At 36.9% G+C, this 72,089-nt stretch overlaps 2 protein-coding genes across 4 annotated transcripts; one reads left to right on the plus strand and one right to left on the minus strand.

Annotated features, from left to right (window-relative positions):
• Window positions 1-34,062: 34,062 nt before the first annotated feature.
• On the minus strand, window positions 34,063-49,355 carry MS3_00006033 (uncharacterized protein). 3 transcript variants are annotated; one of them, XM_051214131.1, is made up of 10 exons: window positions 49,145-49,355; window positions 49,026-49,106; window positions 48,836-48,985; window positions 47,151-47,405; window positions 45,530-45,646; window positions 43,236-43,470; window positions 42,120-42,359; window positions 40,847-41,042; window positions 36,938-37,192; window positions 34,063-34,806 (listed from the first exon to the last, which is right to left on the minus strand). In XM_051214131.1, exons 1-10 carry the CDS (start codon window positions 49,287-49,289, stop codon window positions 34,588-34,590), a joined length of 1,893 nt encoding a protein of 630 aa, XP_051067261.1. In that variant the 5' UTR covers window positions 49,290-49,355; the 3' UTR covers window positions 34,063-34,587. The 3 variants fall into 3 exon arrangements, with proteins under 3 accessions (XP_051067261.1, XP_051067260.1, XP_051067262.1); XM_051214130.1 differs by having other exon boundaries at window positions 40,460-41,042; XM_051214132.1 differs by having other exon boundaries at window positions 34,152-34,806; window positions 40,460-41,042; window positions 48,836-49,106.
• A 1,830-nt stretch (window positions 49,356-51,185) lies between these two features.
• On the plus strand, window positions 51,186-53,090 carry MS3_00006034 (uncharacterized protein). Its single transcript, XM_051214133.1, has one exon. The coding sequence runs from the start codon at window positions 51,518-51,520 to the stop codon at window positions 52,730-52,732; it is 1,215 nt and encodes a 404-aa protein (XP_051067263.1). The 5' UTR covers window positions 51,186-51,517; the 3' UTR covers window positions 52,733-53,090.
• Window positions 53,091-72,089: the final 18,999 nt, after the last annotated feature.

Consider the following 72,089-nt stretch of genomic DNA (forward strand, 5'->3'; position numbering starts at 1 on the left):
TTACGAGTACATATGGCGCATTACATTAGGGCGAATTCATTCATATGGACTGTCTTGCAATCCATCTGTTTTCATAAACGAATTGTTTACACACTCACACACAAATCCAAGGGTGATTTCGCTAGGTATATTATAGATAATCACGTTATTTTGAGAGACAAATGACTTAGCAACTTCGCCAGCGATAAAATCGATAACAGATTTTAATTTCATAATGACTTCAAGTTCCGCAGGAACCCCATCCTTCAATAGTGAGCTCACAAGTGACTCCACATTAAAACGCATAATTGCTTAAAGATATTGTCTCACTCTTAATATAATCAGTGCTTTTTCATCTGAATATGGAATTTCATGTCAAACTAGAAATTGAGTCATGTAGTAGCGGGTGTGGAATTCATCTACTCCCGGCATTATCTGATTCAATGTAGGCCACAGACAATAAGAAAGTTGTTATTATCTGAAGGATTCGGGAACTTTCGGTCCAATTTTTTAAACAGTCGACCAGTTTGCTATAGAAGTTAATCATAATGATATCTAAATACTTTACATTGAATAACTTGCAATTGTACTAAATGTTTCAAAATGCTTGTGGGCGAAATGAAAGAAGATTTCGCTTAACGAGCTTCCATGTCTAGTAGCAATGGATCACCAATACCTCCGGGCAGGAACCAAGGATAAAGTATTTCATAAATCATAGTAAGATATTAGTTTTATTCCTTAGGAATACGTTTTGTTGTCAATTCAACGACTCTTGTAAAAGTCAAAATATCTGAGTCACGAAAATTAGAATTGCATGACAAACATTTCTCGGTCGGTCATTCAAGGGAAGGCAATGTCAGCAGCTGAATCTGTTGAAAATAAGAAAGGATTTCACTAATCATTGACATTTGTTAGTTACTTTCATTAAAATAATCCTGGAAATATGTATAATTATGCATAGAAGTCGCCATTGGATGTCATGATCCTCGGGCAAGCCGATAGTTAATTCTCATATGATATGAGTTTGGATCACACGAGGAGGTTTTGATTCTTCAGAAGCGCAAATAAACTGAATTGACCTTCACCAAACACCAAGAAACCCACATTCACGGATTTCTCCCGACAGACTACAAACAGCAAACACTACATACCCTAATCAAAATATCTACCCAATAACGTCAACTAAATATGCAAATTCGGATGCATCGACAGAGACAAAAGATCATCATCAAGCGACATTCCTTATGATATTCAAGATTTATATCAGGCTCACCATAAAAAAGAGTAAACCATATTGTTTAATTAATTAGTTAGAATATTGTGGTAAACATTAATATAGTACAATCATTAACATTTCTACATACAACAACTGAGGTCATCAGACTGATGTTTCTCAAAATCACACTCTCACATAGTGTACACTATTATTATCATCATCATCATCATTTGTGTTAACCTTGAGAAATATGTTTCATATGTGAAAACGCATATTAGATTAGAAGAACACAAATAGTAGGTGTGATGACTCTATGTGATATTCAAACACGTATTTCTGACTGAATCGTCAAGTAACTGTCGTTTATGTGAACAGATTTGAGAGGACGAAAGTAGTGCACGTTGTGTTCATGTCAAAGTGATACGGTTCATCGAGAATAACATCTTCTTGTTGGACATTATTATCTTCTAGATCACTTCAACCATACTTTCTAGCTGTGAAACTCACTATAGTCTTGAGTTAAATAGAGGTGTAAAAGCTGAGTGTCCAGTTGACCATAATAGATATGACAAAATGATAACAATTAATGCAACGAACAACCAGTGATAATGATTATGGAACTGAAATCACTTACCACTATCTCACTTAGTATCACCAATTAATTAGCACTGAAACGAATGGCGACGTTTAAATGACACAAGTTTTCTTCCTGACGATATGGGTAGATGAAGCTGTACACTAGGTTTTATGTGTGATTTATTGGACGGCTAGTAGCCTCTGGTTAATCAGAGAAGTTTTACAAAAATAACAAATATATTCGAACTCATTCAACAAGATGAACTGATATGATATTGAGTCGAAATAATGAATAACATTCTATTATATGAGGTAATAATTAATAGATGGAATGGTGGAATTTCAACTCATACTTCAGACGGGTTTGTCGGATTATGTTCAGCTCATCATGAGTTGTTTCTTCAGTGCATAGTCTCCTGTCTCCTGAGGATAGAGGACGGACCGAATTATTCCCCATACTCAGAGCATCAAAATCTGAGTTTCTTTATTTTGCCCGTTTCACTTAATTTCCATATTTTTGTAAAAACCCTGTTTTTCGCCACAGAGTAATAGTACTTCCTTTCAGCTTTCAGTGGAAATTGAGCAAAGCTATCATATTTGAACTCGGCTATCAACAGATCAGAACGGAAAATTCATGTACTCCATGCCAGTTGTCATTACCAAGTTGTTTTGTGTATAAAATAAATTGACCAGAATGTCAACGATAAAATTGAAGACAATTAAGAGGCAGAAATCCGGAATATATTTCGTGAACACACTGTTCAAACGCGTACGTATATCAAAACTTCAACGTCAATTGCATGTTGACACTTCTTGCAGCGAAGTTGTAAGGCCACACCTGCTAAGGAACGGCAGTTCAACCCATTCCAATCCTGCTGAATGTCAGTGATGAGATTTACCAAACGCTGTCGGTTTGAAACGAACTGGATCGAAATCAGTCTTTGTGTCATCACTCCAATATTTGTGACAATTATTTACAAAATTACTATGCACTACTGCTGAATCAGTGCGAAGTTGTGTGTACAGGTGGGGTTTATTTGAAATATAATCCACTAGAGGTTATAAACTTCAGACTCATTGCATGTACATTGTTAGTTTAAGGTGGGTAATCAATTCATGGAATGTAGAATGTAAATTGTTATTGCACGGATTCCAACATCAAGTTTATCCTTTAAAACAAAACACTATTCCAAATAAATGCACATTAGTCTAGATGACATTGGATATACTCAATTATGTAACAAGTCGTTTTCGTGATTATAAAGCAAACAACTAAAGTGACATTGACACGAGTTCATTATCCACGTCAGATAATATTTAGTGTTTTAAATTGTTGGCGCGAAATGCTTCCTCATTATCGGTGAACTATGATGGCACAGAATAAAATTTGTTTATCTGGAGATGTCAAGTGATTATATTTTGGAGGTTTAGTCGGTTAAAACTAAACTCAATTTTCTATAATAGAAACTTGACAAAATTAAGCAAGTTTGTTTTTAAAGGTATTCTGTAAGTACAAGATTACTTGAAACTGCTCAGGAATATACTAGCCAGAAGTCTGTGCTTAAAACGAGTTTTCAGGATGTCACGAAAATATTTGTGCACACATACGGAGTGAGGAATTGTAGATGTGCACTGCTGAAGAGTCCCATACTAGGACTAAACTGCTATCAAATGCCTCGAGAATTCCAATGATGATTTAACATTCATCGATCCGTGGACTCCATCAAAGTCTGACAAATCTCCACAACCCAATGCTGATAATTCTAGGGCGTTTAGATCACTTTTTTATTTTACTGTTCTCTTGTGACATTATGGTTTCCCAATGAAACTTACAAGGTAAAAACTATTTAGATGAACGGATGAAGACTAAAATATAGTATGACGACATGTTTTACGTTGCAAAATATGTCATACATAGAACGTTAGCTTTCTTCATTCAACCTAATGTTATTCAATGAATAATTCTATATTTGAATTAGAATAATTCAAATTGCAAATGTCAACCAACAATCATATATTTCAGTAGCTATTCTAATGACGTATGTTTATGCTCAATGCCGGCTAGTGTAGCTCTTTCATATAAACTGTAAGATCCAAACAAATGTTTGGACTGAAGAATAGCTGTCTAGGTGGGTTAGATACGCGCCCTTACCCGATTAAATTCAAAAACAAAGTAATTGGGTAAAATGACGGTTCTAATATTCATCATAAAGTTAAATGCACATCGTTACCTAAACAAATATGACTACCCAGCTATCCAACCATTAATTGTTCAATTAATCAGATCTAGATTACAATAAATATGGAAGTTGATAAGGGATGCGAGAAAATTACCAATCACAACAAATCAGTGTTATTCTATCCTGTCTGGCTAGATCACGCACAGATTCATTCAAACGACAATATTTGGTTGCTTTATAACACAGAATGTTTCCAGTTCTGGAAGAATGCCTCAATTCACAATCAAAGAAAGGCACAATTCCAGTCAATACAAGCAACACAATCAAAATGATGAACAAACCAATATGGCTGCTGCCAAGACTAAGTATCAAGTCAAACAACATAAATGCAGTTCAGGAAGAAACACGGAAACTTAGTGAAGGTGTAAGAAAAATAGAAACTTTAATGAAATACAAATATTACCAAGTCAAGTGTAATCAAATCGACTAACAATATGTACAACTAAAGGAATCAATAGGAACAAACTGCAAGTGTACACATGGAGGGATTTTCACACACACAAAATTTTCAAAATGGATCTAACGTAAAGCATTCCAAATGAAGTGGCATCCACAGAATTTAACAGAAATATGTTTAAAGTAGCTCAAAGTGTATGAAATAAATGATCCTTGTGTCATTCTCTTCAGTTTCCGCAGTTATATCATCCAGCTAATTCATCCGAAATCCGATCAGATGTAAGGCGATACCCATCGTGGAAATAAAAACATGTGAACTGTAATAGCTGTACGCATTGAATGAAATTGTAAGGTTAATGATCAGAAATAAATATGGATTAGGTAAATTGAAGGACAGTAAATTAAAAACAAGTCAGAATACTATGAATGACGTACAAATTAGTGAATGAGATGGAGTAAATGCTAGATAAATGTCTTAATACGTTTCATCTTTTTCAACATATCTGAATGAATATAAGCTATGAAAATACAAAGAACATGGTTGTGGGCATAACCTTGTGTTATAACTTCTGGTCTGTGTGTCCTGTTAATGTATACGTAATGATATCGTCAATCAGAAGCAGTGAATTACGAACGAACCAGTGTCGCATAAAACACGTGCGAGCAGCCTAGAGTTCTGATTGGTCCTGCTCTCCGCCTAGCCCAGCCATTAAAGTCCAAGACGCTAATCTCTGCTTCTGAAATATGAATCATGTATTTCAAACACAGTAGGTTTATATACACCAATCAAACAGACCACAACGTATCATAAAATAGGAAACAACATTTGTACAATATCTGACCAAAAGTGGCTGTGAATGTGGGGGGGCAGTGAGTAATAGACAGAGTATAATTGAAGAATGATAAAACGTATAATAATGGTTCATAGGTCAAAATGAAGCTTATAATAAGAAGAATATGAATATGAATAGTTTAGTTATTTAATGATTATACGATATAAATATATGCTCATAGTATTGGTCCATGAATGTATCCCGAAGTTACCATTCATTATGCACATCGAGACTTAACACTTTTTAAAAGTAAATCATATTATAATGGTCTGTAGATCGAAAGAAAACTTATAATAAGGTGGATGTGAATATGCGTAATCGAATTGCAGAACACTTATACAATAAGAATACATATAATTATAGTCCATTCCAGTTTCCAGAATCCGCCTAAAATTTACTGCCGAGTATCTAAGTCTTCATTTATCTCGATCGAGTAATGGACATTTTATGATTTTATGCCTCTTCATGGTCTTCAACGTGCTAATTGATGATACTAGGTGAGATAGTGGTGAGTGATTTCAGTTCCATAATCATTATCACTGGTTATTCGTTGCATTAATTGTTATCATTTTGTCATATCTATTATGGTCGACTGGACACTCAGCTTTTACACCTCTATTTAACTCAAGACTATAGTGAGTTTCACAGCTAGAAAGTATGGTTGAAGTGATCTAGAAGATAATAATGTCCAACAAGAAGATGTTATTCTCGATGAACCGTATCACTTTGACATGAACACAACGTGCACTACTTTCGTCCTCTCAAATCTGTTCACATAAACGACAGTTACTTGACGATTCAGTCAGAAATACGTGTTTGAATATCACATAGAGTCATCACACCTACTATTTGTGTTCTTCTAATCTAATATGCGTTTTCACATATGAAACATATTTCTCAAGGTTAACACAAATGATGATGATGATGATAATAATAGTGTACACTATGTGAGAGTGTGATTTTGAGAAACATCAGTCTGATGACCTCAGTTGTTGTATGTAGAAATGTTAATGATTGTACTATATTAATGTTTACCACAATATTCTAACTAATTAATTAAACAATATGGTTTACTCTTTTTTATGGTGAGCCTGATATAAATCTTGAATATCATAAGGAATGTCGCTTGATGATGATCCTTTATCTCTGAACAAAATTTCAGCCTTGAGATTACTAGCTTTTCTAGCGAAACCTTCTTCCGTACTTATCACTGAAACATGGTGCTCTCAAGCGGTATATAATTCATAAATAAATGTCCAGAACTTTCGACTTTATCGCTGCGACATAGAAACCATGCGAGGAGGTGGTTGTATTATATATGCTTTGATACGCTAACAACTAATAAATTTGAAGATAGTTTCCTGAATAGTTTACCAGAATCAGTCTGGATATCGGTCAACACCCTGAATCATAGTCTACTACTTGGATGTATATACAGAACTCCTGATAGTCCGAATAGTGGGAATGATCTTATTATCAATGCATTCATACATCCAACCTCTCTTAACTTTAATGCTAAGGTTATCACTGGGGATTTCAATTATCCTGGAATCAACTGGAGTACCGGTAGTTGTCAGTCATGTAATGATGAGTTCTCGGGAACCTTTAACATGCACTGCTGGTCACAATGGGTTCGTGCCCCAAGTAGAGGCGATAGTATACTCGATCTAGTACTTAGTAGAGATGTTATCCCACTATCTGTAAAAGTATATGATGAATTATAAAGCAGTGACCAATAGATAGTAGTTTGTGCTCTCCCTATCTATCTCTCTTATAACCCACCCATTCAAAAAACCTGTCAATATAGAGACTATAAGCATGCTGACTGGGACCTCTTGCATTCATTGATTAAACTTTCAGACTGGGACAACTTTTTTTCATGTAATAGTCTCATGGATGCTATCGACGAATTCCATCTGATCATTAACTCTTGTTTAGATTCCAGTATACCTCTTAAAACGTACAAGTTTAGTTAACCTTACGAATTATATATACCAGCTAAATATCGTAATAAACTAAAACGCCTACAGAATCGTTATTTTAAGTCAAACGACTTCACAGCAGTTGCACAGATAACAATAATTTTTAATCAAATTAAAGAGGAACATAGGTTGAAAGCCATTAATGAGGAGCTGTTAGCACTTAATACTAACTCGAAAAAACGAAACTTAACTCTCCTTTTCAATAAACGCACTAAAGCAACTAGAAATGTTGATATACCGTGCATCCAGCATAATAGCACTTTTATATACGACTCTAAAACCATGGCCGAACTTTTCAGTAGTATATTCGCGAATGGTGTAGAAAACATAAGTGGCTAGCAACTCAATAAAATCTATCTCCTTCACATGCATGAAAATTAATAATGATATAAATACACTTAAGCTTTCGAAAGATCATGGAGTAGACGGGATTTAATCATTTCTCTACAAATATGGTGGTCCAGATATTCCATTTCTTCTTTTAAAGCTGTTTACTCTCTTTATGGAGCTTAATACATCTAAATGTGGATGGATATGCTTCGGCGATACAGCACTCAACCTAGACATTACCATAAGTGGAGAAGTGTTATCTAGGTTACATACAGTGGTAGACTTAGGACTTAGATATTCCCAAGACCTGTCGTTTACAGAACATATATTAAAACAGACCTCCAAGTCTCAACGTCTAATAGGTAACGTAACTCGAAATCTTTGCAACACTGAGTCACGTATTCTAATTTACAAAGTTTTTGCTCGACCTCTTCTCGAATATTGCACCTTTATTCTTAGCAGTGAGCGCATAAATTATAAATTAAGGCTGGAATCAGTACAGAGACGATTTGCACTTCGTATTCTTGGAGCTGATTGTACCTTAACTTATAGTTCCAGATGTAATAAACTTGGGCTAGACACTTTATGGAGGAGGAGACTCAAACCAAATCTTATACTTAAAACTTTCTTTTATCACATGTTTGTTCTACACATCTAACGTTATTATTTATATCAAATTGATCATGCCTGTAAACTGGCGTGAATTCTGTAATTATTATTTTTCAGAATAAAAAATTATTATTTTTATTATTATCACGGTTATGATCATATTGATAAAAACTTGGCACCATACTACAAATCATTCCGACCTTCATTAACTGACCTTTCAAATTTACAAATCACACCATCTTGAAGTGTTTCTATAGAAACAGATGAGAGTGTTCAACATTTCTCACATATTACATTCTTCAATTCATTCATGCCTGCCTCATTTTGGTTTTTATAAAATCGGACAAACATTATAGACATTTAACTGTAGAGGCTGATGATCGATTCAGTTGTTCGCTCAAATATTCTTCACTGAAATGGTGAATAGAAGTGGAGATACCGAATTGTTCAAAGACAGAAGGTGATTTTCGGAAACTGTTGAATATCATAATCAAGTTGCCTATTTGAATGAAGTTTAATATTAACCAACATCATTGAGTGACATTCAGTTAATTAAACATTGGCAAGTATTAGGTTTTGAATAGATGTTTCGTATTGGTGTGGAACTCTTAACGACTGAACATCTAAGACTTCAACAAGAGTCGATTTTATGATCATTAATCTTATTCTCAGTGATTAATATTGTTGAATTCATTCGATCGGTGTTATTATGAAGTTGTGTTTTATTGCTACCGGTGATCATTGGCAGGATGATGATTGCTCACTACTGACTAGTTGCATACTTGGATGAAATGACAGTCCTATACTTGTAGGTTTTCAGTGGCTGTTGAACTGCCAAGATTTCTTCATATTTACGTTCTTTTCACGATTGATGAACTATAGTGTGTCTTATGTTTATCTTATTATGGCCTTGACGAACCCATTTAAATTTTCCTTCCTACTTGAAGTTGAGGCCGAGATTCCCAAGGAAGCCATTTAAAAGAATATAGTTGATCAAGTCAAAAACAATGGAAATACTGAACTCAGAAATTCTTTTAATAATCTTTTATTGAAACGAAAACCAGAGACAGTAATGTGGAACATGGGTTTTCCCAACCACCTCAGTTGATTGCCATTGACTATTGCAAAACATAAAATCGATTCTCTCGTTTTTCGTCTTACATGAATCTGAATGAAGAACACACATACTTAAGAACCATCTCGTTCGTCCAGATGTAGTGACAGTACTCTGAAACCGGAATATCAAACAAAACGAAAATCTGATTTTCTAAAGAAGATTTTGTTCATGAAGATTCAATGTAAATGGTAAACATTTCCAAAGATCCTTAGAAAATAGATGTTTCGATGATGAAGCGAAACTTTTCAGAATCTTTTCTATGTTATCTATGAAAATAAACCAATGAATCACAATTCGTTTGTTCAAACGCTAATCTCCTTGATGATGTATTATACATAGTTGTCTTTGTGTTTTACCAAATGGAAGTGTACATTCTGGTTTATGTCCTAAATAAATGAAAACTACACACACTGAGTGTTGTGATAGTTTGCTATTCAATCATTTAAAAGTCTGATTGAATCAACAATATATTGAATAGTAGTTCAATTCCTGAAACATCGTATCATTTATGAAACTAATGTGATACAGATTCATATTATTCCACCGAAATCACAATATGCTGTGCGTATTTGTTCACTTGAACAGTCCTGAAGAGAACTTATTCTGGTAGTAACTGCCTGCAGACTTCAGTATTGTAGAGATTCACGAATTGATGTGGAAGATTTCTTAGAAGGCTTGTAGCGGCATATGTGATCAGGGTTCTTTCAAAAAAGACGGTTAAATCTACCACAAAGTAGCAAATACTTTATTATAAAGTGAAGATGAACATGAATTGCAGCTTCAGTCATTTCTGGTAGACATCTACTATAATCACTAAGACAAATATACCCTAGTTTCATGGTGGAAAAATGTTGTTATTCAACTATAAATTCGATGATTAACCTCCTTTAAGACTGACACCTTTATGTCGCTGAATGATCCATGTCAATTGACTTGTATTCTCCGTATTGGTAGTTACCTAAGTAAGTATAAATATCTCTTGATATAATCTGAACTTGTTAATTTATTTTTAGGTCTTAAATTGAAGTTGTTATTGTCATTACTGATTTTTTTACTACTTATACAAATATCGTTAGCTTCAAGCAGTGCATCAAAACACCATCTTATCTCAATGGTCATGAAGATAATATTAGAGTGATTTTGAGGAAATCCACACCTGACTTGGTCAATAAAGAAACCGCATATCAAAACTCAATTTCAAAGGGGACATAACAGGTGAAATATTAACAGGTCGAATCGAAAGATCTATTGAAAGGACATTTTCCCCCGTCAGGTTGCATATAATCTCAGTCAAACCAGCACTTATTCAACAAACCAAGGATAGATTACCGATGATTTGCTCCTTAATGTGTGCATACAAATTCAAATGCTCCAGTTGACCTAGTTACATAGGCCGTACTACGAACGCTTTATCCTTGTGTGCTTGTGAACGTGTACTAAGATGGTTGGGAAAACAATTCACTAAGTCGGTTAACAGCCACGTTCTTTCTCACTTAATACATAGTGAACATCATATTCATTTCCATAGAGCTTTCTATTTATTGTGTCAAGCTCCAAATTATCTATCTCAAGAAGTTAGACTACGGTCACTCTACATAGCTTAAGTCATCCGGATGAACTCCTGAAAACCGAATCGAAGTATCCAGAAGAGATATTTCCAGCATCGATGTTTACGTTGGTCAACGACTGGATCATCATCATGCGAATTCAAATGCTCCAGTTGACCTAGTTACATAGTCCTTACTCCGAACGCTTTATCCTTGTGTGCTCTTGAACGTCTTTTTCGTCTTAAAGAAATCCATGGTTCATCTACCGCTATACCGCGTTTAGACCGAAGTTTGAAACGATCTCTTATCTAATCCAAACTATTCGCCAGTCGCATTTAAATGACATAACATCCATACATACGTTATTGGCTAGTTACTTCGTTTTCAAACTCATCACGTTTCAATGTAGACTCACTTGTAAACTGAATTTCGGCACAAATAATCATGGTCTTATTACACAATACACTTTCTGTAATATTCGCCAACTGATTATGCCCTTCTTTAGTTCAAAACTCAAAATATAATATTCAGGCGTACTATCCATGGCAGAGAAGATAAAACTGGAGGTTAATATCTGACGTACGTTCAAGATTATTTCACAGATAGTAGTGTGAAATAGTGTTCTTAGCAGCCCAATTGAATACGTCTAATAATAAACTAACATTTTAAACGTTGTTTCACCCAATGGCTGCATATAAGTTGTCAAAGACACTCCTGCTACTGAGAGTTAACTCATTGTTTATGGATTAGAACACGCTTCTCTTGATTTCAATGTGTGGGTCGTCAGGTGATGTTTAAATTACTCAGGTGCAAAATAGAATACTTATGAGGTTTGACCATCTGGTGATGAATTTTTAACAAAGCTGGAAACGCACCGCTAGTCATATCAAGTTCACACTCTTAAAAAGACATAATGGCATATTCCATCTAGCCTCCTGTAGAGTTATCATTTCACACAACTAATTTTAAAGTAACAGCCGTAGAAAGGATATCAGGTCTAATCTTATAAAAGTTCCTCATAGCGTTCCTTCACATTACATGAATTGCAAAAGTATAGACCTGATAAGACACTCAAATTGCAACACGGAGTTTTAGAGCAACAGTCTCGTGATTGCTGACGGCATATTTTACCAAATCACTTGTTTGCATACTGGAAATCATTTGCTCAACTGAAGACAAATAAAACCATCACGTCTGACGAATTATTTAAAAGAGTTAAATATCATAATAACTAATGACACCTACATAAACACTAATAGAAAATAAATAAGCACACATAAGCTACACAACGAATCCAAGGTTTATTCAAATCAGATGATCTCATAGGTCTTAGGCATTATTCGCCAATTAAAAGTTACTCGAAATTGAGAAATCAACTTATACTTCATGGTCAATAATTTGAAGAACCTAAAAATACAGGTATCACCAGACTTTTGAGTAATGACTGTGATGCCATCTCAAAGCTTGTCAGGGTTATTTATTTTGGTGATTCCAGAAGCTTGACTGCATCCACTTATCCACAAATCAGTGGGACAATCACTCTTTTCAAGTTCACTTGGAACTCTTTATTATCAGTAAATTAGCATGACTTCTGAAAGATTTGCTTGTTTGTCGGTTATATGTTACGAATACAGTCTGATGTCTACCTAAAATCAGTATTTGAAACTTCTCTATGTGACGTCTAGACATTTTGATGTGACAGCTGAATTTACATGCTTTTGTAAGGAAATTTGTTCGAAGTCAGCTATTCGATTCGTTAACGATAAAACGTCTTATCGGTTCACACTGAATAAATAACGTCTATTTTTCTAACCAATATTGAATGTTTACTTTACTTTACGAGATGATGTTTCTCTGCATTCGTATATCCGTGAATCATAATGTGCATTACTATTTGCAAACTCTAACAATTTTATGACTGGAATGACCAATACGTGAATATTTCAATGTCGAACATACAATTGTGCTGCACGCTCCAACGATAACCAGTTTTGACAAAAAACAAAAATGTGCAGGCTATTAACTGTGGATAAACGGGATTTTATCAGATTTATAATGTTCGTTGTAGCTAATTAATTTTAATATGGTCAGCTTTATAAAAGGAAATTCAGCTACACTTATACATAATTTTATCATGAAGGACCAGAATTAAACAGATAAACAAGCTGAACAAAAATAAAAACACTACTAAGTTCAAGTGTATGAATAAATTTCTTGCATATTTGCTTACCTACTTGTGACATCTGAGATTTTGGGAAACAGACTGTCCAGATTATCTAAAACCCTATTTTGAACATTTTTCCTTAGCGAGCAGCTCAATAAGCGAATATTCAATGATCAACAGATGCTTGGAACCGCCTAAATTTATATCAACCCGTATACGCACTGAAGGCAAAAATGGTGATGAGCATCCGTAAATCCTTTAATCATAATGTGCAATGCTATTTCTAAACTCTAACAATCTGATGACTGAAATGAAGGTCGATGATACATGAAAATCGATTCGACGGCGAACGCTCATTTTTACTTACACTTTTTGATCCATTGCCAGTGGATCACGAAACAATGACAAGATAAACGATGAAGACAACAGAACATTCGATGGAAGACTTTAGTTTAGAAATCTTGCCGAGCAAGGAAATGTAAATATTTACAACATATTCAGTGTAATTATGGTGGGTGAACTCAATACAAAGGTTAGAATTATAATGTTTCAAGAGTCGATTATACTGCTATATCATCTTCACAGGGGACAATTCATCATAATACGGAAATAATAAACAAAGAACAAACGACCATGTCACCACCTGTATCATGAACAGACACGATAAGAGATTTCAAGTTCATTGACGGAAGAACTTTACTTCGTACTAGTGTTCACTGTTGATTAAATTCAGATGAAATACATTTTAAAGTACTTGATACTGGACTTGAGGACAGAATTAAATTTATCGCCAAAACATATTGGAGTTTTCTAAGCCAGATGATCTTATTCAGTCTATTACATAACAGTTTGTACCAGAGTATATCAAACGTTCACTAATTCACAGGTATATGAACTCCATCTTTGGATGCTAGTATGTATATTTCTTAAGAGCTCAAAATCCCTTTTACGTTCTGTGCATACTTATACGATTAGCAATAATATTCACATTGAAGTATGGAAACTATTTCAATCAACTGATAAAACGTGCTGTAAATACGGTTTAAAGAAATAGCAAACATTGAAAATTAGTTGTCATGTGTTGTGTATTTGGGTGGAGTGAACTATGTAAGTCTTGTACTTCCTAATCAGCCTTCAGAATCTCTTTAACGGTTATCAATCATCACTAACTGTAACGCACACGTTTTGGTCTCTTCGCTTAAATCATTTTACCATTCACAGTTTGATCATATTTGTGGCATATTACAACAGTCAGTCAGTCAGTCAGTAACAACGTAGAACTTCGTATGTACGTGCATCAGTTCGAGTTGCCACACCACGTTAGCACAGAGATGCAGTTGTCGATTCAAATCCCGTAGTGGTAGAGGTAGTAAGAGTATAATCAGTAATCGGGAAGATTAGGGCTTGGAAATGTTATTGAAAAAGTATAATACAGTGAAATATATTTGGGAAGACAAAAAAAAGACAAGGAGGAATCAGGGGATTTAAAATTTTGGAGAACACAAAGTGTGCATGCACCTGCGCCATTGCAAACTATTTTGAGCCCTGTCATTCAGGGTCTCTAACTATCGGTTGCTATCATCTCGCGGTCCCCAACCAGGTAGTCTACACCTACCAACATAACTCGGTGCACTTGTCAGTGACTTCATGAACTCGTACCATATTTTGGTCTGGCCGCCCCTAGTTTTCTTACAACCTACTAATATAACAATGAACATCGCACGTCGAGACAATCGGTGGTTGTGCATACGTAACACATGTCCCAGCCATCTCAACTGGTGAAGTTTCACTAATTCATCAATTGATTTGCCATTCTTTCCTAGTTCCCGTTTCTTAACAACTGTGTTACTTACTCGATGGTCCCAGGATAAACGAGCATATTACAACATAACCAATAAGACTTCACGGTTGAGTAATTCATTTACTCTGAAAACAGGAGACGGACAAACATGACCATCTCAACGTATAGAAAACAATGAAATTTTTCAAAATACATTATATGTAATACAAGTTATGATCAGATGAAACGTCTCTTTTAAGCTGTAAGAAGTATATGGGTTTGATGAGAGTCTTATAGAACATGACATTCTGCAGAATATGGACACCATGGAGGTATGAGATTGTAGTTATTTAGCAGACGTTGACTGATCATTAAATAATAGGCATATTCATATCTTTACTAATGACCCTGTAACTGACTGCAATTAGATCGTATAATGATTGTCATCAAAATATGCGTGCCAGCAATCATCGTGTTATTTTATTGACTTAATTCTTTTTTAGGAATAATGGAATGAAATAAGCCATATACAAAATCCATTTTGAATACGTGTATTCCACACACTCAATGATCCAAACAGGCAACCAGAGGAATAAAGTAGAGGAAATAAAACGAAACAAAGTGTCATGTAGTAGAGAAGGCTAGTAAGTCAACAAGACAACATTAAGTGAACCTCAATGCTTATAGTTAGATCAAAAATACTTTAGGGAGATGTCGCAAATAGCGTACGTAAATATCACGCATACTATCATGGTAAAATAATCGTGGTTGATAAGCGAATAAATGACATGGTCAAAATGTGGCTTGAGAAGCTTGAATAAGCTTGAATAAGCTTGAATAACGTGTGTGAGCTTTGTCCTGCGAGTCTGAAAGTTTTCAATTTGAAGCTGTAAATATAGGTTTTCATTACCTGATGTCAACTATAATTTTCATTAGTGTGCAGGGAATATTCAGGACACCGATACTCCTCGTGAAACTTAAACTTATATCGCTTAGTATCATACAAACAGATTTTCCTAGCAAGTTGTTTCGTTTGTGACCAACTTTCTATGTTGTATCATGTACATGATTTCAAGTGGATCGTAAGAGGTGCAGCGAACAACCAAGCAATAGACCGATAATAATTAAAGTGAGTGACAAACAAACATACTCACATAAAGTCTTACATTAAAACAACCAATTCTAGAAATGAATGATTGACAAAATCGAACGCATTTATCGGTAAAAGCTCAAAAAGATTAAGTTAACTAGTCTCCAACCATGGTTGCAAAATGTGATTTGCAACAACACAAGGCACTAAAGTGCAATATAATTTGAAATGGAGTTCGATAAACCGCAAATAATCGTTATAGTAAGACAGAGTCGAATACACAGACTTGGATGTTGGTATGGTCTGAACAACTTGATATATCCCTACCGAATAAGGACGTTTAGTATCGTTATTCAACCTTATTTGTGTTAAACAAGTGAATTCTATCAGAAATGAAGTTTAAACTGAATTTAAACACACAAACAACTACCTGATATAAATAAAAACAGTAGTAAATCATCCAAAGCATGGTCATTCTGTGTGAAATTTTTACTCATATTATGTATATATATTATTCCATCTCCGACCCGAATGTGTTCTCTATCCTATATTGGTAGTTGTTATAATGCGATGAATCAGCGTAGACAATGATGTGAGTTTCAGGTAAGATCTTATTATCTGGACTCATTCGTTTGTTCTGGCTCGAGCGAGTGACAAAACGTTCAACAGCATCAAGTACCAAATACTTGTTTTACCTATATATCCACATGAAATCATCCTCATTTGTTATAATTCCACTATGTTCAACTCCTATATAATCCTCGTGTACATTTCCATTTTCCGTGTGATGAGAATATAACTAGACATTTTGAAACTACTACATGTATTTCCAGATCAAGTGCTGCCGCCTTCTGTTTGATTTAACTTGCAGCGATTCCATACCCGGAGAATTCACATTAAACTTGATAAACTATAGCGCGCGTGAATGCCATTAATTTTGGTACCGAACCATTTACACGTTCATTCTAGAGTGAAAGCAGTTTGAAGGCATTAGGCCGTAACCATACAATTCTCAAATCTGAATACAAGACAACTGGGAAAATAGATGTTGGACATTCAACGCGGGAGAAAAGAAAAACACAACGTTGGAGAAGGCAGAAAGAAGGAATTCAATTTAATTGAATCTTGTGAAAAGGCCCGGATTTTCTACTTATAACTTGCGAAAATAATCATTGAACTGAAATCAAGTTGAAATGAGCTACTGGACTTGTAATCTGCGTATCAAAATATAGATTTCATCTACTCTGAGTATTTCAATCATAACTCGTCGTTTACATCTGAACTGTATTTCACTCCATGCTCTATTTGAGAACTAGAAAATATAATTGAAGTGATTTAGAAGATAATATTGTCTAAAAGCCACACATGATCCTCAGTGGACCGTATTTGTTTGACCTGAATACAACATGTACCTCTATCGTCGTCCGAAAACTGTTCATATGGACGGCTCTTAATTGACGATTTATTCGAGAAAGTGTGTCCGGATATCGTGCACGATCGTCACATCTATATGAGTTCCTCTAATCTAATATGCGTTTTGGCATAAGAAATATAATATTTTGTCTAAAATTATTAATATTGACAATAATAGTGTACATTATCTTAGAGTGTAGTCTGTCTGTTGACCTCAGTTGTTATTTGCAGAAATACCATTGATCGTAATTTCTTGTTGTTTATCATCAATATTCTATATGGTTTATCAAGCTATATTATATTATATTCTTTATTGTTTCATTAGTGCATTGTAAATCATCATCATCATCATTATAATAATAAGGAATGCCACTTTCCAAAAATACATTCATATGACTGATATTCACCGACACACGCAGAACAATGATGAATGAAATTTTCATCTTATCAATGAATACTACTTTTCTGAAGAGAAATGGAAGTGAAGAAAACTAGATTGCCTATCAATTCGTAGTACGTGTTGTTTGATCGATGCATCAAAACTGTAGCCATGTACAATCTCACTTCACTTTAGTTTAGTAATGGTTTCCATGGAATTATCTGGTGTCTTACGTCCTCAGTTCACCAATCAATGAAACTATCATTATTAATCCTGATGTATTTGGACTTAACTAATTAGTACGTTGCATGTTTATTGACTGTGAGACTGTGAACAAACATCTTAATCACATAATCCACATCACGTTCTGTGTATCATTTTATATCAATCACTATGACAGATAAAACAGGTGTCTATTCTGTTAACTAAATGAGTCACTGTGTTGAATATTGATTAAAATCGGACATTGTGATTAGGTGGAAGCGATAAGATTTTACAGGAGATCGAATACAGTTTGCAATATCATTCGGTATTGAAATACGTTTTCCTTTTGCTACAGTATTAAAATGAATTTCTCCCTAAGGAATCGTTCATAGATGATTATTTAACAACCTTGCCAGCCATGTCCGTCTCAACAACTCATCAGGTGCTTACAACTTGTGTTATGACAACGACGGAGTTCCCAAATGCTTGATAGTGTCTATTTTGTTGATGACTTAAAGTTCTTCATGATGAATAGTAAAAAAGATTGCTAAATGTATTGCGGTTTCTCGAAACAACTAACGCAAAATTGTTAAAACCAATTTCATCCATCCACAAACATTCAGTTATCGATATTTGCTGACCGTGACGCAAAGTTTCAGACTATAGAACATGAACTTGTCGTTACTCGTTATTGACCATAGATACATTTTACTGTTTAAGAAGTCTACGTTTTGATTGAATATTGACTATCGTTGGATAGACCAGTTGATTGAAGTAGACCAAATTGTGGTTTGATAATGAAATCCGTTGTCGTAGATTAACAGTAGTAAAAACGTACTTATTAGGCAACAAATGAAAATTCAATCTTTCGAAAACGCTTGGAAATTCTTCCATTATTATCAGTAGTATGTTTATTATTAATGTTAAAACTACCAATCTAATTGATGGATCTGTATTCGTACTACTATTCTAGGTTTGTTTGTTGTTACTCTATTCAAACTCAAATATCCCTTGAAATATCAGTTGACTGGTTTATTTTCCGACCAGTTTGTTTGTGGCTCGGCATCCAGCGATATTATTCAATTACACACAGAGAAATGTTACATAATTCAAGATGGTCATTACTAATTGAATGTTATTGTTAATGAGTGACTATTTAGAGATATGAAACATGAGAGAAACGTCGAGTTGTGATCTCGTAGTGTCGATCAAGGTGTCAGGACAACAAAGCTTATTCAAACTTTCAGACAGGCTAATTTATTCATTCTTATTGAGGTTTTTACTACAACAAATATTAAGGTCAATGTTATTATTAGTATTGATATGATCATTCATATTGAAGACACTTAGGAAATTGGATTCTCCTCATATCTATTTCATTTGCACCATTCGTTCAATTATTGCATCGATTACAACTGGACACCTCACACCGAATCAATTCAACCTCTTGTCAATACCCTTGCCAGTTTATAAACCAGAAATAGAGTCCTTTAAAATATTCCTAAATTGATCGCAATATTCTACAGGTATTTTCAGTCAGTTGAGTTTGCAAAATACTTAGTCTACAGAAAATGGTTTGCAAATGATGAATTGAGTAAGAGACGGATGATTTACAGTTCAGACCACCCAAGAGAGTTTTCAAGCAATCATAACATAAGTGACAATTATCTTCACTGTTTAAAGATTCAATAACGCACTTAAACCGATCATTCATGTTTTTTGTTGTGATAATGCACTTTAACTACAAGAAGTGTAAATATTCAATTGACGTCAAATAAACAATATTCAGTAACATTTCGACAGTGCGTATGCAAATAGTTTCTCAATTTCATTTCACACAATTGTCTACAGCACATCAATGACACTTCCATCAACTCGTTTTACTCACAACTCAAATGGTTAATGTGAACTGTTAGAAATTTATGTTAAATCACTGTGATAGAATACAGGGGTATTCTGTGTTGACTTGTTCATAACCTGGTACAAACAGAGTGCAATACAAAGATAACAGTAGACTGTGGACGTAGAATACTGTACATTAAATGATTAACAACAGTAGCTTGTTAAATTACTCTGGGAATGTGAATAGAAATATTGAAATTCTGAGTTCAGATCTATCAACACACGAGCACCTTTTATCAATATAAACCAATCATTCAAGCAATGGGTCATCATTCGGATCAACTTACTCAAGGTGACAGATCAAACTGTGATAATTACAAGTGTTTGAATTCTAGTAAAAAGTAGGAACATTAGAAGTAACGTAAATGGATTAGGCAGTACTAGATATTCATGAACGAATATATTGCTTTTGGAATTCAAAATCAAGAAGTCAACAAGTACCAAGAAATCATTATTTCATACAAACACTACATACGCCTCAGCTTAAATTGGAATCTAATTTCTGTTAACGTTTTACGTCTTCTCCTTATGTTAATTCTCTGTCTGTTCGACAGTGTTTTGGCTGTAAACTCCGTATGATCTATAATGTGCTCATTAGTCACAACCGCAATTCAAACGGATTCAACTGGGTACTGGAATTCTAAACAATCACCATATCGGTTGTGTACTGAAACCACTGATATCTGGAATTCGTAGCATAGACTTTCAAACACTATCCTCCCCCACGAAATATTCTTGGATCTTCATATTCCCAAGTTATGAATGTTGTGGCTTCATTTAAAACTAATTTCGCAGATTGACTACAGTATTCATTAGAAGTGACTTCATGATATGGATAAATGACAACTGATATGGAATCATCCGAAATTGTAATCGTATTCGAGCGCATTGAGCACTCATGCTTTGTGTTGAACAAGTTTTACTCAAGGAGCTAATGCATTATGAGGATAAATAATATCTGATATCACATCGAGATTTGATTCTTCTGAAATATTTTCCCCAAATTTTTTTCGAATGTCATTGCACAGTAAAGAATCATTAGAAAAATCAGCATTTATCGAGACTGCACTAGGTTTTGGATCATGATGATGTCCACTCAATATACTTCCTTCAGATTTGCGAAGAATTTCATCAGAAATATATGAATCATTAGGCTAAATCACATCTGGTACAGTATCATGAGATATTTTGGTAAGTTGATTGATTAGAGACATTTGTTGTACAAGGATTCAGAGTTTCGTTTAACTCTGCTCTTCTGTGTCACTCTATACCGCTATTCGAAATTGTGGATAAAGATAATTAATCATTTGAAACACCCAATTTGATAGGATCGCGATAAAAATAATAAATTGTTATTTTTGGGATCCATTTATGGACCAAGACTATAAGTATATTTTTATCATGTGATTGTTATGTAACTAGCCTGTTCATATTCATGTCTCTCTTGTCTCCCACATACACAGCAACTTCTGGCTAGATCTTGTACAAATGTTGTTTCATATTTTCTGGTACGTTGTGGTCAGTGTGGTTGATTTATAAACTGAGTATATTGGAAATAAATGATTCATATCACAGAGGCTGAGACTGGTATTCTGGACTTAACAGATAGGGCTAGACAGGAAGCGAGACCAATCTGGACTCTAGGCTGCTCGCGTGTGTTTTATGCGTCACTGGTTCGATTGATAATTTGCTATCCTCTGGTTGGCGGTATCGTTGCGTTATTCAATAAACAGAACACGTACGTTCACAAGTTATAACAATCACAAATACAACTTTTATCATTATTGGCAGCGAAAAGAATTGTATTATTACAAACTGACGGAATGTGTCCAATCTCACCACACTTGAAGCATTAAGAGTTACTAAATACACATGAATTAAATAGGTGGAAATTGCCACAAGCATTTACGGAACTTTTGCACTTCTTCGTGACCTGCTTCGCAATCTATTAATGATTTGTTATCTGGATAACCTTGATAACGCATTGGATTAAAACAATGTAGTAAAGTAGTGAGATTCCTGATATTCCGACAAAGCATTTTATGAAAGTACGTCTCCTTTACCGCATTCGAAATTTGTATACTTTGCATGGTTCAGTAGTAGTTGCTTGTGCGCCATGTAAGTAAGTGAAATCAGTTAATTAATATATCCAACTTCTTTCAGTGTCACAGTCCAGTGAGAAACGATGACTAGTGTAGTTCATTCAAATCGGATGTCAGACAGCAACGGGGGGAGGCCGGACAAATTGTGAATTGATCAAGGTTCCACGTCAAAGGATTTGGATCCGACCTCAATCATCCGTGGATTATGTAATCATGCAAGAGACCTCAGAGAAGGTCGTACGTCGTAGATTTATTTCTATAGTCGTATATGTGTGCTACTGAGCAGTTATATACAAGAATGAGACGGTCAACCGGCGCTTGGATGTTTTCGGTGGTGTTATGCCTAAGATCCCCCTGTGATTCGGAACTATAAAGATGCCATCTTTTCCTCAATGCACGTATAGTGAAAAGGTTCGTGATTCCACGTTGACTGAACATCGCGTGCCACTCATCTACTATTTCTCTCAGTGTTCAAATACATCTTGTCTCGTTCCGAATTTCCACATTCAACTCTCTCAATTCACATAAAATTCTCAAAACAAATACCTTGACACAGCCCTCTCATTGTACATTAATTCCACACAACATCTTCAGTATTAATTACATTACAATCAACGTTATTGTTAATGGTACCGTAACAATAATATTAGGAATTATTAATATTATTGCTATCAATGTTTCTCTTTTGCCTACTGTGAATTCCAGTAAGTAGATTGTATTCTCCTGACATCTAATTCATGTGCACCATTCGTTTGATTATTTCATTGTTTACAGATGGACACCTCACATCAACTCACTTCATTACCTTATCAATATGATTACTTGATTGCAAATCGGAAATGGTGTCCATTAAAATATTCTTTATTTCTGCTCAATTTCATAGAACGAGTTCTGGTCAGTTCACTTTGCTCTGACATAAGTTCACATAGAACGGTTTGAATTTTATAAATTGAAACTGGTACAACTGTAAGTCATACCGACATCGCTCAACTCAAAGGATGATTAGAACACTCGCGGTAGGTGAAAGATAAACAACTGTCGAAGATAATCAAATTTATTGAAGAGCAGCACAATAGAAATGAAGTGGAACGAGATAAAGAGGGAATCACATAGTTGGGTGCTCTGAATGAGCAGAGAAATTTATTTAATTCTCCATACTCAAGAGCAAGACGAAAATGCACTGAAGACACAACTGTTGATGAACTGAATATAATCCGACAAACACTTCTGCACAGGGGTTTCTAACCCACGTCCACTGCCAGTAATCGGAATCACTAAAGAAATAAATAAATACCACCCTTCTATTTATAGACAATTGATTGACGTACTTGAAGAATTTCGATTATTTCGATTCTCTCTATATATATGCAACAACGATTCCTTTGATTGACCGCCACTACAGTGAGTTTGATTATCTTTGAGAGTTTGTAAAACACCTTTATTTCGCCATAGACTAAAACTGATGAGTCTTAGCGATCGAACGCTTCATTCGTTTTTCTAAGCTATTCTGGTAACCTGCAGTCTAGAACTACACAGCAACTTGAACACCAGAGAGTAGACACAAGTATGAAAGAAAAATACTTTATCCCAAGGTTCTTTTTTGTACAGAAAATCATAGGTATTTATAGATGTTGACGTCTGTTAAATCAACATCATATTTCAGCCAATCCGTTAACGACATATTATGCTACCGACCAATAGTAGCACGCCACGTCAGAAATCTAGAACGTTCCATCATACTCTGATTGACTGCGACCCTTCAGTTCATTTTAGGCCTCTGGAGGCTCCATTGCATATAATCATCACATCTACTAATTGACTTCTTTTAATCTAATATGCGTTTTCACTTAGGAAATATTTTTCTAAAAGTAAAAATAATGATGATAATAATAGTGTATATTATCTGAGAGTATGATCTGTCTTGAGACCTCAGTTGGTGTTTGTAGAAATCTGAATGATAGTACTTTCTTGTTGTTTATAACCATATTCTGTTGCTTGTGTGGAAGTTGACATTTTAAGATGTATTGTCTGTTTAAAAGTCATCGCTGCAGTACATGTCCAAGAAAATGGTATGGTGAAATTCTAAAGCCCAAAAACGATATCAACAACCGAAAGTTTGTTCTAGAAGATTCAAGATTGGAACAGTCAAAGTAACGGTTGCTCTCAACATAAATGGCTCTCGTCACTGTAGAAAATATTGGAAATGCCACAGGTATTTGGAGTTTGACAACGCTTTAACCAGTAACACCTTCTATTATGAATCATACCCACAAAGTGAAATCAAAAGTCAAAAGCGAGGGAGTTCGAAGATATGTTTGATAGACTATCAATATATCGTCAATCGACTGATCTAATCTTGTTAGCGACTGCATGATATGTCGAGCACAGTGTTACCACTCGTGATCTGGTGCGGATACATGACCTATCGCCTTCAGCTAAGTGAGTGCATTAAAACTAATATGGTCAGCATCCAAAGTCGAAGACATAGAGAGCTATGTATTTTGTGGATTTATTCATCGGTACAAAGTTAATTTAAAAAATAACTTTGTTAAGAAATATACATACTCATACCTGATTGAATAATAAATCAATTTGCTGATTGAATATGAGAGCCAATTGAACTAGCTGTACATGGGAATTTCAATTCAATTAACATTTTCCAACTTCATTTAATCATCTTTGTCGAGATGATTTTCATGATCATTTAAAAATCTTCAAGTTGAATTCATAAGTCAAAACCTGGACCCACTGAACAGCCATTTCATAAATTGTTTATCAATTATTCATAAATCCCTTGAATTCACTGTGATGATTTCTAATGAAGATTGAAGTTGATCTAAGTTCAATTGTAAATTAAAACCACTTGATAAATAAACTTGTGTATAAACAAAGATGGATTGTGGTTAGCAGTGGAATCGAGGATGTGCGTTTCATCCTATTTTTGATTCGTCAGCTGGATGTCTACTCGTGGACTCAAAACTACTACTACTCGCTTCAAACGCCATGGTGTATTGCACTAAACTTCTGAGTCCTGATAACTACTTGCTTGTGCAATGGGATGAAGTTTAAATTCACTTGGTGTTGTTTGCTTGTATCTTCCCAATGTTATTTGGGACTGCAATCGATCAATCTCATTGGGAAGATTCAAACAAACAATACAAAACTGATCAATTACCGTGCCAATCAACAATGGAAAGATACAATCAAACAACATCAAGTGAATTTAAACTTGTGCATCATTTGATTTCCATGTGAACCTTTCAAGTTGACCAGATGAATTAGAACCTGTTTAACACTAATATGAAATAAAATGAGACTAGATATTGTAGGTATCATCATCAAGGTTTGACTTGATCATTTCAAATAAATTAAGCATTGGGTAGATTGGTTTCAATAAAAATAACAGATTTGTAGATATCCAAATGAGTAGAACCACATATTCTGAAATTTCGCGACTCAATGTACGTCACCTCATCGAATGCAAATTAATCCAAGTTGGTATAGTACAAAGGAACAAAGCAGGAACATTAGGCGTGACCAATCCAAAACAGGTCTGAACAAATCAATGTCATGTGATTTCTGTCAAGATTATTTGTATACGACGTGTATGTAGATATGTGTGTAGGGTCACGAATGAAAACATGTGACCATCGTGGTGAGAAAGGATAGAGTTTCATTTCTACGAAAGATAATAGTGTGAAATGTGAATAGAATCAGATATGGTAGCTTGGACAGATAGTTTAAATCGGATAGATAGTATGGCCTTCTTTTTATTGAGTGCAGAAGGACTAAGGATTGAATGGAAAGCCTGAGCTACTCTGGTTTTTTTGTAGTTGGAACAACCTTTTAGTATCAGTTTGGTGATTTTGATATCGATTTGTTGGTTGTTGAAAATGGTATGACCGATCGCACCTAATATTCTTGCTTTGTTCCTTTGTACTATTTAAACTTGGATTAATTTTGATCGGGTTATCCATCTAGTCTCTGAAGAAGTGACTTACACTGAGTGGCGAAACATCGGAATATCTGATTTTTCTACTCATTGGGATATCTACAAATCTATTATTACTTTTATCTGAAAGAAGGATTGTTTAAATGAGTCAATAGATGATAAATAATTTTATGAATCTGTTTCTTCTGTGTTGTTGACTAGTATTACCATCTAGATATTTAATGAAGATGTGAAGCTTGCTCAAAGAACTTTTCAGTTATATCTAAATGATTAATGAGGCTTCCAACCTTGAAAAATTATCTGTACTAACTACTTCAAGAACGTCTGTAAGAATGATGTAACTGTGGGTGACTGTGTTTTCACAACGTTCATCGGTATTTCCAACAATGGGAATTAAGATGGAGCTTATATGTTTACAAATGGATAGTACTTTGAATGAGACAAGGTTGCTTCAACTTGAGGTTTGTAAGATGAATTACTTAAAACCTTGATTTACTTAATTATTGTTCAGACTACCAAAAGCATTAAGAAGCTCAGAAAGAGTCTAATATATTCCACCCAATCATCTTCTGGACGAACATTGTCGACGTATAGCTTCCCTGTTGAACAAATGCTAAAAACCAATGGATGCGAATTGGATGACCATGAAGATGGTTTCGCTTTTACTAAGATTACTAATAATAATAGTGAAAGTTTGCTAGCTGTGCACTCTTGTTCGAACTAAGAGGACTGATGATAATTCAGAGGATTGTATATCGACTGATCAACAATGTTGTCAGATTATCTCGTTGATGATCAAAGTCAACCGTAACTGCTCACAAGTCTCATTGGTGACAAAATTTGTAGTTGTTCTGTAGAGAAATTAAAATGCTTCAGTTAGACATCCATCAGTTTTTCTTCAAAAAACTGAATTGTCCGCTGACCCATCAAATATCAAGTGATAAAATCACTAATCAGAATACCGACACCTATGACCAAATCCCCGCGCTATACCAATGATGAGTCGAAAAGCACTAGTATTCTTGAGTAAATTCAGAATCCATATTGCTCCTCTGTATCAAAGTTTCTCATCTTCATCAGCCTGTTCAATCTGGAATACAAAATTTCAGACTCCGCCATATGAATCTGATATTTCAGATATACGCAATTTCTTCGATCCGGTGAGATGTGTCACTCTTGCTTAAGTCAAAGGAGATTAATTGGCAGGTTGTTGTACTTTTCATCATCATTTCAACCTATTCGTTGTACAAAATAACACGTCAGCAGACTTTCGAGATTTCATTAGATTATTAGCGAGGAATTTAGAAGTACAGAAATGAGAAATTTCTGGCTATTGATTACTGCATAACGATACATAGTTTCACTCTTTAGATATGAAGAATAGTATGACCTGATTTTCATTCACATAGTGTTAGCTGTTTCTTTTCAATGACAAATCGATAAACCGTGCAGCTCAATAAGAATAAATTGAATAGTGAAAATGTGAATTGACAAAGTTATTAGACGCATTGACTGAATAAATCCGACCAAGAATGAACTGCAAAACTGAGGAACTGATACAATTATTCGTTGATGATGTTTGATGAGGTTGGTGATTTCACCAGCACCTGGACAAACAACTGAACAGATTCATGCTCATGGCAATACTCGAGGGTTATGAACTTGATCTCATGTGAATTCAAGGGTGGGCTGAAAAAGGAGTCTGGGAACAAATTCACTTACTAATCGTTTTTCGTTTGAACCAAATTATTGTCTGATGTAACTATTCCTCTTGTAAAGAAACGTACAGCTAATCAAGATAATCATCTTAAGCAATCAAGAGGAGTATGAGTTTGGTGAAAGAAAACATGTTGATGACTTGAATATTTGTAGTTCTAATCAACGGATCGACTAATTTGGGTGTCTTAAAAAAATCAATAATATTTGCATATCATTTTTCTCTTCGTACATGATTTCTCTTTATATAAAGACAATAAATGACTTCCAGCGGTATTATTTGCAATCCACGTCTAGTTGATTATTCACTAAGTTCAAGTCTGAATGAAGGAGTCAACAGTAGAACGTGAACTCGTCATTTTAATTACTATACCCTAGTCACTGCAGCGGTTATCCACAGTTTCATGCATTTGTCTAAATGCAACAGTTTCCATATTGTTTTGCCGTTGGTTCGGTTTTCGGTTGTTCATAGAGTTTTAATACAATTAGTCCGTTTGATAAATTTCGATAAGGATATTAGAAGACGAAGATTATCAGAACTATGTGGATACGTTAGTGCAATACATTTCGAACAATCTGGTCACACATATACTTGTTAAGAGCATATATATATATATATATATATATATATAATAAAATGTCAACAAGACAGGAAACGGGGTAAGAGGAGATAAGGATAATGATAAGAGTAATAATAATAATAATAATAATAATAATGTGAACACGAAGCGAAACCTAATCATTCTGGATAATAGACTGTTGTTAAATATCGACACAGCTATCAGCTGTCTTTTGTACTATCGTATGTTATAATTATCCTTTATGTCCCAGACACCTCAAAGTTGAGGTTTCTAACTAAATTTTGTGTATTATTCAATAAAGAACCGGCTATTGTTAGCAAATCGTTGTTTTGGAAGTTCGGTTTATCCGAAAGTTTAGTCTGTTCTGGTACGCAATCTTCTTGGATTGGTGGTCATAGTCAACCGCAACTCGACACCATGCTACAGATTATTACATTTTGCACAAAACCCTTTTGTGAAATGTGAATTATTTCAATTAAAAAGGAAGAAATATTCACATGATATTTTTATGCGTCAGTCAGTATGGTTCAGTATATTAGAGAAGTTGAAAGAATGTATAAGATTCTTCAATATGATTTGCTTATACAACTCCTGTAGTCCATCTTATTTGTTAGACCAGTGTATTCAAGTAATCTCAATTGCCATTTATAAATTCTTAGTGATTTATCTCAATATTGGTATGTGGTCACAAATGATTCTTAAGTTGAGTAATGACATCCAATCGATTGTATGTTGTACGTTATGTTCCATGTAGGACTCGTCAGGAGGATGAACAATCGTCCTAATATTGATGTTCATACACAGAACTGAATTCATTACATAATCACTTCAAATATCGACGCGTTATTCACTGAAATGGTGAATAGAAATGGAGATACCGAATCGTTCAAAGACAGGTGATTTTCGGAAACTGTTGAATATCATGATGAAGTTGCATATTTGATTGAAGTTTAATATTAACCAACATCATTGAGTGACATTCAGTTAACTAAACATTGACCAGTATTAGGTGTTGAATAGATGATTCGTAGTGGTGTGGAACTCTTAACGACTGAACATCTAAGACTTCAACAAGAGTCGATTTTATGATCATTAATCTTATTTTCAGTCATTAATATTCTTCGGACAAAAGTATTATATACCACAGCTGTATGATATTTTCTCCCATATTCCTCGTTTTCCCGATTACTGACTTATGCTGATTAAAGAAGTTCGGATAAATATAGAACAATCTATATTTCACTACGATTTTGGACTCGATCACATCTTTTCTTCATATGCTATTGTTCACTCAGCCTTTCAGTATTAACATGTAATCTATGAAAATAAACCAATGAATCACAATTCAATCACACTTCCTTTCTTCAAACGTCAATCTCCTTGATGTTGTATTATACGTAGTTGTTTTTGTGTTTTACCAAGTGGAAGTGGACATTCCGGTTTATGTCCTAAATAAATGAAAACTACACACACTGAGTATTGTGATAGTTTGCTGTTCAAACATTTAAAAGTCTGATTAAACCAACAATATGTTGAATAGCAATTCAATTCCTGAAACATCGTATCATTTATGAAACCAATGTGATACAGATTCATATTATTCCACCGAAATCACAATATGCTGTGCGTATTTGTTCACTTGAACAGTCCTGAAGAGAAATTATTCTGGTCGTAACTGCCTGCAGACTTCAGTATTGTAGAGATTCACGAATTGATATGGAAGATTTCTTAGAAAGCTTGTAGCGGCATATGTGATCAGGTTTCTTTCAAAAAAGACGGTTAAATCTACCACAAAGTAGCAAATACTTTATTATAAAGTGAAGATGAACATAAATTCCATCTACTATATTCACTAAGACAAATATACCCTAGTTTCATGGTGGAAAAATGTTGTTATTCAGCTATAAATTCGATGATTAACCTCCTTTAAGACTGACACCTTTATGTCGCTGAATGATCCATGTTGATTAACTTGTATTCTCCGTATTGGTAGTTACCTAAGCAAGTATAAATATTTGTTGATATAATCTGAACTCGTTAATTTATTTTTAGGGCTTAAATTGACGTTGTTATTGTCATTACTGATTTCTTTACTACTTATACAAATATCAGTAGCTTGAAGCAGTGCATCAAAACACCACCCTATCTCAATGGTCATGAAGATAATATTAGAGTGATTTTGAGGAAATCCACACCTGACGTGGTCAATAAAGAAACCCCTTATCAAAACCCTATTTGAATGAGGACATAACAGGTGGCATTTTAACAGGTCGAATCGAAAGATCTATTGAAAGGACAATTTCCACCGTCAGGTTGCATATAATCTCAGCCAAACCAGCACTTATTCAAGTCATCCGGATGAACTCCTGTACACCGAATCGAAGTACCCAGTAGAGGTATATTCAGCATCGATGTTTACGTTGGTCAACGACTGGATCACCAAACACCTGAACTGGATATTATAGACCTCTAATCCAAATTCCTTTAGTGTTTATATCTTTCTTAATCCACCCATCCATCTTTCGAAATTCACATGCATTCCTTTTTGTCGTAATTACCTTGGTCATACTCCTTTTATCACATATTATATCCACACAAAGTTAGGTTTATCAGTAATATTATAAGCATATCGATAAAAACGTGGCACCTTACTACACACCATTTTGACCTTCAAGAAGTGACCAGGAAGCACTGGACGGTCGTACAGAATAACCAACAACAACAAAGAACAACCCAATGAGAATGATTAGAAAGTACTTAAACTTTTCTGATCTATCAAGTTACTAAGTGAAGTAGTGCAATAATTGATTATTATTATTATTATATTTTTAATCGATAATAAGTTTGACAATAAGATTGATAAAAATACATGATTTAGCCATCGTTAATATGGATACATCGATTCATAATTATATTTGTATTGTTTTAATTATATTTGTGTGTGTACGTGTGTGTTTGAATTTCATGTTAATAACGATACTTCTTTGATCATATAAGAATAAGTTCATTTGGTATTGTTTAGCTTGTATCTTCCTGGATGCCATTACTAGTCACTATGCATCAGTGCTTACAAATAGCTTGTGAATTAAGGCAATATCGAGGCATACGCACAGTACTATTGGTCAGTAGCATAATATGTCTTTTATCGGATTGGACAAAATATGATGTTGATTTAACAAATGTTAATATCTATAAATACCCGTGTTTTTCTGTACAAAAATGAACCTTTGGAGTAAAGTGCTTTTCGCTTATTTTGCCCCTTCTCTCTCGAGTTCTGGTCGCTGCGTAGTTCTAGCTTGCGAGTTAACAGAATAGCTTAGGAACCGAATAAAGCATTCAAATTAACAAGACGTATCAGGGTGGCAATTATTAAATGTCTTCATAAGATGACTCAAGTCATATTTGTTGTCACAAACGATAAAGATATCATCTACGTATCTTTTATACAAGTGAATTTTTTCTACAGTCGCCTTGAGTTCATTGTTTTCCAAACTGGTCATGAAGCAATCTGCAAGTAATGAACCCAGAGGGGATCCCATTGCTATGCCGTCCTTCCGTCTACAAATTACGTCGTTGAGCCCAAAATATCAACGAGATAATCCAAACAATTTTAAAATCAATAACGGTAATGCGTTTCAAATATCATAGACATAGTCTACATAAAAAGAAGTGTTCATATTTTAAATTTTTCGGAACTATCATGAAACAATTAGTAAACGTCTAAAATGTAGTAGCCCACATAAATAGTTATGTTGCCACATTCCATATAAGGACAACAGCACGGGATTCACATAATCATAATTAAAATGAAATAAACAAAAAAAAAGCAGCGAAATAAAATCATAACTGAAGATCTTTCAGATCAAGATCATCAACTGTTAAGATCTATATGTTCTTTCAGTGATTATTCTTAACCCTCTATTATATAAGTCACCTGAGCAAGATGTCTTGTTTACAATATCCAAATGTTATATCAATGATCTTCACATATCTTCAAACTATACATTAAACAAGGTAGATTTCAGTTGAATACAACTTTTCTTTAAATAAACATCACCATTGTATCTCACACTATTCAATTTAATAGTCTCTTCCAGAAAAAGTGTTTTTGATGGGACGACCTTTGAGCAACACCAAACTGACCATGACAGTAACTACACACTTAATAGGGCTAAATGAAGGTTATACAACAGTTTAAAGGATAAAGACAATGATATACAGTTGACAGTAAAGATTAGGATTTAGATTTATGGTTTTCATCATGGACTAACATCAGCTGAAGTGACAAAATTCTATTTAGCTAAATGGATGAATGAATTTTGCGCCAAAATCCGACACCAGTTATCTTAATTCTGATTGACTCGTTCATAAATTATAGTTCCGCCAAATTTTTTTTATTCCCACTATGTATTAACAAACAATTTCCAGATTCTTTTAGTTGTTTCAGCCAGAAAACAAACAAACAAACAAACTGCTTGATCAACCTTATTTCAATGAAATAATGATGACATTACGTCTGGCAATTCTTTTCTGTTAAACAATTTCACATCGAAATCAATATAGTTATCATTGAATGTTTTAGGTCAAGTGCCATGGAACACGAAATATAGGAATGAGCTTTTGTTTATTGTAGTTTAATTAAAATATCCTTGATCAATTTTCAACCTTAAAGGTCATAATTGAATGGATCGTTTTAATAGAAGAAATAAATAAACAAACAAACAAACATTGAATCGATAAACATTTACATTTATGAATTCATAAGTTGATTAAAGCTAGATCACTATGGAAAACCAGGAAGCAGTGGATAGCCATTTCGTTAGAGTGTGGGACTTGTCAGCAGTTCGCATCCATGATCCCAATCACGGGAACGGAACCCGAAAATTTCCATCTCGTGCGCGAACGCTTAACCTCTAGACCACTGAGTTGGCGTTCAATGGTGTAAATGTCTAACTTCAATCAATCGACGAAATTACGCCACCATCCACTATTTGTTGAAGTTAGACATTAACATCATTAGATTCCGGGTCAGTAGTACAGAGGTTAAGCGTTCGCACACGAGTCCCTTTCTTTTATCTCTTTCCAAATTTATTTTACTGGATTATACTGCTTGAATAACATCTTCAAACCCTAATTTTTCTGATTACAGTTTATAATTTTACTACATCTAGAACTACGGGATTTAAATCGACCACTGCACCTCTGTGCTAATGTAATGTAGTATGGCTACTCGAACTGAAGCACTTACGTACGAAATTCTACGCTGTTACTGACTGACTGACTGAATTTTTCATCTTCAGAGATTACTTTTGAGGTACTTGAGAACTTGTAATTATGGTTTCATTAGAGTTACTACTAAAAGTTTTATTATTTATCAACTGTTTCACGAGATGCGAATATGGTTTTAATGCAAACTAATGTTTACGAAATGGTCACTTGTGTATGAACAACTGAAAGCGTTTACAATGCATATCACAGAGGAATGATTATTTAGGATGAGGTTTAAAATGCAACAGTTTTCAAATCTGGTTCAGAGTGTACCGTACTTATAAAGTAATTGTACTCGAATAGATAGAGGTACATAGAAATCCTATATTTGAGTCAATCAACTTTCCTTCTTGTCTATTTAATACTTCATGTTGTAAATAACCAAACCGCGGAAATTCATCCTAAATTTTCTAACTACTAACAATAGTTTGTAAGTAATATTATTTCGTCGCATAAAATTGACCAGTTCAGGAAAACCAGTGGATTTTTGATTGAGATCATGAACCGATTGATATTAGACCACCTTTGGAAACCTGGAGGCACTGGACAGCCATTTCGTCCTATTGTGAAACTTCTCAGCAGTGCGCATCCACGATCCCGCTCGCGGGATTCGAACCCAGGGCCTTCGGTCTCGCGCGCTATTATGTATGAATCAATAACTGTACAAGAATGTCTAATATTAATTAGCCTCTTTCAATCAAGACGAACACAATTAAACAAACTAAACTGATTTCTATAAAATCCCTTCAACTAAATTGAAAAAAAATATTATTTTCATGATTTATTTATGTTGTACATATAGCTTTTAGTGACTGCAGACTACATTGCTTATACATCATGTGAAGTGTTTAATTGTCAGCCTAAGTGTCGTGATATGTGCAAATGCGAACTAGTTACCACAATTATTATACTAAAACCCTATTTCTAATATACTACAGAATGGTTTGTTCAATTTAGATATAGGTAGACAAATATAAATGATTGATATGAAACAAATCACTTAAATAATAAAAGATCAGTGTATATATCATAAAAAACCCGACCAATTCACAGTTATATCACTCGGATATTGATGATAGTGAGTTATATGTTTGCTTCAAATGTAAGAAAAAAGGTAATGAAACCAAACTTCAAAACTAGAAAAGACAACAAAAAACTTGTTTTCATTTTGTAATCATGATCCATGATTGTTTGGCTTTCATTATTGGTGTTTAGTCAGAATTATTTGAGCTTAAACGTTTCTTCACAGCATCCTGTTGATAAGCTAATAGCATACCACGAAGTCTAGAACCACGTCGGGAAGGAGCATGTTGTCTACGTGCTGATGTGATTGTTGATATACGTTGACTATGAGATTTTGATTCATCATTTGATGATTTTGAGATTGATGCAGTATGTAACAGATTAGTTAGTACTGAATTAATGTGTTCCTAGAGAAAGAAAAAAAAACTAAGACATCACAAAAAAAGAAACAATTTTATGGCATAAAACACATTGGCGTAACTTAACTGGCATCCTTTTTTGTGTAAAATAATTCGAAATCAATAAATTCTCAAAACAAAACATCAGTTCTCTTATCAATCAATATCCTATATAACCTAATATGCAATAAATTAAAGCAATCATAAGCTTTTAGTGTTAGCAAAGCTAAACTTGGTGTACAGTTAATTGACCAATACTAACTGAATTCGATCAGCATTAAAGAGATAGAAAAACATGATGTTGTTTATCACTTAATGGTTAATTCACTGTAAACATCTCAGTTCTATTAGTCAGTCGTGAGTCGAATAGCTCAGTGATACAGTGTCAAACCACGAAGATAGATAACACAAGTAAGAATCCGACAGTTATTATTAGTCCCCCCTAGATAGGAGGTACCTTTACTCGACAATCTGGAAATGGGTTCAGGGTTTCCATCTGACAAATTCCAAACATTTAACAGAAATTCGATATGATTATTAGTTGAAATATTTTTAAGATGTTGGGAGTTTTTTTTGTGAATTTAATCAGAGAACTGTAGGCACAAGTCAAACCCACAAATATTGTGTGATGAACAGTTACAATGGGATACAAATGGACAGTCTCTTGTGGACATGAACTATCAAAAAACCAATAAGGTCACAGAAAGACAAGGAGGGCTAAGGAACACATTACGTCGGGAAATAGAATCAGATATGAAAAAGACGAATAACAATTGGAAAGAGCTGGAAAGGATTGCCTAGGACAGGGTTTGATGGAGAGTGCTGGTGGGCGCCCTACGCTTCTCTATGAGGAGTAACAGGTGTAAGTAACCGATAGAAAATAACGGGAAGTAGTCGATAAAGGGTTCAATAGTCAATGACCAAATTAAAAGAGACCCCTCCTCAAATAATTAGATAGTCCGCCAGTCAGTCAGGAACAACGTAGAACTTCGTACGTAAGTACATCAGTTCGAGTAGATATACTACATTACATTAGCACAGAGATACAGTGGTCGATTCAAATCCCGTAGTGCTAGATGTAGTAAAATTATAAGCTGTAATCAGAAAATTTACGGTTTGAAGATGTTATTCAAGCAGTATAATCCAGTAAAATAAATTTGGAAAGAGATAAAAGAAAGGGACATGAAGAATTCAGAAGATTAGAATTTAGGAGAACAGAACGAGTGGATGCACCTGCGCTTTTGCAAACGATTTTGAGCCATGTCATTCAGAGTCTAACCGTCGGTTGCTATCATCTCACGGATCCCAACCAGGTAGCCTACACCTACCAATATGACTAAGTCTACTTGTCAGTGACTTCATGAATTCGTGCCATGTTTTGGTCTGGCCGCCCCTAGCTTTCTTCCAATCTACTCTTACACAACAAAACATGGCACATCGAGGCAGTCGGTGGTTGGGCATACGTAACACATGTCCCAGCCATCTCAACTGATGAAGTTTCACTACGTCATCAATTGATTTGCCATCCTTACCTAGTACGCGTTTCTTAACAACTGCATTACTTAGTTGATGGTCCCAGGATATACGAGTGATGTTTCGAAGACACCTATGATCAAATACTAGTAACCTATGGATATCCTCTACTCTTACCAGCCATATTTCACAGTCGTAAAATAGGACGGAACGAACTGCTGCGCAGCAAACACGTCCTTTGGTTGATAGACGGATATCTCGCCTATGCTATGAATGACGCAAGTTGGTAAAAGCTAGTTGACCCTTCTGTATCCGTGCTGAGATTTCGTCACACACCAGACCATAAGGGCTGATGAGACTCACAAGACAAGTGAGGCGGTCGATATGCTCAATTACTTCACTCCCTATCATTAGTTCAGGTGTCGATGCAACCCAATCCTGAAGCAACATTTTGCATTTCGAGGGGGAGAATCGCATCCCGAACGTGCTTGTATTGTTTCTTAGAGTGGTCAGAAGACTCTGCATTTCGTCAGCATCTTCAGCAAATAAAACTATGTCATCGGAGAATTAATTAGAACGATTTATCTACCCATATATATATATATATATATATATATATATATATATATATATTCAAATTTACAACAATCATAATCATAATTCTTACTTTGAAAGCAGTTGCTGTTCTATCAATACTAGCTTCTAATTCAGAAGATAAACAAAAATTCGATTGTAATTGATTATTGATTTTTGTTTGATTGATATCAGTTTGTTTATTGATATCTATAGGCTTTCTCATTAAATGACAATTAGTTTCAGCTAATATTATTAAATCATGTAAATGTTTAGCACAGAATTCTAATGATTCATTGAATAAATCTGTAATTTTATCATTCTTATCACCATCAGTTGTGATCAAGTTCTATGAAGCAAAAAACAAAAAAATTTTATTTACAATAAATTAAATACAGAATAAATTAAGAGTTATTTTACGGTTAGAGATAAACTGTACGTTGTCAAGACATTTATGCTTCTTCACTAGGGGTAACAGGCGTAAGTAAGTATGAATTCTGCTATGTTGTGATTTTTCTTCCATCACAACTGACTGCGCTACATTTGACACGTCCATATCATGATTGAATGGTATTTTTGTTGTTATAGGAAGCTTTACATTATTCATATAAGCCAGCAAATATGTTAGAAAATGAAACTTGCCCTCTATCATAGATTAAGATAGTGTAAATAATAATTCCTGATTTATTTTGGTTGGTTGTCAGGTACATGATCAAAAGTGAGAACGAGAGTGGACTTTAACCTAAGAAGGACTTGACACACATGACATTGATCGCTACCCAGTGATCAATCAATTGTGATTACATCTCAGTCCTACAAGAGGTCAATCGCCGCCCTGATAGGTCATTGGTGACGTCTCTGACTGTGAAGCTGGGTGACACGAGATCGAATCCGTCAGGTAGCATCAGTTCCCTCAAGATTACAGGTACACCTCGCTGACGAGTGCCAAGTAGCACGTGACCTGGGTCCAGGGTTTCCTATCGACTACCTCCAACCACCATCTAATCTCAACCCCGTATATTACACCTAGGTTAGCCTCGTTTATGTGATAGCGATAATAAAAAGCCGAATACGGATTAAGTTGAAGTTATTTCAGTAACTCATTTATCCAAACAGACATTCAGAATAAGCGGGAAAACGAAGAGAAACGGTTAAGGTGAGTGAGCCAACTCGTGTTGATAAAGATTTCTAGCTGAACAAAAATAAGTAAAAGACTTGATGAATAGGGTAGACGATACACGAATATGCGCTCGTAATAGAACCAGTCAAAGTTAATAAGCGAATAATTGACAAGGTCAAGGTGTGACCCCAGGAAGCTGGAATGACTTGTCTGGGCTTGACATAATACTAGAGACCGTAAACTAACCAATTGAACAATACTCGGATTTATCAGGCCTCCAATATTAAATCATAAGCTTTAATAAATATAACAAAATAATGTCACGAATAAATTCACCGATTAAATATAATTATTTAATAGAAAGTACAAAAATTGTTGTACATCGATGAACATGTTGGGTGTTTGAAGTAAGAAAATGTTGAGTACAAGTTTCAACGTGAATATGAACACAAAGATGCAGATACATTCAGCTGACAAGTGGCAAATAGGATAAAACAGATAATTTAGATTTCATTAGTAGCTACAATCCAACTATTCGAAATAACTTATGATAAAATGACAAAAGTAAGGCAATTCACAGAAGGTGAAATTATGTCAACTAAGATCGATCAAAATCCAGTCAACAATACAAATAATGAGATAATTCAAGTTGATTCCAATTCTGAGTTTACAAAAGTGGGATGTAGCTAACAGTGGAATTCATGACATGCGTTTTGTGCTATACGGGACTCATCAATTAGATGTAACTGCATCGCATAGTTATTGCTCACTCTGGGACTCGAAGTTAGGACTTAAGGCATTAAACTTACTGTATATTCCAGGAGCTTTAGCAACTGGTCTCAGTAGCCCAGTAGATAAAGTGTTGGGTGTTTTGAAGTGAATCGTATTGGGTTCGATTTCCAAAGTAAACACCAACACTGGGATATAGACACACATAGCTGATAAGTATCAAGTAAGATGAAATCAATCTTATCTGCATTTATTACTATCTAATTTCCCTCGTTACGATTGACACTACTATCATTTCGACTGTTTTACTATTCATCCTATCAATACACATACATACAAGATTAAATAGTTCGAAAAAAAGAGCTCAACGAGGATACCTTCCATGGAATTTTTTTATTATTCAGTAGATATTTTCAAGTTAAAATTTTATTCATTGTTATTGACAATTGAACTCGACAAAATATTAGCATTTACGACTTTCTTACACCACAACAGATGTGAACGAGGATACTGCGCAGCAGTTTATTCTGTTCTACTTTACAGCTACCAAACGTGGTCGTTAAGAGTAGAAGATACTCGTATTTGATTACAGGTGTCGTAGAAATATTGCTCGCATCTTCTGGGATCGCCGGGTAAGTAATAGTGAGATTAGATGCATGGTATTAGAGAATGATGGTAAATCAGTTGATGAGGTTGAAAATCTTCATTGACTGAGATAGTTAGGCCACGTGTTACGTATACCTGAACATCGATTACCACGACGTGCTATGCTGACCAGTGTTGGAGACGGATGGGAAAAAGTTAGGGGTGGCCAAACCAAAACGTGGAATCAGTGCTTGAAGCCACTAACTTTTAGTCTGAGCCATGTTGATAGATGCAGACTACTTGGTTGAGGTCCGCGTGACTTTTGTAACCAATGGTTGAAGACTCTTGGTGACATGGCTCAGAATCGATCACAATGGTGTAGGTGAATACACTCTCTGTATTCTCTTAAACCGTGGGATTAAAATTGCTTTATATCTTTCTTTCTACCAACTAATCCTTACACACAATCTTTCTATGATATATTACTACCATTTCAGTGACTGCTTCTACGAATTCGGTGTTCATTTTGTTGTGCTAATGAGGTATGGCAAATTGGACCCATACATATATATGTCTGGTCCTGCGTTGAAGCTAACTAACTGACTGTCCTATGACACCACAATCAGACTCGTATGAATTAACATAGTAATTCATCAACATTTGAATAAACAGTGTGACGAAGATTGGGTACGCCAACTATACCAGAAGATATTAGGTGAAAGAATCTATTTTCGATTATTTTAATTTGAACTATTTCCTTGAAGAAGCTAAAACTAATTCACTGTGTGAAACACTGAAATAAGTTCAAAAATTTCAAATATGACTTATATAGAAGGGGTTTTGTGGAGATTTTTCTAAAATAGAAATTTCAATAGTTGAAATCATGAGTCAATTGCAGCTAGACCACCGTTGGATGTCGGATCATTGTTCTAATGGTTAAGCGCTCGCGGGCGAGACCGATAAGTCCTGGGTTCGAATCTCGCGGGTAGCGGGATAGTGGATGCCCACTGCTGAGGAGTCCCATACTAGGACGAAACGGCCGTCTAGTGCTTCCAGTTTTTCAATGTTGGTTTAGCTTCAATCGACTAATGATTTCAACTATTGGAATGATTTATATACTTAATGTCGTATTTGTATTTGTTCAAAAAAATTCTAAAAGTGAAACTCAAAAAATCGACTAACCAACTCTTTTTCAGCTGGAAGGCTGATATCACTTAATGCAATTGATGTGTCTAATCGATTAACCGATGTAGGTGGACCCCATTCATCCATAATTTCTAATTCAGTTAAGTCAACATCACTAATAGGTGTATTAGCCTGTAATGAATTATGAACCAAACGGACTAAATTTTCATTATGATCACAATTTGTTTCAGAGATCGATTTCACTTTCTCCTGAACAGCAACAATATCTTTTTCATCAACAACATCATTATCAGTTAAGTCATGATCTTCTTCAGTATCAGACAATACTTCACCTTCGGAACAACTTGCATCAGATGGTGTTCGACTATGACGTAAACGAAGTGATCGATTTGTATGTTTTCGTGTAAATCCACTACTACTCACTTTACTACTATTAGAATGTGATTTCGTTGATTTATTGAAATGTTGTATTGTTTTATTGTGTTTTTCTTCGTCAGTATCAATTCGATTATTCTCTTCTATTTCTTTCTCTTCTATTTCATCTTCTTCAGTTCGAATAATCTCAGAATCTGATTCCATTGAAACATCGTTATTCAATTGACCTTCAGAATTTGTCTCTCTGTATAGAAATGATATTAGAAGAAAATTCAACAAGAAATTAATACTAGTTAGAAGAGTATTGCAGCGGGACTCTAATTTATAGACGACCCTTGAACAAATCTTAAGTGACTTTGAGAAATATTAGCCAATCAGCAAACAGTCAGTATAGAGTAAAAATATATTATACAAAACCAAGGAAATAAAGTGGATACACTTCTTAGACGTGGTTCAAAAACTTGTCAAGGTTTGAAAGAGGTTCAGAGGTTCTAAAATCGTAATGCATGCAGTAGAGAAGATCATCCAAATGGCTACAGTATAGTCGGCCTCTAGAGCCATGATAAAGTCTGAAAAACTATTTCAACCTCGACCACACAGCTTAAATATTGTCTTTGTGAACTCCGGTTGTTGAGTACACAAAATGCCACTTGTGGATAACGACACGATGCACATAACCAAGACTATGTAAGAGTTTGTACGCTCTCCAAACATCCGTATATATTGTAGTACCTGGCTGCAGCTAGTGTTACTGGTGCTTTTATTATCCAGTTCGCAATAATTGTCGTAATTTGCCCTAGTTAAGAATTATATATGGAGTTTCCATCACGAACTGACATCAGCTATAATGCCAAATAGATGAAAGACTTTCGCGCCAAAATCCAAGATCTGTTATCTTATACCTGGTTGATTCGTCCACAAATTATAATCTCGCCGTTTTATTTGTTATAGCCGCTCAAATATCATGTTTTGTACAAAATTCCCTGTGAACCGATCGTACGTTAGCACTAAGCACTGAAGTTGGTGCCGTAACCTTGGAATCTCCAAAGCGCTTCTGATTGGCTCGTCCATAAATTAGAGTCTTGGCGAGTATTGGTATCGAAACTTTATTAACCACAAGTTAAGTTCATAGATATTTATAACTTTTATTCTGTTTACTCTATATCTGACAAGATATTTACATTTGATATTATGAAGATTAAGAAACGAATCTGTAATTTAATGACTGAAAGTTGAACAACTTAACCATTTAACTTTTACTCCAATAACATAATGAAATATGTATATTCTTTGTAAAGACCAAATCAAAAGAGAGACCTACATTAGTTTCTCAACATTTCCATTATCCATTGTAGATTGAATTAATTTCATCTTTTCTTTTATATTTAATGATTTTACATAACTGGAAGTAGGTTGTCGTATATTGTTGATAGATTGCAGTTCCATTGTTTGTTCTTTTGAACGATTTGATGAAGATCGTTGTTTTTGTTTATTCCAATTAAAATGATCAAATCGATCAAGTGAAGCTTGGACTATAGCAGGACTTAGTTGAGCTAATAACCTACATTTAAATGAAGTGAAAATAACAGTTCATTCCAATACAAATAAAACAATATAGTTTGTATTGAATTTAATTGATCTACACAATCGTTGGAAATTCGGAAGCATTAGATAAATGTTTTGACATTACAAGGAACGAGCCGGATTTTAAGTGAAGTGATCTCGAGTGTTGTTAGGAGAGGATAGTTGTTGTTTCCCAGTTACTCTAAATGTGAAAGATACTTCCCCTTCAGAATCCTCAAAAAGAAAATTGGGTTGGCAATGATATTGGAGTGTGACCGCAGAGACCAACAAAGCAGCTGAGACTGGAAATATAAACGAGGTCTTTTTGTGTAGAGTCCTTGATGTGTTGACTCTGTACTATAAGGGCTAAAACGCCGACGCCGGAATCTATGGGGGTAACGTGAAGTGTGCTATTTTTAGAGTAAACCTTTTCTTATCACTTCCTTCCGTAGTAAGAAGGCAGCATCAATATAAATACTGGTTTTTTAAAGGAAACACCGTACTATCACTACACCCCTATGCGAACAACAGTACGACTTCATCCTCAGACCATAAGTTTACTGCTTTTACTCTTAACGATCTTCAACCAGCTTGTTTGGATTGATAGAACCTGACAGGAGTTTTCCAGCCAATATAGTTCGACTGGGTTATGATGACATGTAAGCCTTACCAAATGAAGATAGCAGTAACGGTTGGGTGATATGGGAATCTATCGTAGTAACTCTTGCTCCTTTAACTTAGCAACAATTGCTATGTTATTCGCATTACAACACAAAATTTGATTGGTAACCAAACACTGTGACTAATAATAATGATACTACAGAAGAAAATAAAACGATATAAACTACACCCGAGATTTAATCAGGTAACTTACTTTACCCCAGTAATGTCATCATCATCGGAACTAGACTCAGATCTATCCGATAAGTCATAACTTCCATTCATAGGATCATCATTCATGACTGAATTATTTTGTTTAAATTCATATGTATTTTCTTCAGTGATCTCATTGAAATGACAATAAAATCCGTGAATAGCTAAAATTACTTGTGCACGTAAATTCTCTCGGCGTTTTGCAGCATCATCGGCACATTTTACGATTGAAATACCTTTAAAAGGACATTTTTAGAAATTGAAAACCGGATGTAGAAAGTGAAAACAATGAAATATATTATATTTAGTCTTATTTACAGAAAATAAGTCTGTATGACAAGAAATTTTAACGTCTATTAAGTTACTGTATTAAAAGTGTATAGGTGATTGAAAATCTCTGGTCGTCCATACAGTAGGAAACTTCCAATTAAAAGATCTGAAAAGAAAAAACTGGATTAGCATCACAGGTCATGTCAATTTATGAGCGTGGTTGCAGAGCTAAGGGGACGACAGTCCGAGGCTGGTCGAGTACGAACCTTTTGTAAGTGATTTTCGTGTTAACTGAGTTGTGAAACCTTACCACCGGAAGTGGAAGGTCGTGGGTCCACGCGAAGTGTTTTTACTTAATGTTAGCGGGATATAGATTGAATTAAACCATGCTCCGTGATGTATTGCGCTAGGAGACGTTGGCGTTTTATTAACCAATCAGCTCTAGAAGACACTTGGAGAATTTAGAATCTTCTTACAAAAAAATTATGAATATGCTGACGTTTTTCGTATTGTGATTCCTAATTCTGTCCGCTCTTGGTATTTGGAACATAATTACGTTCCAGTTTAACTGTGTTTTGATTTAGATACTTGTCGATTGTAGTAGTGTCCGAGAATACTAAGCAATGAGTATCTAGGTCGTAACAAGAGAAGTCATAATGCTCAGGGACGAAGCTTTTAATCTCTCTTTTAATTTTTGAGAGTGCAGCATCACTGGAGATGCTGGTTATTGCTGAGAAACATATTACTTCTGCCATACCCCAGTAATGTCGATGATAACCTACCATTTTAATTTAATTTTACAATCTATAGTTTGATGGCCCTCCGACCAACCTACATCCTAAGGTATTATTTTATTTATTTATTTGAACACATGAATACTGGTACGAGGAGGAACCAGTTACATATGCGCCGCACAAATATCATTTGATTTGTGTGAGGGCTGTGATACTGTACGGGTGCCCAAACCGAAGCACGTGGTTTTCTTAGGGGGCCACAACCAGAGCCTTCGACCTGAAGGTCTGATCCACAAGGCAGTGGAGCATCGTAAGGAAATGCAGTCCCATCTTAACCAGAGACCAACGATTGGTTCATACGCCATTTGTTCCTTCAGGATCCTGGAGCATATGTGCACTATTGGTTTGGAATAAGGGTTGCCCAACTCCCCTAGGTGGACTCTCCGAGTCCACTAACCCGATTAAAGCGCCGGACATTCGCTTTTTGCCCTCTCAATTCCGTAAACAACACCCCCACCACGAGAAGGCAGTGGGTAGGACTTCCTTGGCAGAGGCTATATACGCGTGGCCATGTGAGATCAGTTCGAGAGGGAGAGCGAACTCCCCCCACCCTCGGCCGTACCAGGGCATTTCGGGGCCACCCTAAGAGAAAACCCCCAAAGAATATATATTCTGGACAATACAGCTTGAACAGGTTTTCATAACGAGCAAGCCCAAACTCTAAGTTAACGTTAATAGAAAACCTTAAACTTTCAAAGTAAGATGATACGTAGAATATGCAGACAATCAGGTTATAATTGTCAGCAATAAACAATCAAATTTAATCTCAACAGAACCTGGTATTGACTTGTGGAGACATTTTACTTTTTAAGGTCAACACTCATTGAGCCTGAAAAGGAAATGAGTTTCATGGTTAAACCATTCAGTTTAAAGAACACGACTTGACAAGACAGTTGTAGTTGTCAAAATGTAACAATTCAATTCAATATTTCCCAGTCACTAAATCACTCTTAGCATTACTGTATAAGTGTGTGCCAAAGTCTATCTTAAGAACCTGAAAAAGATACACAAGGACGTGAACAGAATAGCACGGATTCATTTTATTTCGTTAAGCTCTCATTAGGTACTTCTTACAACCTGTGATACCAACTAACAGAAACGTCTAGGAAGGTTTGTACGAAAACTATCTGTGATAAGTTTATCTTAAAGTATTGCATTACGATGAACACAATAAAACAACGATTAGCCAAAAATGTCAACTGTTTATTCTGAAATCGTCTTCTGGACGTACCTGGAATAAGATGTGAAATTGGGAGAAGAAGATCAGTTATTTGATCAGCCAACCTTTCAAATACAACCGCGAGTTTCGATTGGATAATGGGTTTTTCAAACGAAGCAAAGGTACTGTCTGTGAAGTATATTAGTTGGTTGAAAAATGAAGTACAAATAATGAAAGAAGTTGATACTAAATTTTTATATGGAAACGACCATACTGCTAAAATCTGTTTATGAAAAGTCAGCATGTAGAAACGGTAGAAGCAACGAGAGATACATAGCATGGTACAGTCAGTTATGGCAAACAAAGAACCTGCAACATACGTATGTTGACCTAAGTTCCCGAAGCACATAAATAACTGAAACTTTATCAATGTGGCGACCGATGTCAATTAGATGAGCAAAGAATCAGCTTCCTTTGTTGAAGAACAAGATTTATTTAAGGGAAACGATATAATATTGAGGTTTGGTGTCATATTTCAAGGCATAAATGAAATCAGTAAACAATAACAAAGTTCATTTCACGATACTGAATTCTGTAGTTTAGACGTATCTTTAATAAAAGGCACTGAATGATCCCATTGCCAAACCTTGGTTTTAAAAGCCATCAGGAAAATCCAAGGTAAACATCAGCATGTACGAGGTGAAGCCAAATGGTAAATTGTACTCGTTCAAACACTAAAAACTGGGGCATGGTAACTAACCATGGCAACCACGTTATATCCTATCCAAGAATAAGTAAATGGTAACTGCTAGGGATTATTTATGGACTGTTATTATATATATATATATTCTTATTGTACAAATATCAAGTAACTAGATTATACGTATTTATATCCCTTATTATAAGCTTTCATTTGACCTCTTGGCTACCATTGTAACAGTTACTATTCTAAAGTTATTGAAATCTATTAGTTAGTCTCTCACATTCACAGTCACATTCAGCTTGATCTTATATAAATGTTACTTTCTATTTGATGATGTGATGTGGTCTAGTTTACTCGTGAATAAACTGCGTATGTCTGAATTGCATGATTCATAGAGTACAAGCTGATATTGTGTTCTGGACTCAACGAGTAGGACTATGCGAGAAGCTACTATATAGATGACCAATAAGGGTACAGAGTTGACTCAAGGCTGCTCGTGATGGTTAACCCATCATTGGTACAGCACAGGGTCAAGGTCACATAAGTTAATGTTCTGATTGGCGATCTTGTCACGTGATAATTAACGGGTTATAGGGAATAACAAAATACACAAAAGATCAATGTGTACCAATTACTGAGACGTAAGCTGTCAGTCAGCTACAACGTAAGACTAGGCATATATATGGTATCTGAGTCAATAAACACCTATTTTTAACATGATTTTGTAAATCTCGATTTGTCTGGATAAGAATAGACAGGTTTTAAGGAGCCCGTTAACGACGTGAAATCGGAAAACAGAAGTTAGTTCAGGTTCCTACACATGTTATTAAGAGAGACATGCACAAACTCAACAGGAAATACAGTTCAAATGAGATGTATTAGTAAAATATTTTGTCTGAATGTTTTTCGGATATAGAATGCAAATAGCAACCTACTGTAGGTTTTAGAGGCAAATTATGCGACATACGAATAAAAATTTGCAATGTATACCTGAAGGAAGTGTAATAATTACAGGCTTTTCTGTAAATACTTTCCCTGTCGCACGTAATCTTATTTTCGTTAGGTCATGTCGCAGACTGACGAGTAGAGGATGACGTTGACTCTGTTCTTTAGATGACTTAGATAGACGTACCAAACGTGACAACTTTTGACATAAACGCAAACGATTTTTTCTAAGATCTGAACACATTTGAAGGTCATTAAAGTTGGCTCCGGACTGCTCACGTGCCCAAGCATAAACACTACCTAAAATGAAGTCAGTGAGAGGAAAAATGCGGTTGAAAATATAGAAAAAAGATATTCATAAACAAGAGACTAATAAACAGTGCCTTGGTGTCGCTGCCTACAGCGAGGAGGAGGGAGTAGTCCTGAAGACTCCGGGAGGAGTCATTAGTTGGAGCGGTCTGGTCCCAATAAGAGACGTTATATGGAGTAATCTGGCGAGGCGGCGTTGAGTGTAGCAGTTTCAGTAGACGGGAAGGAGACGTAGAACTTATTGGGTGTTGAATGGTTATCAGATTTAGATGACCCAGCAGATCGACAGAACTAAGGTTCGGCATAACGGCGAGCATAACAACTGAGAGAGAGACTTCTTAAAGGGATGAAGAGTATGGTGTGCAGTTCATGTGGACAGATACAAGTAGTATGTAGCAGGAGTACGAATTAGAATTCTAACCAGCAGAAGAGTGAGTTGAAGAGAACAGGAAGAAAAAAGGGGAGCAATCGGAATGACAACAGGACCAGCAGAATGGAGTACGTAAAGGACAACTGAAGGAAGGTATGCAAATAATGTATTTAATGTATGGTTTCCATATTTCACAAAGGCACTGTGTGACTTTGCAAAAAACGGTAAATTGGTTTTCCCCACCAAGTCTTCGTTCACTAAACAAGTACTTTAATAATTCGTATATCATCATATAAAGAAACTGGGCTGTGTTGCTAATCAAAGCTAACAAATTCGAAGCTACCAAATATATTCAAATTCTGGAAGTAAAGATTCGATAAACTAGGGTCGAGAGTTGATCATTTTATTGTTTCTGAACTCGAATTTAGGATTTCGTTCTTATGAATGGCGAAATTTTAGATGCTAAAATTGTGTAACTCATTACTTTGCTGATTTTTAATATTTTTGTTTCGTTTTTTTCCATTATCAGATTAATAATGTATACATTAACTCTTAGATTTAACACCAAGATAAAGGCTAATAAACGTTAGATTTTAACTAACGAACACTGGTCACAACCTTCAACTTCACTGAATTCATAGGAAACTGGAAATGAAGCTGATTTAATCTCAAAAACCTGTGATGGAATACTTGAAGCTGAGGAAACCACGAAGGGTTTTCTCCTAACACGTATAAGTTAAATGAAAATTCCCACTGAAACGTTTGGTAAAGAACGAATGGAGTGAAATGTTTCTCTACAATTATGTCGAAATTCATTCTACCTAATGTGGTTAAACCAGATATTCAAGACTACTAACACAACGAAGTGACACTGAATGAATTAGCAGGTACTAAACAAATGTTAAATTTATAAACTTCGATTCAAAACTAACCAACCGACAGTCTGATAATATTTCGATGAGTGTAGTATTTCTTATTAAATTCAATGATTAGCTAGGTAAGCTGAAACAAGTTCCAGATACCAGCTAATCTAATGTAAGTACCAACTCACCTAGCTTAATGGATGAGAGAGGATTTCTCAATTTTGAAACATGTGCAGAGTACTGGTTACACATATCGGTAACTGTTTTCTCAAAATCCCGTATAATGGACGTTATCCTTAAATTGGCACTATCTGGACGGCTATAGGTATGTGAAACAACTTAACAAACAATAATTAATAGTCTCGAGAAAATTTTTACCTTGATCAAGCTCACATGAAAGCTTCTTAACAGCTTTAGAAACTATATTTTTTGAATGAAGGTCTACTGAATAAACTCCAGCTACCAATAGAAATATAAAATGCTTAATGAAAACTTACATGTTATTCTGACTTTTGATTTACCCCCACCAAACGCAGTCACGCTATTAAAATTCTTCTTCAAATCAACACTATGAATCTGACGTTCGATATAAGACTGCAACTCATCCACAACATCCACATCTAAAAACTCATTACAACCCATGGGACCTCTATGATGTCGACTCGAATTAACCTTGAAATCGACCTTAAGCCTTAACGATCACACTAGTACCAAGGCTCAATTAAAGTGTTCAATGGAAGAAACATTTTTATCGCTAATCTGATGTGGGATATTTACGAAGCCACAAGAAAACAGAACAATGCTCTGAATAGTTAGCTAACGGAATGTCACGATATCGTAAAGTCTAGGATGGTGTTCTAATTATGTGCTCAGTGTCTTCAAATATTGTGCAACCAAAACAACATGTACTTTCTCATTATATCTCTATAAAATCAGAGAACGTCTGAGGACCAGACTCTAGCAGGTTGCTTCTGGTGTACTACAAAAAGTTATTCATAGATATGCTCTCTACATAATATTTAAGATTGTAGCGGTAAATACTGATACATTAACTCATGTTTAAATGTGTAATATTTTCTTTCAATAGATAGGATCATGAGTAAATTGAAGTTAGACTATCATGGAAAACCTGAAAACACTGGAAACCGTTCCGTTCCATCGTGGGACTTCTCAGCAGTGAACATTCACGATCCCGCCTTGCGAGATTCGAACCAAGGACATATCATTCTTACGCGCAAGCGCTTAACCTGTAAACCACTGAGCCGGCCGGCATCAAACGGTGTTAACGCCTAACTTCAACTAATCCGCGAAATCGATCGGCACATCCATCATTGTCCTCAGTGAGTTGCTTTCTCACAACATACTCGAGTGAACTTCTCTGGTCACTGCTTCTCACTAGAACTCCAAAAAATACCTCTTGAAGCCAATCAGTAGTGGGCACATGATTGCTAACAGTGGAGGGTTGTGTTTAGAAAGTTGTTGTCCACTGTCACTTTTATATTGTGGTAATTTTAATAGTTGAGATCATGAGTCAATCGAAGCTAAACCATCACTGTTGAAATTTTTATAATATCCAGAAAAAACCCCTTCTGATATTAATACTTTCTTACCTGAATAGGGGTTTTCCACTACTATTATGTATGAAGACAAAAATTTCTTACAAAAGAACGGAATTCGAAAATAGATTTCACCTTATTCTCTTGAAAGAAGCATATGTATAATTTGAGTTTAAAGTGATATGTCTGCGACGTATTTAAACTATATATATATATATATATATATATATATATATATATATATATATATATATATATATATATATATATAGTTCTGTTTTCTGCAAATTTCACGGACTTAAATTGTTCAAATGGTTGTGGACGGAATAGAAGAAGCTTTCGCTTAACAGGCTTCCGTGTCTAGTAGCAGGGGATCACCAAATCCTCCAGGCAGGAACCTAGGTATGTTAACAATAAAAGAGGAAAAGAAATTGGTAAATCATAGTGTGATGCTGTCCTTGGTCCTTAAGAATAGGTCAAGTTGCCTCTTGAAGGACTCCTGAGAAGTCGCTTGGACTAGCTCGGCTGGCAGCGAGTTCCAGCTTTTGACAACTCTTAAGGAGTAGAAGTTGTGTCTACATTCCGTCTTGCTATGTTGTGTTTCCAGTTTCTGGGTGTTACCCCTTAGGTTATTATTCGAACTAAGCTTAAGTAGGTGTTTAAGAGGATGTCCAGAAGTGTTAAGAATACTATAAGCCATTAATAAATCACCTCTAAGACGCCTATACTCTAATGAGTAAAGGTCTAGTGAATGGAGGCGTTCTTCGTATGGCTTAGATTTGAGTCCTCGAACTGATTTCGTGGCTTGACGTTGGATACGCTCCAAAGTGACCTTGTCCTTTTGGAGTGAGGGGTAAGTACTATGTTTCCGTACTCTAAATGGGGACGGATGAAACTATTGAAGATTGTATGGAAAGTTCGTCCGTCAAACTGTCCAAAAATGCGCTTCGACGTTACCAGTGCAAGGTTTGCTCGGAAGGCATTTTTGTCGGCGCGCTTTTGAAGGTTATAACTTTTTTTCACGTGGTATTATTTTATTTTCCTATTAGTTTTTCTCTTTAATTTAACACTTAATAGCGATAAATAATTCGTCACTGATAGGGTTCTATCAATTTGACACCTTATTTAGGAACTCAACGTCATAAATTAATCTTGCTAATTCTCACGCTATCTCTATCACCAATTAACGTTAATATATTTACTCTTAACTAATACTGGGTCTGATCCTACCATAAAACTTCACACGTTCACTAAGTTAAATTACAACTATCGCTGTCCACCTAATTAAACTTTGTATTTACATTACTTCCGATAATGACCAGGCCATCTAAAAAACATATAATCTCTCCTGATGCCTATAGCACCTGCAAAAGATCTAAATCAGTCACTAAAGCGAATAATGTGAAACCTTATAAACACACTGATCAGTCTGCATCCTACTCTGATCTTCCCTCAGCCACACTTAACGTGCACCGTTTACTTGGACAAGACATATTACTACCTTGCATCTCGCTTGTCGATATAAATAAGAGCAGTCACATACCGTTAGAGTCGACATCATTTGTCAGTCCAAACAAAAACACCACATGTTGTGAGCAGTATTTAGACAGTGCTGTTGATCCCAAACACCCAGCAATCTCACAATCGGCCATCCTGAGTAGCGGCCCACGGAGTACATGTAAGCCTGCCTACAATAGCCAGCCCGGTGATGTAGATCTTGACTACTCACCCAGACATATACCCCATCCCCCAACTAAGTGTGCACAAAGTGAACATCCGCTAGACACCTGCAACAGGCCTGTATGTAACCATATCGACCTTAGAAACTTTGATATAAACTCCGATAATCTCACCACTGGTAGACCTAAAAGCAGCCAAACAGAACTTAGCCTCACCCAAACTATTCAAGACCTATTACCTTACAAATATTTAATCAGTGTTCCAGAAAATCCCGATCTGGAAATTATAAAAAACACTGAAAAAGTAATTGACCATATATCATCTGAAGTGTTGAAAAGACTTCAGTGTATGCAGAATGTTATTGTGTATAATATACCTGATAGTACGAACATAAAGACTGCTAAAAATACTCTGCTACAAGAATGTGGATTGTCGCAATCTTGGTGTGTAACAAGAAGATTACGTAAGGCACACACTAAAGCCTCCTGTCCCATTCTATTTCAGTTTGGTAGCACCACTGAAGCTAATCACCTCCTCAATAGTCAGTCATTACTGAGGCGTATTCCAACATTTAAAAAGATTAGGATCATTCATGACAGGACCGCTATCCAGCGTCGAATCTGCAATGGAACACAAACTGATCAACCCAGCTTACGTAGCCGTGGCAGCTACAGCTCTTGTCACTGCACAAACCCTAAAATATCATACACTGCCCCCCAAAAAACGGAGGCACGTCGGACACTGCTATTAGTCCTAAGGACAAGACCGCACATAAAGCAGCTACAACCACTCACCCTCAGCCCAGACACTCAGCTACCCCAAAATGCCAAACCACTTATGCCTCAATAGCGTCGAAGTATTACCCTAGCGGCCCTTATAAAATGCCTAAAAATGATCCTCCCAGGGATCGCGCTAACAGCTACAGACCCGCGGACACCGCTGTGCGAAAAAATACCAAACTCTCCGTAAAAACCCACCAATACTCCAGCACCCCAAACCCAAAACATGCACCTTCTCATAGTAATAGAATGCCCTACAACAAACATAGAGAACTGGCAACACCCACTCATCCTAATGTGAAACGACACTCGACAAGAACCACACCCACACGTGATACCCATAAGTCATATGGTGTCAACCTTGTAAGCCCCATGAACCAACACAAAACTATACACAACAGAAACACCTCTCCTGGCAACAATAACAGGCATTCCTTCATCCCTTACCAGAAACATACAACCTCCCCAACTGACCACAATAGGACTAAAATTGCCCACCGCACACGAGGAAGCCATAACGCTGGCCTACTTGGGAACCCACCTACAGATTCTAGGTACTATCCAAGTCAAGCCACCCAATACAACGGTTTAGTCCCCCCTAATTCGACATGCACACTATCTCATCCTTTTTTATCTCTCTCCCCCTCAACATTACTGCTATGGGGTCTCCAAATGTTGAGGGCGACAATCCCACTATTCTGAAACCATCTATATACTCCGATTTAATGGGGAGTAGCACATCCTACTCAACTTCGATAACTGTTTCTAGTCTTGAAAACTCCTTGACTGAACCCCCTGATCATTCCCCGGACACATTACCTAATCATTCGACTCTACCTTCCACTCTTAGACATACTTCTTTCATCAAAACCACACCCGACTACCCTTCTTGCATTAACCCTAATGGTAATAAACTAAACACTCATCAATATGGAGTCAACGCTCCCAATTCTTCCTTTTCTCAGGGCAAAACAGACAAACCACTCGGTTTACATCACACCCTTCTACTAGACAAACAGTCACCGTACCTGACACTTATGTTAATCAACGCTAGATCTGTACAAAGTAAGATGACTTACCTACGCACCCTATTGCTTTTAAACAACCCCTCACTTGTTTTGATAACGGAAAGTTGGCTGTCCTCCGATACCACAGACACATTTCTACAAATAGACACCTATGAGCTCTTCCGCTGTGATCGAGTCACCAAGAAGGGTGGTGGTTGTCTCGTCTATGTATCAAAAAATTTGAGAGCGGGAACCTATAGCGACCACGTCCTCAGCAAACTTCCTGAATCGATATGGCTTACTGTGCACACTCATGAATGTAAAATACTAATCGGATGCATATATCGAGCTCCTAACACTCCTAGTTCAACTGACACTATTATAAGTGAGTCATTTGCTCAGGCTGCCTCGCTTGACCTCACATACAAAATTGTATGTGGTGATTTCAACCTTCCCACCATCAACTGGAAGACACATTCTGGCCCATTGTGCTTTGAAAGCATACTTAGGTCCTTAGACATACACGGCTGGCAACAACATGTACACCTGCCTACACGAAATCACAACATTCTTGACTTGATATTCTGTCATAGTGTCACACCAACATCAATGGTGGTTAGCGAAAAGTTTCACAACAGCGATCATAAAATAGTCCTCTGCACCCTTCCGATTCTTGCCATATGCAACAAATTAAAGACATTAAAAACGCGATTCCAATATAGAGACTATGCAAACGCTGACTGGGAAAACTTTCGATTTCTAATAAAGCACTCTGACTGGGGCAGTTTCTTTACCAGTAATAACCTCTTAGAAACATTAGAAATATTCAATATCACCACCAAATCTGCACTAGACACCACTATACCCTCTAAAATTGGTTTTAAAACAGTTACTCCCTATATAAACCAAAAGACTAGGTCTAAACTGAGAAAACTGAAAAGGATGTACTATATATCAAAAGACTTCAGTGCCCTGCACCAGATATACTCTGTACTTGACGGAGTACAAAGTCAACACAACAAGCATAAACAGGTAGAGGAACGTACTGCGCTCGCTGCTGCATCTAAAGCCCAAGCCCTATGTCGTCTCCTCACGAAACGCATAAGAAAGAACACAGACAACAACATTCACTCCTTACTGCACGATGGAGTAACGTATAATGACCAAACCGTCATATGTGAACTATTAAGTGAATGGTTTTCTCACAATGGGAATACATCTGATGCCCCAGATATCGACATAAAGTGCACCGGCAAAAACTATCTTAGTACCATAAACTTCGACATTATGAGTATACATACCGCCATTAAAACCCTTAAACCAAATGCGAGTTCTGGTGCCGATGACATCCCTTCAATCGTTTATAAAATGTCAGGGCCGGACATACAGACGCTACTACTCAAAATATACACATTATCTTTAGAGACAGGTACATATCCGGAAACCTGGAAGGTAACGTATGTTCTACCCAAACACAAATCCGGACCGAGAAACCTGGTAGAAAACTACAGACCTATAAATATCACTCCAGTCATATCACGCATAATGGAAAAAGTGATACAAAATCAACTATCTGATCACCTACTCAAGGAAGATCTAATAGACCCGTCACAACACGGCTTCATTAGAACAAGGTCGTGCAGTACATGCCTGATAGACTTCTTTAACGAGGTTACTCGTATGCGTGACCAGAAGAAACTAGTTATTATACTATACTTCGATATTAAGAAAGCCTTTGATAAAGTACCTCATAATCTTCTAATCAACAGACTGAAGTCAGTTGGAATTATAAATCCCCTTTTGCAATGGATCAAGTCTTTTCTTACGAACAGATATCAAATAACCAAGATTAACTCTAATACATCTACACCTCGACCGATAACCAGTGGTGTTGTGCAGGGTAGTGTCTTGGGTCCATTGCTCTTTATAATCTACATCAACAATATATGCAGGTGTTTCAGCACAGGTAAGACCTACCTCTATGCCGATGACTTAAAAGTCATCTATAAAACTGACATTTGCGATTTACGCAGTACTATGCAAACAATCCAACATGAACTCAACATGGTAGATGACTGGTGCAAACGCTGGAGGTTAGAGCTCAACATAGAGAAATGCGGCTGGTTATGTATAGGAGACACGTCTCTTAAAATGAAACTGACAATTAGCGATCACACACTCCCCAGACTGGCATCAGTAACTGACCTAGGGGTACATTATTCACACAGTCTTAATTTCTCTGAACACATCTCAGCCAAAGCATCCAAAATGCGGAAATTGCTTGGCTTCATTCTCCGTAATTTCTATCAAAATGAATCTAAAATCCTTCTTTACAAAGTTTGTGTAAGACCTATCGTTGAATACTGCTCGTTCTTATTTTCCAACCTACGTCTATCTGATATACTAAAGGTGGAAGGAATACAACGAGACTTCACCCGCAAAATACTTAAGACTGGCTCGGTCATTGACTACAGTTCTCGATGCCAAATCTTAGGAATAGCACCCCTTTGGGAGAGAAGGCTTAGGTCTAATTTGATTCTCTACTTCAAACTGCTCAAAAACCTTACTTACTCAACATGTCAGATAATTCTTGCCCGAGATTCACATGAATACGAACTTCGAAACAAAGTATCTACGGTCAAAGTTGAGAAATACAGATCAAAAACTCGGGAAAACTTCTTCCTCACCAAGTATGCAATAATATGGAACAGTCTTCCTTCCGAGACTCGCATGGCAGATGAACTACATACGTTTGTGAAACTGCTTGATCAAGCCCTCACTCGCACTGATCTTGCACGTACGAACACATCTGCACCCCACTCAGACATCATAGGCTCTCTCCATGTCTAGACCAAAATGGACTTCAAGTTCAGTTTGCCTTATTTTCCCTACTTTGCAGTTGTATTAATTACTTTTTCCACCCCATTTCTTCACTTGAAGTAGACAGGTAACTCACTGGACCTATCATTACTGTCAAACTAAACTCGGTCGATAAGGGACAATCACTACCACCCTAAAAAGTCAAGAGGACCCGACAATCGGCTGCCTACTACCGGTGGTCTTGCATCTATGGAACCTTTTACCAATCAACTGGTTAAGACAACAGAAAATAACATCAGCACCAAGTTACTGTGAGTTCCTTCCTGTTTATCCTATATTAACTTTTTACTCTTCTGTACACAATGTTGACTAGCAATTAATATTATTTCTCCACTCGTTCCCTTATCCACAACTCATACTTCTATACTTTTTCCGCCTGCTTAAATAAACAACTATCCTACAATATACCCTTCTTAACGCTTATACTCTGTTTGGCAAACTATACTTTATACTATAGTCAACAGAGGCACTGCATCGATGCTTTACCCACAGTCCACAGCTTGTAACTGCCTGATAAGCTTGTAAAATGGTACTTATAGAAATAGTGCTTTCCAACAAGTTGTGAAACAGAGGATTGTGTGAGGTATGACGTATATACAAAAATAAGCTTAAATGAGCCTAACATCACAAAAGGAGGGAGGGTGGAGTTACTGACCAGCAAGCATTGATGGTGAGGGCGATAACTTCAATCCACCCGTGTTTGTGGGGACAGAACATTTTGTATGTATCAGGCTCTTTATAATTGAGAATAAGACAGTCAATCTAAGATATAGATTGTCTTCCTACGCTCACCACTCAGACTCATGTTTCCAATAATATGCTGGATTAGCTATTCTACTAAGACAACCTATAACATGCTAACTCGGACTTTTACACTAGGATTGCGTGGCTGACATCGGATGGACAAAAAAAGAAAAGAAAAAAGACAATAAAAGATATAGTCACTAGTATTCTTAACACTTCACCCTCTATATATACACCCTTCTAATAAACCGCTTCCCTTGTACCAACCTTGACTTCCCTTCCTTCATGTGAGCTTACTCCAACTTGTTAAACATCACTACTCGTTGTTCTTTATTAGTACATTCTCTAATATGGAGCCTCTGACTTCACTTCACTCTAACAAGACATAATATGAATTTATTCTAATTTATTATACCTCTGTCCGTTCTACTACACAATTTTAAGCAACCTTTGGCGTTCATATCCAAGTGCCTTGCTGCTCCTCTGTTTCTTTTTTTTTCTCTCCTTCAGAATCTTGCTCTGAGAGCACAGCTATGAAACTTCTGACGTTTGGAGCAAACTTAACGTACGCGTCCTCTCAAGGTCATAGTTTACAGCAAGCGCTCTACGATCTCACTTTATAACAACTATAAACTTAATAAGTTGGGAAGCATTTTGCGAACCAACAAATATTGTAATTTATAGATCATGCCTGTAAAAACGGTGTGTACCTGCACATGCAGAAATATATTATTATTGTCACGGTTAGCGTAAGACTTCAAATCATGGGGCACCAGGACTCCTAAATCTTTTTCGACTTTGGATACCACTAGAGAGGAGTTTCTAAAGTTTCAACTGTGGTTTGCGACATGTCGCAGATGGACTACTTTACACTTTGAAGTGTTAAAGGTAAGTCCGTTGTCGCCTGCCCAACTTTGAAGTCGCGTCAGATCCTCCTGAAGTGCCTGTATATCGTCTTGATTGCGTATCTCTCTCCAAAGTTTCACGTCGTCGGCAAAAAGTAATAAGTCTGACGTTACCTGTTGAGGAAGATCATTTATGTAGATCAAGAAGAGAAGAGGCCCTAGTACTGGGCCCTGGGGGACCCCACTAGGACATTCCATAGCCTGAGATAAAGTGAAATTAACCCTGACCTTAAAGTGTCGATTTTGCAGGTATGCAGTAAGTCAATCGATTAGAGGTGGTTTGATACCTAGTCGTTTGAGCTTATTGGTAAGACAAAATTGGTTAACCTTATCAAAAGCTTTTGAGAAATCAAGGTAAATGATATCAACCTTTCCCTTGCGATCGAGGATGCTTGTCCATCTGTCCACCGCAGTCAGCAGGTTGGTTATACAAGAGTAACCCTCCCTGAAACCATGCTGTTGGGGTGAGAAGAAATTTAAGGACAGTAGATAGTCGTTTAAACCGTTGCATATCAGGGACTCCATGAGTTTTGAAGGTAATGACAGAAGAGCCATCGGCCGATAACTTGAAGGTTCATTGCGTCGACCTCCTTTGAAAATTGGTGTGATGTGAGCCAACTTCCAATTTTCCGGTAATTTTACCTCGGCTTAGCGAGTGTGAAAACATCACGCTAAGCGGGGTTGCCAGGATTGAGGCTGCCTCCCTCAGTATGGCAGGATGAACCATATCCGGGCCAGGAGAAGTATCTAGTCTTAAGTGCTGCAATTTACGGAACACCAAGTCAGCGCTTAGGTTCACTTTGGAGAGTCCTGTGGAATTGCAGACGAAACTGTCGTCAGTAAAGTTGATGTTAGCCGGTCGAAATGTTTGAGAGTAGTGTGCCGCCAGGAGGTTAGCGGCGTCGCCATCGTTGTTGGTCGGGCCGTTAAGACCTACCAGTTGAGAAACTCCTGTTTTGGCTTGACAAAGAGAGGCTGCATAGCGGAATAGGCTTCTAGGGTTAGAGGCAAATTTGTCTATAAGCTTTGTCTGGTACTGAAGCCTGTCTTCTCTTATAGCCTTCGTGCATATGTTCCTGATATGTTTATATTGTCTATGCGCTCCGTCGTTATCAGTTCGTTTGTATTCCGCCCGACAGTGTCTTTTTCGGCTTAGCAGGCGAAGGGTACGGTTCTTGATTACTGTAGGTGGCTTGCAGCTTTTGGGAACCGTTTGAGGAACTGAATGGTTTGTAGCACATATGAGCGTGTGAAGTAAGAAGTCCCAATGACCGTCCACATCGAGTTGAGGGTGAACATCCCAAACCACCTGTTGTAGATAGTCATGTAGAGCTGGCACATTCAGCCGTTTAAAATTCCAACGCAAATTATTGTTGGGATACCTTAGCTTAGTTTAGACGACAAAACTGAAGGCTATGACGGCATGATCGCTCTTTCCCAGAGGAGCCAGGATTGAGAGGTTTTCAACTAGGAATTCTTCGTTTGTGAATACACAGTCTAAGCGCGATGGTGTCTGACTGTTTCTCCAACGAGTTGCCGACCTCACATTTTCATATAAGCCCAAGTCATCGATGAGGTTGAAGAACCGAGCTTCAGTTGAGTTGTCGCCTCCAGTGTACGTGTGTTCCGCGAAGTTGACTCTAGGGAGATTAAAGTCCCCTAGAATCAGGATGTGTGTGAAACCGAGACGGTCGGAGCAGAATAGTCCTTCCAGCATACGACTATCGTACTCGGTGTCGGCAGTTGGCTTCCTGTAAATGACTCCGACTAGACACCTGGAAGTACTAGACAACCTTACAGAGCACCATATGGATTCCTCAAGCTTGTTAAACTCGAGGTTGTGAACTTGGTGCACCTCCAAGCAAGAGCTTATGTATATGGCTACTCCACCCCCAATTCCTGTTTTTCTGTTGTTGCAGAACAAAGTCATCCCAGGTAATGCTAACTCTTGGTCCGAGAACTGAGAAGATATCCAGATTTCAGATATTCCTGTCAGACGGGCCTTATTAGCGTTAATAAGTTCACGTAATTCATCCAGTTTGTTTGGTAGACTTGCGGCGTTCATATATAAGCAGTTTATTCTTTCAATTTGGAACGCGTGAGCTTTGTCCTGTTTTTCTGTATGAGTCTTATGTGAATGGACAGGTAGCCCACCTATATGAGGTTTGCCGAGGTGGTAGGCCCTGTCCTTTACACGTTTTTTATCATTTAGACAGTCCACAAGTGGAATGGTCAGCTCCAACTTGCCTTTGTGTTTGGTCCTAGCTTTGTATGGCCTGTCCAGGTGCATGTGGATTCCAGGTGGCAATCGACGTCTATTAGCACGAAATGCTTCCAGAACTGCAGCCGCCATGTGGGAAGATGGGAACGTTATCTTCATTAGACGGGGTCTAAGATCACCGCCCTTCTTGGCTAGTCTCGTCACATGCTGAGTCAGTATGTGTTTGAGCCTCAAGGACTGTTTGATGAATTTCCATTCCCTAATGTCAGAATTTGATTGAGTAGGGTCTGCATTTTCCGGTATACCTTGCACAATTATGTTTCTTCCGCGGAAAAACTGATCGCGAGTTTCTTTGGGGATGTTCCGTATGATATTGCGCTCAGAGTACGGTGTGTCGCGCAATATTCTTACGTTACCATCGGATTTCAGCAAGTGACTTGCTAGCAAGACGTCCTCTACGTCGGTAGCATTCTTAAGTGTTACTCGAAGAAGCCTCAGGTGATTTAGATGCTTAGAATCCTTTCCTCCAGTGAGCCGGGTGACCGTCAAGGGCTCTATTCTAGAAGGTTCGAGCTTCTTGTTGAATTCACCCCAGAGCATCCTGTCGTTTTTTTCCTGCAGACTGAGAGGAAGATCGGGATTGTCAACGAGGTTCATGATAATGAGAGAATCGTAAAGAACTGTTGTTAATTTACCAGGTTTCACGATGGGTTCAGGTTTAATAACTTGTTGTTTGGAGCTCAGTGCGCGTTTTTGAGTCTTGGGCTCTTTGATGACCGGACGAACAGTCTTGGGGGTAGACTGTGCGACCAAATCACCAGATATTTTTCGTACAGCAACACTTGGGTTGCTCGGCTTAGGCGGTGATGCCTGGTTCGTTTGGGCTCTCTTAACGTGGGTCGAATCACCTACAGGGTTTTTGGGGACCACTGTTGTGTTCAGGGACCCTGAGCTAGGTGACCCGAGTTTGCTTAGGGAGTCTAATACTGTCGACGTAATGATGGTGCTGAGCCTCGACACGTCATCATTAGTGTTGATGGATGCTCCATCGATGGTATACCTGTCAACATCCCTATTTTTGTATCCGTCGCACGCTTTTGTTTGTCTACCGGTTTTTTCACTATCGTTATCCAAGTTAACTGACAACTTGTTCCGGAGAACTGTCAGTAGGACAGTGATGTTACTCAGCAAGACTACAGCATCCGTGCTGCACGTGACACATACCCACTTTTGGTCTGACTTGCTGAGTCGGCTGTAAGCAGTTGCTGTCAGATCTGTGCATGCTTCGCGGAACCAGCCTTTGCAGTTGTCGCACTGCATGCCAGTTGTAACAGCAAAACGGCATCCTGGACGTTTGCATGAGTTTTTCATGACTATGTTGAAGCAAACTATGTTATAGATGCTTGCAAAAGCCTAAGACCTTTAAAAAAACACTAAAAAGCACACTGAAAACGGACAAAAATGGATAAAACGAGTGATATAAAGTGAAACTAGTCTATACGTGAAAAACAAAAAAAAACCGAATAGTAAGCTGAGGCGAAACCACAGGTAACTATTAAATATGGTGAAACTCAAAGAAAAAAGTAATCTACCGGACGTATTGCTCAGGATAGATCCTTTAGAACTGAAATGGTACTTTTGCTGCGTAAGAACACAGCAAAAGTTTGGTGAATGCAAATCAAGTTAGGACTAAACTTCCCTGCACATCTCGGTTTCCTATGATGCAAGTAACATGCTACTAAATACCACAAAGTTGCTTGTAATCCAGAATAAAAATAGGCTTTCCGATCGAACGTTTAACATTTTTGTTCAGTCGCATCAAAAATATGGAAACAGTGTGGTCCCCCTTTCAATCTAAAGGGATAAGAATATTCAGCAGCGCTACAGGGGTATCGCGACACTTTTTGCGCTCTTTTTTTATTTCTGCTTTGTGCACAACCAAATTTCGAAATTAATTATGAATAAACTTGAAAGTCTATTTTCCGTTTTCATAATTAGGTGAAAAAGGGTTTTTCCATTTTGCGTTACATGGTATCGCGAAGTCCTTGAAAATTCATTATTCAGGTGCTGCTATAATAGTTTTTTCGTGTTTGCATCGCAGACTAGCACTTATTTCTACTTAGGTATACACTGATGGTGGACAAATCTTTTATTTCTATATGAAATAGCATGATTGAGGCATATATCGTCATAAAAATTGTGTTGTCGTCAAGGCTACCCAAACTGCGTTACAACTAACGATACCATGGTAAGATTTATCGTTTTTCCCGTCTTTATCACATTTTCGGCTGATTTTCACTGTTTTGTCCGACTTTCAAAGCAGAAATAGGTTGATAGTGAAAACATTAGGTGTCCCGAGTGTTGTAAATATTATGTATATGCTATAGATGATAATAATGATGTCACAGGTATTCAGTGTTTGACAACGCTTCTACCAGTAACACCTTCTAATATATTTCGTTCCCACCCAGAGAAATCAAAAGACAGAGTCGAGGAGATCGGAAGAGTATATTTGGCGATGACCAATATATCGGAATTCTCTGATCTAATCTGGCTAGCGATTGCGGTAGATGTTGAGCACGGCGTTACCATGTAGTGGCATTGAACAATAACCGCACAATCCACAAAGCTGAACACGAGACTACTCAGAAAATAGATATTCAATATTTAACGCGGATAAATACCTAACGATGGAGAAGGCGCGAACAATGAATTGAATGGACTGGAGTTTATCGAGTGGCATGGCTCGGCCATGCAGGCGTGGTCTCTGGCGAATGTTACCTTATATCTTCTATTCATATTAAATATATTGTTCTTTCTCTAGCCTAACCTTGTTCTACATCATGTATTGGTAATTGATACGATACAGTGAGTTGGTGTAGTCGATGGTGTGACTTCAGATTCAGATTCAGATTCACATTTGTGTAGTAAGGACAGAAGGCCTACGGCCTATGTTATTCCTTTTCTAGTAAGCTTCTGTGAGTGTCCAGTCTTATCTTGAAAGAGTCAATTGAAGGTGCGGATACCACTGCTTCAGGCAGCAGGTTCCAAGTATTTATGACTCGGTGTGAAAACCTGTATGCCACGGGTATTTTGTTCGTTCTTGGCTTTTCTACTCGCCTGCTATGTCCTCTGAGGTGTCCCGATCTAGTGGGAAGAGAGAGAGAGAGAATAAGTTAGGTCCGAAATCATTTCTCAGTATTCTGTACATCAATATTAGATCTCCCCTTAGTCAGCGATAGGACAGAGTAAAGAGGTTCAGTTTTTCAAGCCGCTCTTCATATGATAAACCCCGGAGTTCCGGAATTGCACGCGTAGCTGCCCTCTGTACCTTTTCTAGTATGTCTGAGTCACCTTTTAAACAAGGGCTTGCAGCCTGAACACAGTTCTCTAACTTAGTTCTCACTAAGGATGTGTATAATGTGGTGAACATGGTAGTATCTAACTTGGTGAATGTCCCTTTTAAAGCCCAGAGGGTTCGAAACCCCTTAACTGTGACCTCCCGGCAATGGGCCGTCGTCTTAAGATCATTGCTCACTGTCACCCCTAGGTCCTTATGAGACCGGACTACGGGTAATGACACATCCCCTATGTTGTATGTATTAACCTTTGAATCCCCCAAGTGCATGTAGACACACTTTTCCGAGTTGATAGGCATTAGCCACTCTTTAGACCAGTTTACCATATTATTTAAGTCCGCGTGAAGAGTAAATGCGTCTTTGTCTCCAGTTATTACTCGCCCACGTTTTACATCGTCAGCGTATAATAACATTGGAGACTGTACTATACTTGTAAGATCATTAAAGTACATTATAAAAAGTAAAGGACCTAGGACGGAACCTTGGGGTACTCCACTAAGTACTGGTCTCCAGATGGAGCACTTGGAATTTATTCTTACTTTTTGCCTACGACCTACTAGGAAATCCTTAATCCATTTTAAAAGAGGTCCGGCAATACCAAGGTTTGCCAACTTCAATAGCAGTCTATTAGTTGGCACCTTGTCAAAAGCCTTACTGAGGTCTATGTAGACAACATCCACTGAGTTTCCGTTGTCTAGCGCATTAATCCAGAGCTCCCTAGCTATAAGGAGGTTCGTTGTACAGGATAGACCCTTTCTAAAACCATGTTGTGCCATGTTCAACAAGTTATTGGTTTCCATAAATGCTGTTATGGTCCGTTTGATTATCCTTTCCAGTATTTTAATTACAACACTGGTGAGGCTTCCACGTAAGATCTTATAGATTAGGCAGTTATATCACTACAAATCTACAAATTTAGGATTAGGTCTATTATAAGAGCAGTACTAATATCATAGTAGACCATAATTCTTCATTGGTGAGCCCAACTAAAGAAACGCAACCTATTATTATAAATCCTTATTTCCACTTCAACTTTCTCGATCGATTTTATATTTATGTTAACACTGTATTCTAATAGTCCTCTGATTAATGCTCACATGCATTATCGTAATGTTATATTGATTAGTCCTCATGACAAACTAGCTCAATCGATAATAAAAACTAGTCGTATGTATTAACTAATTAGCTTTGATGGTTTGTTAACAAGCTGTAATAGCATTTACATGCTTCAGCGACATAGTCTTGTTTAAACATCAAGCTCTAGCAAATATGACCTGTAAATAGCGTAAATATACATTGACTAACAATGCAATCAAGGACTAAATAGTTATCTGGATCTAATTCTTAGTGTTCCTTCACCTAACACCTCATCCTGTTTTAAACTATGCACTATCCTGTAATATCTTTTCTTCTGACCACTGCCTGCCTAATTTCATATTCTCGAGTTCCATTGCCAAACAACAAGGGTGACACTTCTCCAAAAAATACGGTGAGTTCCAGCTATAAGTTTTCTGCAATCATAAGTTGATTTTAGATGGCTCATTCAATGGCACACACAGTTATCTGGATTCATTCGGTTGTTCTGATCCGAGCGAGTCCCAAAAACCTCAACAGCATCAAGCACCCTGGAAGTGATTGCCATACTGTATGTTTTATTCTGGATGCTTTTGGATCATTACTACTCCTCACGAATGGCGTTATATATGTCGTCCACTGAATAATCTAATTTTCAAAAATAATCCAGGCGAGTTCAACTATTTTACTGGATGATTTTTTTTTACTTAACATGTATATGTTTTCCGGTTCCTTTTGCTATATATTTGTAAGTGTCCCTAGGCTAAATGCAGTAACTCCTTATGGAATGTTTATAACACATCATATTCCTGCCTGAAGTTTCACAAGCAGTCTAAACTTTAAAATTATTTTCTGGTCATGTTCATTATTTTTAAATCGTCATATACGTCAACAACCTGCATGTTAACCTGGCCCATACATACGTTACACTATATCTCCATGTCTTATAAATTTAGAAATCATCTGGATCGCCTTTAACATTTATCAATAAACCCATCATAGTCGTTGTTGCTAATCGTATGGTTTATCATATTAGCAGCCTAAAATGCGAACATAGTTTAGATAATAAGATTAAAAATTTAGGTACTATCAACTGCACTAGTGAAATAACTAAATCCCCAAGTAGCTGTTGGCTAAACAAACGTTTAAAATCAAAACTCCGTAGCCTACTAGAATTAACACTAAACGAATATTTCTGAATTAAAATTTATAATTAAATTAGGCGTCTCGGATTCTTTCTGATGATTTCGAATCACCTAAAGCAACAATACTATTTTTCCACTGACTAATCCTCAATCAACACTATAACTAGCTAAACGTAATAGTTTCAAGATATCGTCATAAAGCATTGTCATAACTTGACAATCACGTAATATGACTGATAAAATTAATGTAACTATTAACGAAATCGGTCAACAAATTGACTTATAATTACCATTATATGGTGTTGTTTTCTTGGTATCTTCATCCATCACAGATGATTACAGTATGTTTCTCTATCAGTTGCTCATTCAGTAAATATCTCAAAACCTTGTCAGTCTAATTGATGGTTTAGCGACACAATCATGCATGCAAATAATCAGTATAAGCAGTCGAGCAAATCTCCTGCAAACTGAAAACATCAATGTCGAATTTACCCCAACACTGACTAAGGTTCAAGCCATTATCATAGACATGAGTTGGGAGTGTACTCCCCCTGGTTACAACTTATGTTCTCCCTGATAATCACATGAGCATCAATCACTATTAATCATCTTGTAAAGACTTATTTAGCTAAATACATCTTGCAGCACCACATCACTTCGTAATATGACCCATAGGCTAACCTGATTTTAATAACTTATAACCACTATATCTTAATTAAATCGTATTCCGCCTTATAATAAACTGCATACTTGCAACTAACTTGTATGCCCAATCAGCCGGCAAGTATAAATACAAATAAATAGCCTGCCACAGATCAGAACATTGAGTCTAGAGCATGTCTCTTACGAACACACTCATGTTCAATGATTTGTTCCTAGCTATCTGTCCAAAATTCATATAATTATCACTAACGTATTTAAATTTTGTTTTGATCACCATTCATGCGTATTAGTAGTATTACTAAATTCTATCACGGTCAAGTAAAAATGAGGTTGAGAAAATCTCCCCGTAACTAAATAAACCGTATCAAACTAACTGGAACACTAGTTGGAATTCTTTTTCATGGTAATACTTTTGTTCTTCCAGTTAGCCTACTAATACAGATGCAATTGGAAATCACATATGGACGGGTCACCGGCATAATTGTTAATTTGTTTCATAATTTAAACCAAAACTAATACCAATATTAACATTTCTACAATATTCATTACTTTAATATTTCTAAACACAAAATACTTACTACCTATACGTCAAGTTATTAACACGCATCGTTTTATTGTTATTATTGTAATCCCATATTTTATAGTGCAAATAATCTTCAACAAAATTTTCATTTTAAGCGTGTTAATCATGAAAGCAGATATTTTAAGATTATTACATGTATTTCCCGACCAGATGCTGCCGCCTTCTTTTTGATTTATCTTTCAGCTTATCATTACCCGGGGGATTCTTCCTGGTCTTGGTAACCTTCGGCGCACGACGATCCCATCCAATTCGGTATCGAACCAACATCACGTTGATTCTGGTGGGAGAGTAGTGTAGTGGCATTGAACAATAACCGCACAATCTACAAAGCTGAACACGAGACTACTCAGAAAATAGATATTCAATATTAAACGCAGAGAAATACCTAAGAATGGAGAAGGCGAAGAGAAGGAATTGAATGGACGGGAGTTGATCGATTGGCATGGCTCGGCCATGCAGGCATGGTCTGTGCTGAATGTTACCATATATCTTCCATTCATATTAAATACATTGTTCTTGCTCTAGCCTAACCTTGTTCTACATCATGTGTTGGTAACTGATACGATACAGTGAGTTGGTGTAGTCGATGGTGTGACTTCCACGTAAGATCTTATAGATTAGGCAGTTATATCACGACAAATCTACAACATTAGGATTAGGTCTATTATAAGAGCAGTACTAATGTCATAGTAGACCACAATTCTTCAACCACACGTAATCTGGTGCGGATGCCTGACCAAGCGCCTTCAGCTAGATGAGTCCACTAAAACATATGTTCAGCATCCAATGTCGAAAACTTAGTGCTATATATTTTGGGGATTTATTTACCGCTACAGATCACTCCCCCCGTGGTGGGGCAGTGACAACCCTAAGAGGTGGCCACCCAGAAGTTTAAACCCAACGAGTTTGTCGTTGGTAAACACTCTTCTGATAGCTTACTAAGTGTAGCAGCGTCTGGTCGTCTTTCCTTACTATATGGGACCGAGGTACAACATAGTAAAAAAAGAAAGAGTTACAACGAAAATTTCGACTCCTCGTAAACTGCATCGTTCTTTTCCAGTCGTCCTGGAAAAGAAAAAAGAAAGTGTAAGTGCATGTCGAAATACACTCGTATGTGCGTAAAAACACAATGTCGGCGAAAAAATGGAAAATATACTCAAGCACACGTAATAGCGTTAAAAAAAGGTTTTTTATGTTTTGTTTTTTTTAAATAAAAATATAAATATATAGGTATAATAAAATTGTCTTTTTTAAAAAAAATTATATATCGTTAAAAAGAAAGATCGAGATAATATAAAATGTCGAGTAGTGCCTTATGTGCAGTAGTCGTTTAAATGTTCTGGAAACCTTACTCTTCTTCCAGAACGCGTCGTTTTAAGTTTATTTTCGGATACTGTCGAAGTATCATCGCTAGTGTTGGTTGTCGGTTGAGGAATTATGAGTGGAGTCGTATCGTTCGATTGCACCGAAGGAAAATCGACGTGGATAAGATTTCCTTCTAAATACGCCGCTTTCCAGCGATCTATGCTGATGCTATCGTTTGTTCCGTTCTTGTCGACTATATAGTACTTCGGTTCGCGTTGAAGAACTTTGAAAGGTCCTTCGTATGCTGATTCGAATGGTCGTCGATGCGAGTCTCGACGAATGAAAACTTGTGTACTATATCGTAAGTCAGGTTGAACGAAAACATCGGTTGATTGTGGTCGGGTGGAAGCAGGTTTAACTGGACGCATTGCGTTTGTAAGCCTGTTCGTGTAGGAGGTTAGATCCATGTTCATTGAAGAGGACGAAGGATCCACGAATTCTCCTGGAAGTCGAAGTGTCGTTCCATAAACGAGTTGAGCCGCAGTGTATCCAATGTCAGCTTTCACTGCATTGCGAATACCTAATAAGACAAGTGGAAGAGCGTCGGTCCTTTTTGAAACGTTTGCAGCTGATAGTGAAGCTTTTAGTTGTCGGTGAAAACGTTCTACCAACCCGTTTGCTTGTGGATGGTAGGCGGTCGTTCGGAATCGAGTGATTCCTAAAAGTGTGGTCAGACGACGGAAAAGATCAGATTCAAACTGACGTCCGCGGTCTGTGGTGATGGTTGAAGGGCAACCGAAGTTTGCTACCCATCGTTCGATGAAGGCGCAGGCCACTGTTTCAGCAGTGATGTCCTTGATAGGTACTGCTACTGCCCATCGAGTGAAACGGTCCACGCAGGTTAAGAGATGGGAGTATCCGTTTGAATCTGATAAAGGTCCTACCAAATCCAGATGAACATGGTTGAGACGAGCATCGGGAGATTTAAATGAGCCTAAGGGACATTTATTGTGTCTGATAACCTTAGATTTTTGGCAGCTTTCACAGGAGCGTGCCGACTCCCTCAAGTCTTTATTCATGCCAGGCCAGCAAAACCGTTCTGCTATAAGCTTGATGGTTGCACGAACACCTGGATGAGAAAGTTTGTGCAAAGTATTGAAGATGTTGCGTTGATAATACTTCGGCACGATTGGGCGATCCCTACCTGTAGATGTGTCACACAGTGAGGTTTCATTACCTGTTCCCATCTGTTTGATGCGTAGTTTAAGTGTTGTGGACGATAACTCGTGCTGAAGATCACTGTCTTCTTTTTGAAGCTCGGCGAGTTTAAGAAGGTCGATTCCTTGGAAACTGTTCAAGGAAGTTATGCGAGATAAGGCGTCTGCAACTACATTGTTTGCTCCAGAGATGTGTTGAATATCCGAAGTAAACTGCGAAATGTAGTCCAGTTGTCGAGACTCACGGGGAGAGTACTTGTCAGAAGGAGAGCTTAACGAGAAAGTGAGCGGTTTATAGTCCGTGAAAAGAGTGAATTCACGACCTTCGATGTAGTGTTGGAAATGCCGCACAGCACAATACATAGCTAGGAGTTCCCTACCGAATGTGCTGTACCTCGATTCCGTGTCTAGCAACCTTCTAGAGAAAAATGCCAAGGGTTGCCAGGAGTTTTTAACCCATTGTTGTAAGACTCCTCCGATTGCTGAGTCGGATGCGTCTACTGCGGTGCTAATGGGTGCTTCGGTGTCCTGATGTGCGAGCATTGTTGCTTTAGCGATCAGTTCCTTAATTGTGGAGAATGCTTTTCGTGCGTTGTCGTCCAAATTAATGGATTTCGCATTTCCACGAAGTTGGTCGGTTAGAGGTTTCATAAGTAATGCGCATTTCGGTATGAAACGTCTATAGAAACTTACGAGGCCGTTAAACGTGCGTAGTTGCTTGACGTTGGTCGGTTTTGGGTAATCCAGAGTGGCCGCCATTTTGGTTCTAAGGGGTCGAGTACCTTGAGCATCGATAGTGTGTCCCAGAAAGTCTAATGAGTCGGTTCCAATTTGGCATTTCTGAACGTTTACAGTAATGCCATGTTTTTGTAATCGTTCGAAAACAAGATCCAGATGCTTGAGATGTGTTTCTCTGTCCGGACTTGCGATTAGACAGTCGTCAACATACACGTGTACGAAGTTGAGACCTCAAAAAACGTCGTCTATGAATCTTTGGAATGTTTGAGCAGCATTCTTTAGACTGAAAGTCATTCGCAAAAATTCATAGAGTCCGAAAGGAGTTATGATAGCAGTTTTCGGTATGTCGTCAGTAGCCATAGGGATTTAGTTATACGCTTTAACCAAGTCGATTTTCGAAGAGACAGTTGTACCTTTCAAGGTAGCTGTCAAATCGTGAATGTGAGGCAACGGGTAAAGATCGGTAATTGTTTTCGCGTTCAATCGCCGATAGTCACCAGTTGGACGCCAATCGTTAATGTCCTTTTTAGGGACCATGTGCAACGGGGATGCATATGGGCTACTTGACGGTCGTATGATTCCTAAGTCTATCATATGGTCGAATTCGATTTTCGCTAACCTTAGCTTTTCAGGAGCTAGTCGTCGTGCTTTAGAGAATACAGGTGGTCCTGTAGTCGTGATGTGATGTGTAACATTGCTGGTTACACACGGTAGTTTCGGTTGAGTTTGTTGTATCCCAGGGTACTTATCGCGAAGTGGCTGATAGAGTGGGTCTATCATATGTTTAACTGTGACTGGGGATACTCTGCAACCAGTAAAAGAAGTTACGCAAACGGACAAATTAGTGTTTCCGTCTACTAGCCTCCGTTTGCGCGTATCGATGATCAGATTGTGATGTTGTAGAAGGTCCATACCAATGATTGACATAGAAACATCTGCAACAACGAAAATCCAGTGAATGGGTTTACGTAAACCCACGTTAAGGTAAACGTACATTTTGCCATACGTAGCGATCGGTTTTCCATTTGCCGCCTGTAAGTTTAGGGTCGATTCGTGTAGTCGGTCGTTAGGATTTGCTGGGAGAACGCTAACTTCTGCGCCAGTGTCGACGAGGTAGCGAACTCTCGTTGTCACATCTGTGACGAATAACAGACGGCTTTGTTCGCCGGCTACGGTTGCCGTTAACGCGTGCCTGCTTGGAAGTTTCCCGAATTGCTTTTCGAATCAGTCGGTTTCGTGTTGGGAAAATTGCAGGGTTTTCTGCAATTTCTAGAAAACTTTCCATACTGGTTATGATACCAGCACCAGTCGGGGTTATCTGTCTCTCGTGGTCTAGAGACAGATCGCTTACGAGAAATGCTTCTACATGGTGTGCGCGATCTCTTACGGTCGGTACGAAGACTAAGATAACGCGTGAGTGTGTGACATAACTCGTAAATGTCATTCTGAGTCGTTTGAGGTTTTTCTTTGACTGAAAATACCTCGGTAGTAGAAGGTTTCGTAATTTCTAAAATGCAGTCGGCAGATGCAGCTAGCTCGTCTAAGGCGTTGTTCTGGAACGAGACCAGAGCTGTTTGCACCTGTTG

This window comes from Schistosoma haematobium, chromosome 2 (assembly GCF_000699445.3).
Source record: "Schistosoma haematobium chromosome 2, whole genome shotgun sequence".
Classification (NCBI taxonomy): domain Eukaryota; kingdom Metazoa; phylum Platyhelminthes; class Trematoda; order Strigeidida; family Schistosomatidae; genus Schistosoma; species Schistosoma haematobium.

Bases quoted from the DNA above. Each gene is read 5' to 3' on its own strand.
- MS3_00006033 (XM_051214130.1), bottom strand. From the start codon at position 49,289: ATGGGTTGTAATGAGTTTTTAGATGTGGATGTTGTGGATGAGTTGCAG. The intron at 45,647-47,150 runs GTATACATTGCA...TATACTTCACAG, and splicing joins AATTATTACACTTCCTTCAG to ACAGTACCTTTGCTTCGTTT. The intron at 43,471-45,529 runs GTACGTCCAGAA...GTCCTTTTAAAG, and splicing joins AATTTCACATCTTATTCCAG to GTATTTCAATCGTAAAATGT.
- MS3_00006034 (XM_051214133.1), top strand. From the start codon at position 51,518: ATGACCAGGCCATCTAAAAAACATATAATCTCTCCTGATGCCTATAGC.